The sequence below is a fragment of the Diplotaxodon limnothrissa genome, linkage group LG20 (assembly GCF_057381915.1).
Source record: "Diplotaxodon limnothrissa isolate DT_005_m linkage group LG20, D_limnothrissa_male_GT1.1, whole genome shotgun sequence".
NCBI classification, from domain to species: domain Eukaryota; kingdom Metazoa; phylum Chordata; class Actinopteri; order Cichliformes; family Cichlidae; genus Diplotaxodon; species Diplotaxodon limnothrissa.
In genome coordinates this window covers 2,734,802-2,806,890 of record NC_140615.1, presented here as the reverse complement: position 1 = coordinate 2,806,890, position 72,089 = coordinate 2,734,802, and the positions used below count along the sequence as shown (strand labels likewise).

At 40.7% G+C, this 72,089-nt stretch overlaps 2 protein-coding genes across 3 annotated transcripts; one reads left to right on the top strand and one right to left on the bottom strand.

The window, feature by feature from the left end:
- Positions 1-28,931: 28,931 nt before the first annotated feature.
- LOC146610236 (rho-related GTP-binding protein RhoA-D) lies at positions 28,932-48,610 on the top strand. The gene is made up of 5 exons (XM_085344864.1): positions 28,932-29,014; positions 42,921-43,076; positions 45,584-45,704; positions 46,717-46,847; positions 46,964-48,610. The coding sequence occupies exons 2-5, from the start codon at positions 42,921-42,923 to the stop codon at positions 47,135-47,137; spliced, it is 582 nt and encodes a 193-aa protein (XP_085200990.1). The 5' UTR covers positions 28,932-29,014; the 3' UTR covers positions 47,138-48,610.
- A 272-nt stretch (positions 48,611-48,882) lies between these two features.
- On the bottom strand, positions 48,883-62,948 carry LOC146610235 (putative RNA helicase mov-10-B.2). 2 transcript variants are annotated; one of them, XM_085344665.1, is made up of 23 exons: positions 62,694-62,948; positions 61,716-61,818; positions 59,015-59,196; positions 58,582-58,678; positions 58,343-58,484; positions 57,988-58,240; positions 57,778-57,888; positions 56,814-56,991; positions 56,181-56,323; positions 55,896-56,072; positions 55,538-55,650; positions 55,224-55,420; positions 54,817-54,914; positions 54,590-54,687; positions 54,403-54,501; positions 53,489-53,594; positions 53,289-53,406; positions 50,486-50,677; positions 50,284-50,361; positions 50,075-50,200; positions 49,901-49,989; positions 49,670-49,782; positions 48,883-49,533 (listed from the first exon to the last, which is right to left on the bottom strand). In XM_085344665.1, the coding sequence occupies exons 1-23, from the start codon at positions 62,825-62,827 to the stop codon at positions 49,472-49,474; spliced, it is 3,009 nt and encodes a 1,002-aa protein (XP_085200791.1). In that variant the 5' UTR covers positions 62,828-62,948; the 3' UTR covers positions 48,883-49,471. The 2 variants fall into 2 exon arrangements, with proteins under 2 accessions (XP_085200791.1, XP_085200792.1); XM_085344666.1 differs by lacking the exons at positions 48,883-49,533; positions 49,901-49,989 and having other exon boundaries at positions 49,700-49,782.
- Positions 62,949-72,089: the final 9,141 nt, after the last annotated feature.

The following is a 72,089-nucleotide window of genomic DNA, read 5'->3' as shown; positions in this document are numbered from 1 at the left end:
GACTTCTGGCTAACAGCTCCTCTTCGCCATCAGCCGTAATGAGTCAGCTCTGACACCGCCAAAGCTAGAGTGTCTGTGTCGGTTCGTTTATAATGGCTGCTGAAAGTAATACCACCTCCCAGCCCACACACTGGCTGAGAGTTCTGTCACTGCAAACTCATTAGCAGAAGCTATAGTGGCGCCAAAATCAACAAATCAAACGGCTTCCTTAATAAGATGCAACATGTCACAGCGAGTTGGCTACCACAAATAGTAACAATGGTTCACCTGCACCGTCTGGATTTGCCTACAATGGTGCAAGAGCATCCACTATATTTCACTATGTTTCAATTAATCACAATTATCTGTTAATGAGCCTTGAAGTTTCAGGAACAGCCTGTTATTACTTAGTAAGACATGATTCAGAACTTTTATATGTACAAACACAAGATCAGGAGCGCTCTGTGTTTTTCGTCTTTGGTACATGTTTTGCAGACAAGCCAGCTTCTTTCTCCCAGCATGCCGGGAAGTTTCTGCTTTAACAGGTGGAGAGCACAACCTGCCTTCTTTTGTGCTGCGTTCTGACTCACTGAATCTGTATGTCATCACTGCTGTCTGTGGTTTTCAGTCATCTGTGGAGATACCAGACTAATATGTAGCTGCGTTTTAGAGCCCAATTAGAAATGATCACATTTTCCACTAAAGAAAGACTGGTGAGGTCAAAAAGGTGGCTAAGACTAAAAATGACTCACAAGTGCAGTATGCAATACTTTCTTCCTTTAGAAATTCCTTAAATTTTAACCACATAAGACTGCGTCTATCATACAGTTTTTAAACCTGTGAAATGCAGCCTGGCGGCACCAAGGCAAAACCAGCAATGTGTTGTTGGAAACCAGATAAGAGTGAGAGATTATAAAAGGGCTCCATACAATGCCCTTTGTGGCGTTTACTATAATATCATTATATTGCATAACCAGCTCTGACTTCTTCGTATTTTCACATGTAAATTCAGCACATTTAAAACCAAAGTGTTTGATTATGCATCAAGGCTTTAACACAACATCTCGATTGAACGGAGCTCCCCTCGCTGGCCACTGGGAGCATCGACATTATTTCCCATTTAAAGGCTCATTATTTTTCAAAAGCAACAGAAACATTACTTAAATAATGGTTTGGATATTGCCCTTGTAATATGAGTAATCTGACTTTGATACTTGCTTCGAATATTTCCTGACTGTCAGAGCATTATAAATATCAGTGCATTCACTTACTGGTGTACTACATCTGTTGATGGCATTGCCTTGTGCTGGAAAAAAAAGAAACATTTGAGAGGCTGACAGAAAGACAGCAGAGTCTGGTCAAGAGAGATGCTATTAACAGTGTAACTGAAGGGAAACGTGTAATGACAGGACCCAAGAGCCACTGATGAGGGTGATGGATGGCTTTCAGCTCAAATACATGGCAGTTCATCACTCACCTCAGACATGCACACATACTTATAGTGTATTTTCACACAGAATCACACACTTGCTTTTCTCCCTTATTAACCTTCTGCTGATCCACTTATGCTGTTTTGCAAAAGCCATTCAGCTTTGTATTGATGGCCCTGCAATCACGTAAGCAGCCTTGGAAAAGCTCTCATGTACACGCACAAACACACAGGAACGCTCTGATCTCATACCCCGATCATTGCCACAATATTCCTTTGTCATCGCCGTGCTGTCTGACTGTCTCTATCTGCTGCTTGTTATTTTCAGTGAATTCATCAGCCTGCTAGCGCACAAAATGTAAGAAATGATGAGGAATGGCCTTCACTGAAAAGCCGAGTTCAACACATTGTCTTAAAATTGATGATTTTTTTTGACCAAGAGTTGAACGATTTTTTTTATACAGATTCAGATGAAAAATAAGAACAGGCAGAAGTTGGATATTTTGACAAATTGTCCTAAAAGCGCTTTGGTTTCAAATCCTAGAGGCGCTGAGTTTACAGTAATCCACATAAAAGAGCACCTTTGAAAAGCTGGAAGCTGACATTTTCATTTCATACAGCTTTATTTTTTTAAAAAGTAATCATAACACGGCAGAAACATTTTTGAGAACGTCGAAAAAATTTTAATTTTTGTCCGACAACAAGGCCAAAATGTAGACACAGTCAATAAACAGTGACAGTAAATACAAAAAGAAACATTGTAAACGTTGTAAATGAAATATTATAAAATATGCTGGCACTGATACAGATTCTTTTTCCTAATGACTGACTAGCAAAAAGATTAATAATGATTTTTTTCCTCTTGTGTATACTGAATCCGCCCTCCACATTAACCTGAGTTAGACGCACACAGCCGGAGAAAAGATGCACCTCATGCTTTCCCCCCATGAAACCCACCCCCTTCCCCCGCTCTTCACCCTTTCCTTGCTCTGTAGTCGAAGGAAGCAGCGTGGGGGCGAGAGGTGGTGGGTAAACAGTGGTTCTGCAAAGTGCTTTTTCCCGGCCTGTGTATACCTGCGTAATAGAGGCAGTAATGGAGTTTGTTCAGGCTAAGGTAATCCTGGAGCTGTGAGCTCAGCATCTGGTGCTGTTTCTCTCTGACGCTGTTTTGTTCCACAGCAGGTCCTGATGTTGTTGTAGCTGTCACTGTAACTGTCCCACACAAGCCATTTGGGAGTAAAGCAATGGGTGTCTGCATTTCTGTGAATGTGTATTTTCTGTTGAAAAAAAATGTGCTTATCAAAAGTGGATGTGTGTGTACAGTATATCTGTGTGCACCCCCCCCCCCCCCCCCTCCTCCCCAAAAAGAAGGAAATAAAAAAATGCATAGAGATAAAGTGAGGTTCTGCTGACGGATGTGTGCATCTGGATCTGTGCTGAAAAATACATGTGTGTGTCTGAGTGTAGCGACAGAGCGGGAAAAGAATCTAAAGAATATGTGTTTGGATGTTATAGCTCACCTTTGGGAGGTGGGATAAGAACAGGGCTGACGGCTAGGAATGAATTTACGAGGCTCGATCTCCCAGAAACAATTTCTTTATGTGGGTTACACACATTTAGAGTGGCTACTTGTCCCCCCCCCTGGGCCTCAGCTCACCACACACAGCTACTGGAGATGGCCAATGAAATACAGAACACTCTTTTATAGGACACATGCTTTTTATTTATTTTTATTTAGCCACTGTAGCTTTCTTTTCTCTCTCGCTCTGTCTAGGTCTCTGTCTTACTCCTTCCTGTTTCTCAGTCTTGTTCACCCCCCCTCCCATCTCTCCTATTCTCTTCTCATCGCACGCAGCTACGAATGAAAACGAGATCACCTTTTATAGGCCGCATAGTGTATTTTTTGTTTCCTCTGGTTGATCTCTTTGTCTTTATTAGAACTATCTCTCTTTTCCAATCTCTCTCTCTCTCTCCGGATAACAGCTCTGACATTATTCCCGTGGCCCAGAGGATTTATTGGTAGAAGTCAGAAAACTACAGGAAAGGGTAGAGTGTGTGTTAAAGGTGCAGAGGGAGACATAAAATTGTGGGATGTAGAAACATGAAAGCATCTGTATGTATCTGCTTTTGGTCATGAGGCTGCAGGAAGTCGGGGTGAAAATGGTCCAATCTGACCAAGTCCTGCAGTCTGCCATCACCTCAGGCACGTCTGTGACAGGAGTCTGCTGGAGCACTGTGTTCATGTCCGATACCATCAATCATATTCTAGCAACATTCAGTTATGAATTTATAAAATACTAAAAAAGGAGTAAAATCAGGACACCGATTTTTTGTTTTTTTGGTAAAGCAGTGCATTATTCCCTACATTAATCTTCATACTGAGCCATTCATTTTTCCTGAAGCACATATACACTGGGGTTCTGCTGTGGTGTAGGAGTTAAGATGGCAACCATGACCTTTGTTGCATCTCTGGCCCACTAATTAAGACATAAAATGCAAAACACGCAAACATACACATTTTTATATTTGCATATGCACACACAAACAAGCGAGGTCAGTCTAAACAGTGTGACTGTGAAAACGCATTTGTTTTCCCAACCAATGAATAATCAAGTGCACGGAGACTAAACTTAATATAACCTTGAACCCAGAACCAAACCATTTAACTCACCAGGAACGACATTCTCAGGGCAAACATCTGGTACTTTGTAACGTCATGGAAGAGACTCCCTCTCTCTCTGTCTCTCCCTCTCTCTCCCTCTCTCTCCCTCTCTCTCCCTCACATTAAATGGGATATAATGTGATTCATCCAAGATGGAAATTCATATTAAGTAATTTGAGCATGCTCTGCAGCCTGTAGCAGGATGTAGGCTGTAGTAACTAAATGTTTCCTAAATGACTAAGCAAAACATATCTGCACTTACATTGTTTTGGGGGGGTTTCTGTGCAAAGTTGCACATAGCCCCTGTGGCAGGGGTGGGCAATTCCTGGGGACAGTTATGAAGGGACGCACCAATAAGCTTATAGAGAGTTAAAATTATTAGTGAGCAGAACCGAGTTTAGTTTATTGGTGTGTCCCTCCACAATAGCTCCAGTTTTTCATGTGACCCTTTGGGAAAATGAATTGTCCACATCTGCTCTGTAGCATCAGCCATTTGTTTGTATTCTTACGTGATCTAAATAAACACTGGAGAGTTAGATTAGCAGCTTTCATTATTTCATTAGAAAGGTCCATCTATAGATTACATATTTACATCAGACAGACACCTAAACTGAAGCACAGACTCTTTTTACTCCGGGTTGGTGATCCATGATGCATCAACACCAGAAAATTGGTCAAGAGGTCCAGTCCAGCGACTTAGATTATCTAAAATGAGACCCAGCAGGCAGCCAGTGGCTACAGATGCCTTTGTCAGCATCTTCCTGCCAGTCAGAGCTGCCATACATCTAAGTTTAAGCCTTGATTGAGTATCTGGAGAAGGAAATTAGTCGGGGAGACCAAAATCATGCTCTAAAATCGAAAGTCTGTTGGGATGGGCTTACATCTGTAGCTAGTCTCATGTGCCATTTTTGGGACTTATGTAGCCCTGAAGGTACTTGGTTACAGTTCTTCTATTTTAGATTCATAAATCCAAACAAAATGCATTCCTTGAAGTGACAACCAGAACAAAAATCCCACCTCTTTTAACTTCATTCTGCTCTGTCTTCATTTTTCTTTAGTTTTCCTCATTTCTATCTTTCATTTCTCTGCAGTTAGTAAAGTGAGTAGAAGCCCAGAATATTTTGTGACTAAACTTTTCATGTTAACAAAGTTCACTAGTGCCTAAAGTTTTGGGGTCACTTAGAAATGTCTTTGCTTTTGAAAGAGGAACACATTTGTTTTTGATTAAAAGGGATTATGAATTTGCAAATAACAAGCAAATAATGATGATTAATGAGAGATTTTTTTCTAAATTGTTTATTTTTAAGGCATGTAGGTGTGCAGAGGCCCCTTTTCAGCAACCATCACACCTGTGACGGCGTTATCTAATACAAGAAAAACTCATCAATATGGGAAAAAAGGGTTTTTTCCAAATATGTAAGCGTCGCTGAATTGCTGATTTAAAGAAGGAAGAAATCTGACTGAGTGTCTGGAGCATTAGCCTTTATGGGTTTAATTAGCCTCATAAAGAGACTGCACATGTTGTGTACTACTCCCGTCACCGAAGAGCACTCACTGAGATCCGAGTGTACACAGCTGAGCCAGAGAACAAGTACATCAAAGTCTCCATCTCACCATTTCTCGACTGGGAGCTACATCAACCCACAAAACACTGGGTCTTATAGGCAACGGTGAAGAGGCAACTTCGCAATGACAGGCTTTAAGGTCCAAAGCCAAGTCTGCCAAATCTGTCAGTGGTCAATAAAATGGAAAGCATACTATAAATGCAGATAGCATTTGCGGCCACATTAAGGCCCATCGTTGCCCACAAATTATAGAGCATTCTTGTATCGCTCCATAAACCCCAACAATCCAACCAATCTCCCTTGTTGCTCTTGCTCACCATCACCTCTGTGCAATCTTTCTCCTCCTACCATCAAGTCTTGCTGGCAGTTCTCTTCCTTCTTATTTTCTAACTCCCTCAGTTCCCCTCGGCTCGCCTCCCCTGTGCTCTTCACGGAGGCTTGTGAAAACGGAAGCAGAGAAAGAGACAGCGACAGATGGAGCAGTAACATGTCGAAAATATTCACAGTCGGGATGGCCAGCTTTGTTTAAATTAAACAAGCCTGTGTGCACACAACACTTTATAACCAGGTCTAGGTCATGAAGAGGCTTGAAACCGGCACTACCTTCTTCTTTTTAACAGTGAAGGAAAGAAAAGTAGAGCCTGGAACACCTAACTCAGCCTCTCCTCTGTTAGACTGATGATTTATGCTGCCATGGTCAATGTAAAGTTTTCATATTCACACATCAGGTGCAGAAGACACCCACCCCTGCATAGCCTCTCAATGTTTAACATGCAAAAGCAGTGGCCTGCATTTCAGTCATGTTAAGCCTACAAACACTCCACACTGAGTGCAACTGTTAAACCAGGAGACATGTAATAGAGAATAATGGGGGATAGAGAATAAGGAAAGCATAAAGGTTCCTTATCAGCTCTTTTTCTTTAAGAATGCCACCTCTTACTTTAATTTATCAATTATTTGGCACATGTGGATCCAGCTAATAGGATCAATCACAAAAAAATAATCATCGTGAAGTGACAACCACCACACGGCAGGTCTGCCTAAAATAGCGCACAGAATCCGTCAATGCCCGCATACGCACAGCTTTACCTGAGCGCCCTTGTGCGTGCGTGCGCATACGTATGCGTGCGTGTGCGTGTGTGTGTGTGTGTGTGTGTGTGTGTGTGTGTGTGAGAGAGAGAGAGAGAGAGAGAGAGAGAGAGAGAGAGAGGTTCTATAGGCTGTGCAATATCTGAAACAACCGCAATCATTTGTCTTTGCTATAAAATCACAACCGCGTGAATAAAACTGACACCAAAGCAGACCAGGCTGACGGGTGGCGCCACTAGAAATCATTTTCACAACTCTAATGCCTTCCTAAAATCCAATCCCTTTCTATTTCTTTACAAATGGAGCGGATGAAGTGTAATCCATTTCGTGCGTAAATGGTTTTCTAAGGCGTGCTAACCAGTAGACTGACACGGCTGCATCCGTGCATGTCAGGTGGGTTAGTAATTGACTTTTTTTGTTTTTTGTCTTTTTTTATCACGCTCACTTCTCCTGCTGTTAACTAAAGGCGCGTTAAAACCGTGAGGGACACCGAGCAGCTCCGCCCAGGTGTAAAGGCTACCCTGTGACCCATACCTGTTGGTGCGGTGTGGTCTTGTTCTGTTAGCCCAGCAGGTGAACCTCTCTCCTCATAGCCGCTCCGCTATCCGAGACAGAGAAGAGACTCGCATCCCCACTCCACTAGCGGAAAACAGCTCCTCTGTGACACCGGCCGCTCAGTTCGACTGGAGCGGAAAAGTTATACCATACCATCCACCTCCGAAGCCGGGTAGCAGACACACACAAAAAAGGAGCCGGTTGCAGATGTGACCTTCTGGGGTGGTGCTCCTGCTACTACTCCTGTGCAAGGAAAGGTCTCCTGAAAGTTCCGCTCCTGTCCTCCGCTTTTGCACAGAAACTTAGTTATTAAGCCATGTCACGAAGGAAGAAACAGCCAGTTTGGAAACCTGGCTTCTGTTATGCAGCAGCAGTCTCCTTCTTTTTCTCCTCTTTAAACCATGTAGTGTGAAAGCAGCCCAGTGGCGGGACAGAGATGCGTTGCGGCCGGGGAGTCACGCAGACTGTTACTGCGCTCCTGCTTGTCCGCCAGGAAGATGGAGAGGATTGCCTTTAGAGTGTAAAACTCTGAAGCGGAGCAGCGCCCCCTAGCGGTTTAGTTTGGGAAGAACCGCTCACCAATGTGCGGGCAACAAATGTAAATGATACTGTACAGTAATGTGGAGAAGGGCCATATGGGCTGCGCCAAGACATGTTGGATATGTGATATTAGTGGTTTATTGCTGGCAGTGAAACAGAAAGAAGCATCAGCCAGCGTCCTGACACAAAACACATGCACACAATGCACACGTGCAGTCAGACAACATCAGATGTATCAGCAAAAATGTTTGTGTCACTTCATGAAGGACAAAACAATATTATTGTCTCAATGTGTGTGTGTGTGTGTGTCTATGTTTCTGTCTGTATCTGTGTGTGCACACGCGCCCCTCTCTCAACGGTGAGAGGTTCAAATTAAATTGAACTCACTTTAGCTGAGCTACGGGCATTTCCCAGTAGACTACACCAAAAGGAGCGAAGGGGTGATCGACACCGTACCGTCCAAATTGACCGGCCTCTCTGCCTGAGCGAGTGTGTGTCTGTGTGCGTCTTTATGTGTGTTCCGTTGCCCGAAATGACCTGAACTGCCCAAAGAAGTTTACTCACAACAAATGACTTTGTCCAGACTCAGTCACTCTGACCAGTGCAGTTCATTTGAGGAAGTAGTCCCCACTGGCCCTCTAAAGTGTGACTGTGCATGTGTACAGTATGTGTGTGTCACAAAGTGTGCAGTTTCCCCTCTGGTGGCAGGAGAAACAGATAGACAGTAATAGGTATTAAGGACACAGAAATCAGGCGGCGGAGAAACCTGGTAGTAAAACTCTACACTCGCACAAACACTTAGTGAGACAAAGTACAACTGAAGTTCTGGTGGTGGTGTGTACTTTATATTGGAGTGAGCATACAAGTGTGTGCGAGATGTAATCGAGGTGATGATGTATGGCTGCACACATGGATGACAGGGTAATTGATCCATAGTGGGGGTGTGATTGTGCACGTGTGCACGTGGGGAGGCCTGCTGCCAGTCATATATCATTTCACCCAGTGAGCTAATCTGTTACGCTGACAAAGAGTTCAGATTACTGATCTGCTCTCCTTTCTGGTCACCCTCCTGAACCTTCAACACTCCTCTCCCCTCCTTTTATTTCCTCGCCTCTTTTTAACTTTTGTTTTTATCGCTCATTCTTTAATCCTCCCCTTGTATGCTAGCTTCTTAATTCTCATTCTCCCTCTGTCTCTTTGTTCCTCTCTCTTCTTCTCTCTTGCTCGCTAAAGTAACACGGGTGAATCACGGGTAACCTGGAAAGCCCAACCATGGGATTTGTCTTCTGTACTGCGTTCTGGCAGCATAGTTAAACTCAGCATGTGGTTGTTCACAGAATACTCGCTTTCCTTTACATATCACATGACAGCCTTGAAGTTGCATGTTGTGAGTGTACAAGGCATGAAACATGCGAGCACACACATACACAGTCACGTGGACATGATAATCGAGCAGCTCCAAACAGTCTAATCGTATTCATTTGTCATACTTTTCCTTCTATCAGCTCAGTGAAACAGCTGAAAAGAAGACAAATCCTGCAGGACCAGCAGATAATCCTTGCAGACATGAGGCGTTTGCCACATGGCTCTGTACTGCTCATAATCATCAGAGCAATAATTATAGTCGGCAGTGTCCCGTTTGGCACTTATCACTTGTAAGACCTCACAGTAAAGAAAATGTATTTTTTTTACGATGATTTTAAAGACGATTTTATTGTTCATAAGCTGTTTGTCTCTCTGCTTCTCAAACGTATGTCTGTGGCTTGCAGCCTTCAGCTAATTGGGTCCAGCAGAAGAAGTGGATCTTTAGAGTATTTATAATTCATAACAGTGTACAATTCAAAAAAGTATAGTTAAAAAATGGTCATTTAATGCGATAAACCTACAGAGAATTATTTCCTGAAGCCATAGGTTGCCTGTTTCCAACAGCTTTGACCGGCCTGCAGCTTTGGTTTCCTTTCACTGAGTGTTTGTGCGAGTGTAGAGTTTTACTACCAGGTTTCTCCGCCGCCTGATTTCTGTGTCCTTAATACCTATTACTGTCTATCTGTTTCTCCTGCCACCAGAGGGGAAACTGCACACTTTGTGACACACACATACTGTACACATGCACAGTCACACTTTAGAGGGCCAGTGGGGACTACTTCCTCAAATGAACTGCACTGGTCAGAGTGACTGAGTCTGGACAAAGTCATTTGTTGTGAGTAAACTTCTTTGGGCAGTTCAGGTCATTTCGGGCAACGGAACACACATAAAGACGCACACAGACACACACTCGCTCAGGCAGAGAGGCCGGTCAATTTGGACGGTACGGTGTCAATCACCCCTTCGCTCCTTTTGGTGTAGTCTACTGGGAAATGCCCACATGTGCAATAACACTAAGTGCAATAATCTTTTCTGGCATCATTGTATTTTTACTCAGTTGTATATAGCATTCGTATTCTATTATTGTATATTTTTATTCTATTTTATTCTACTGTATATAGTATATTATTTTATTCTATTCTGTACAGCTGTGTACTGTATTTATTCTTATTGTATTCTAATTTTTGCGTCATAACTTTTGCACTGTCCACTTCCTGCTGTGACAAAACAAATTTCCCACATGTGGGACTAATAAAGGTTATCTTATCTTATCTTATCTTATCTTATCTTATCTTAAAAGTACGACATTTTCCACAATGATACAAACACAACTCCTAATGTGAATGATACTATCGCTCTTTAGTGGACAAACAAGCAATTAATGGTTGGCTCTGTCAAGTTAAAAGCATCTGATATGATGCTAGTTAATATAAAATGTGGCTAAAAGAAAGTTCAAAGGAATGATGGAACAGGTTACTCCATGCATGGCTGTAGCTTATTTAAGTTGACCAGTTTTAGGGCATCAGTGAAAGTTTGTGAAAGAAAAACACTACGGTGCATCGATCTATGTCAAGGAAGACTGTTTAACAGAATCAGATCAGACTGCTGACACCATCTGTTACATATATTCTGTCATCACAAAGTGGATTACATCTTATGCATCTATAAAGTTCACTTCTTTACAGTAAAATGAAGGTTAAAGCTTTATGTTTGTACTTCTGTGCAAGATTCAAATGACTCTTACTACCACTACTGAGTGCTGAGTGCATCCTTCATATGGAATAAACACTCATGCACATACACAAAATTGTCTTCTGTGTTGCACTGGCAGGCAGTCATGCCAGCATTAGCATATGAAAGACAGCAGCTGGAAGGTGTCTCTGTCGCAGTTGTTCTTACTTGCTGTGGTATCTATTTTGATGGCTGTTTTTCTGTGTTCTTGCTGTCCCTCCTTAGGTCCATCACTCATACTCTTCCTTTCCTCCAAAGATGACTTTCCACAGTCCCACATGAGCGTAATCTCCATAGAGCATATTTGCATTATTTCTGGACACTCCGTTTTGTCTGCACAAAAAAATCGAGTTATGCTGACTTTCAGGAATCTTCCTGTAATCCAGAAATCTGTGCATTCAAACTGAAAATGCTGAAGAATCTTTTTTCCACCCGTTTTTTTCTTACCCCTAGCAGCGCTTTTACATCTCAGAAAACTAAGAATTGTAGCGTAAAAAAGTTTCAGCAAATCACTTATCACAGACAGAGCTGCCCTCAGCAGAGGAGCCTTTATCTCAGAGAGCAGCAGGGCGCATCTTACTAACTCAACCCTTTCTCCTCTTGTCTGTTACGCTCGTTCACTCAAAGGTGTAAATGTTCAAACAGACTAATTCCTTCAAAGCTATGAAGAGCATGAAAGACCAGTCTCCACCCTCATTCCTAACTGATGGCCTCACATCGCAGCATGAACGCTGGATAAGTCTAGCTCATTAGCGGTAACTACACTACAGTTAGCTCCATTAAAATTACATTACAGACATTCTAGACACACCTTATTCTGATCCCCTTTCACTCTGCTTCATTCACTTAAAATGTCATTTACAGTAGATGTGCAATGTGAGTGAGCAGAATGAGCTTATTTCACTAAGAGCAGAAGAATAACCTCATTGTTAGTCATAGGCTACAGCATCTTTCTGTAATAAATACAGTTAAAAACACCATAAATACAAATAAGAATGTTTTTTAATTCCATTCATTTGTCTTTATGAATATGCAATCCACTTATTAGAGTAATTGTCCTTAGAGGGTGTGGGGTTAGTGGGGTTAATTAAAAAAACAGCCACTAATGTGAAATCACCGTGTGATACTCGCACTTTATTATCACCTCCAGCTCTCCTCCACACGGCTCTTTTTCCATCAGGCATTTTTTTCAACTCACGTTCGCTGACCATTCAGGCCATACAGTGCTGTTGCTCATATTGTGCTTTTCTCCTGGGAAAGCCAGTAAATGCTAGCATGTGACCTCAGGCAGTTTCTGAACCCCAGCCTTTAGATCAACATGACATGATGAATGACAACATTTCACTGATGTTATGGCAGCACCTGGAGATCCTCCCTGTAGAGCTGCAGGATGCTGCATCAGAAAAGGACACCTGTGATGCTGGCCTGTGCTCTTTCCACTGCATTTCTTGCTGCAGCGGGCAAAAATGTAAAGGAGACAAAAAGAAATGGACAGCTATCAGTGAACGAGAGCCTAATAGAGGCTGAATATGAATCACGGCTGAATTTTGCATTTACATGGAATTGAAACCTTGACTGAAGGTTAGAGAGATTTTAACAAGTTTATTCACATCCAAAAGCAAAGGATTGAAAAGAATGAAAAAAAAATGAATTATTGAAATGACAAAGAAGCTGCTTTGCAAGATTTTAAATGCAGGAACCATGAAGTCTAGATGTTTTTTTTAATCAAATCTTTTTTTCAGCTCTATTAAATTTACAAAATATTGCCTGTTCTCTGCACATATTTCCACGAGAAAATCACAACATTAAAAGTAACTAGCAACTAATACTCTGAGGGGAAAGGTTAAATCTTTTACTCTGAGTGTAGTGCGTCAGAAAATGGAAATATTAAACTAAAGTACATGTTCAGCTAAACTGAACAGATGGTTTTGTTTGAGGCGCTCAGATCTCTGAGAAGCTTTATCACACTGAAAGTCACAAGTGAAAAATGGTTGTGCACTTGGGAAGATTGAGAAGATTGTGTACTTTTTGATGTATAAATTTGCAAATCAAGAGCAGGCATGGTAGTTTATTGCTGGAGACCCAAGTGCAGGGCTAGATTGCAACACACAGAGTGGCTAATCTGCACAGCCAAGCTTTGAATAGGCACACGCTCTGAAGGGCTGAAAAGGCTGTAATGAAGTTTGGACCCAAAGGCAGATACAATGGACAACTGTTTCTTCTCAGGCGTCTCAGGAAAGGAATCTTAATGAACAAAGCTGTACTGATCCAAGAGCACAGATAGCTGGAGATATATGTAAGAACTGGATTAATATGAGGAGGGAAAAGAACATAAGCAACAACATGGAAGCCAGTTGACCACTATGAGGCAGAAGACAACCTGGCAAAGAGTAGAAGCTTGAGCTGGTCTTAAATACCGGTCGGTGTTTGCTCTCTGATGATCTGCAGGTGAGGCGAGACTAGAGTGAGAAACCTAGACCCAAGGGACAGGATGGAAAAATACACCACAACCTGACACTCAACCTGAACCATGACACAAATATACACACAGCAAGTGTGTCCTTATAACTGCGTCACTTCAAAACATTCAATTTATATGTGCCTGTATATTTGCTCCTATAAAAACATTAGTAACACACACATTATTAATTTTGAGCCTCATTTCCATTGCCTGTCGAATGTATATCGAACACACCTTCTCCTTTTAGCTCTTTTATTTTTTCTGAAGGCCAGTAGAAGAATTATGAGAAAATAATGCACTTAAGATACAACAATGCAAATAAATCATTTGGACAATCTTTCTATGGTATCATCACTACAAATGGCATCTGGTTCATTACCTGTAGATTCAGCCACTCTTATATTTATTACAATTACTGTTGCAGCTTTTCATACATGGATTTCATAGATAGACTCTTTCTGTTGTAGCCTGGAATCAGTGAAAGTGCTGATTTGGTTTGGTTTGCCTTCTGCTAGCTATCTACTCCTATTATCTCCAACTAGATGATGTCAAAGGACTAAGAAACCACAATCCATAATAAAATCCAGTTTTATACATATGCTGTAACCTTTCCATGTTCCAGACTTTGATAAGCACAACAAACAGATCATTGTATTTCTAGGGAGGGAATAAAGAGAGCTGTGGCATCACTTGATGTTGTTTTCTCTTCTGTTCTGGTGCTGGTAGCATGCAGGGACAGTTTGTCCTCTACAGAAATAAAACAGCATTCATTTCTGTGTCCTTAAACAGAAGGCTCTTTGACGGATGAGCCAGATCTGGAGTAGTTTGATGTTTTCTAAGAATGAGCATAAAAAAGACGTTAGTCCACATGCTGTTTCCAACATGCAGTTTGCAATCATTTATTTTTAACCAATCTCCTTTTGCCTTAATCGGGTATTTTATTTTTTGGCCACATGCCATCAGGTAAGTAGTAACAATAATGAATACAACATGATATAACTGTACTTTTAAAGTTACAGTGTGTAAAATCTCACTGCTAGATTGCAGATTACAATCAGCTGAATTCAGTTTTTTTACCCCTCACAATTCAAGTCCATAATCCTTCAGCGGTCTCTGTCGGCCAATCATGTCTTAAACATGAACTCTAGACTGTACCTTGACTGGCCAGCATGTTCATTCTACTGTTTGTGTAAAAAACCCAAAAATAAACATAATAATTTATGCACACTATAAGAAAAAATTAACGTGTCAATTAAATATTTTGCATTATTTCATGTTTTTTATCGCTTAAACAACAAAAGGACTCACACTTCATCTGAGTTCATCCAGATACCAGACAGTTGCCTTTTGCTGTCTGGACAGTCTGTCAGTCCACTGTTTACGCCGTGCCCAGTGAGAAACTTGAACATCTATCGCCACATTTCTACGGCTCTGTAGCATTCAAACAGTCAAGTCGAGAAGACAATGCCTGGTCATTGCTCTGCATTAAGGCTTATTTAGTAAATCTCAAATACACAGCAGAGGCAGGACAGATCAAAAGTTTGACAGTTTCATAACTCATAACTCAACTTAAGTTGGTGTTAAATCCAGAGAAATCCAAGTTCATGTTATTCTCAAATGGCAAAGAGTTGTTAGCTACGTCTCCTAAGATTAAAACAATTCAAGGATCTGAAATTGAAATGGTCACATCTTACAAGTATCTAGGGATCATTATAGATCAGAATTTGTCATTTAGGACTCACATTCAAAGGCTTGTGTCGAAGTTAAAACTAAAACTAGGTTACTTTTTTAGAAACCAATCCTGTTTCTCCCTCCAAGTGAGAAAACATTTGATTCGTGCAACCTTTTTACCTTTATTGGATTATGGTGACCTGCTTTTTATGAATGCACCTGCCCACTACCTAAAGAGCTTGGATACTGTGTACCATTGTGCTTTACGTTTTATTACTGGCTATGGAAATCATGTACATCATTGTTCTTTGTATGCTGCTGCTAAATGTCCATCTTTGCATATTCGCAGACTCTCCCATTGGTTGATCTTTATCTATAAATCTCTCCTTGGGCTGGTTCCATCTTATTTATGTGTTTATATGTGTAAAAACCACAACCAATACAACCTTCGCTCGAACAAAATCATACAACTGATTGTCCCAAAAATCAGAACAGAATTGGGGAAAAGGGCTTTTATATACGCTGCCCCTGCTTCCTGGAATAATCTGCAGAAGGAACTGAAATGATCAGAATTGGTTACCTTGGGAGAGTTTAAGTCTGTTTTAAAGGAACGAGAGAACAGCTCTTTTACTCAGTGTGATTGTTTTTAATGTACTCTTAATTTGATCTGTTATTGTATATTTTACACATGTTTGTATGGGATATTGTATTTGTTTTAAATGTTATATACCTATGTGGTATGTGACTTTTGTTGCCATGATGCCAGGTCTCTCTTGGAAATGAGATTTTTACCTGGATAAATAAGGGATAAAAAAAAAAAAAAAAAGTTTGACAGTTTCATAAACTGTTTGCTGTCATCTTGGATTGTTTAGTCAGGGTTGGTGGGGCTGCTCCCACTTTCTGAGTTGTCGATCCTAATTAAAAGAAATTGAAAATTCTGAAATTCCAAAAATGCAAACTGGGAATTCAGAAAATCTGACTGCTGACTTAATCTGGAACAACCTAAATTTACTTGGGGGAGAGCTGTAAAACCTTATGAAAGAGGTGCGATATGAATCAGTGAGTCAATGAAGTTCACTTTAGCTTGATGACAGCATACTGAGGTGAGTTGTTGAACTTTTCTGCTGTCAGCCTCTGTTAGTGAAACTTTCTTAGAAGATATTGTTGGACTTGGATACTTAGCAAATAAACTTTTATATGAAGTGAGGATGTCATCAAACTGTTTATCAGATGGAAAGCATGATTTTTTTGGACAATTGAGCTTAACATAGCGTTATCTTATAAATAACTAGTGTTGTTATTGTTTAGCTGGCATTTTGTTCGCTATTCCGACACAGGAGGGTCGTACGTCTGCGAGACTTGACACGAGGAAGAACCGGATAACGTTTTATTCAGAGGTTGTCTCTTTCCTGACGTTTTTGCTTCATTGTTGAAGGAGACTCAAACATAAAACATGTTTCCTCATACTTTATCTTGATTCTGCAGCTGCATAAATAAGTTACATTTTTGCCTCCACAACATGTGAACAAGTTCTCTCCTCCACCTTTGGCGTAGTATGTATGTGGCAGGGTGGTGGGACACCGTTACAGTCTCCACAAACCAGCGCCTGATCCTATGTATTTTTAATGGATTAATTCATAGTTTATGAGAATCCATCAGTTTAATGGAAGATGTAATTACATACAAATTAATGTATATTTATGACTACAGTATTTTTTTCCCATTAATCCAACTCCAAATGATTTACTGTACCTTTAAGTTAATTTGGTCAACCAGTAATCAACAAGTGTTTTCATTACAGTAAATACACTACTGAGAAACGTTCAGTAACATTGCAGTTGTGTTTCTGACTACCTGGTAAATCTAATGTATTCACCCTTTGGCTTTCTGTTTGACCTCAACTAATTCCCAACGATAATACTAAGCCCTTCTGTTGCTACAGCAAATGCTTTGATATCTTTATCACCTGGTTGTTATCTGTGTGTCTTCCATTTATATCTGGGCAAGTAGGTTGCAGCGGCTTTTAAGCCCCTTTTTTGTTGAGAATACCTAACTGATGTGTCTGAAAACAATATTATTAGAGCCATCAGAGTAAACAACTGGTTCAAACTCACTCTAAATCCCTGTAGGAGAACTGTGCAATTATTTAATAATTTTCTGTAGGTGCCTAATTGTCTTTGGATTGATGTTTTGATAGATTGCTAACATAAAACTGTGGATAATTGCTGCCTTACCTCTATCAACCATGATAAGGATGACACAAAACAATGACATGTTTGAGTTTAGGAATTAGGCGACACCATTTTTGGAAGCACCCCAGCTCCTCTAGAAAAAGGGTGTGACTCAGTGTGATGAGCCTTTAATTTATCGGATACCCATGTGTGGATGGGAGTCAGTTATCCCATACATGTGTGATGATATGCACACCAGCTGGAAAGCTCTCGCAGTGCAACAAGAGATGGTGCAACGAGACTCGTTTCCATGACTTTTTAAAATATTCAGTGATCAAGGTGGAGATTATGTCACAACTTTATGAGCCATTCTGGCCCTCACAGTGCCTGTGAAATCCCAAACACACATACATTTGAAGAAAGGTTGCTTTTAAAACTACAGAGGATCAGTAATGTGGAAAACAGAAATTATGTCTGAGAGATGTCTTAGCTTCATTCTTGATAAATAAAAAAACCTTAGGAAAACTCCTCTCCTGTCATTTGCCTAGTTTACACTTGTATTCGGTCTCTCAGCTTCCCTCATCTGAGCAGCAGGCCGTGGGGTCATGTTTACACAATGACATACAGGCGATATAAAGCAACAGCCACTCATAATCCAAAAGCTTTCCAGCAAAAATAGTGCCCATAAAAATCTGGGATTATGTTGTTTTGCACTACCGGTTCAGGGACAGGAATATCTCGTGCTCCTTCTCTCAATCTTTTTTAATCCTCTCTAGTTCTCAGTTGTTTTTTTGTCTTTCTCTCTCACAGCCTTATTCTCCCTCTTTCCTCCTCTAAATCTCATAAACAGCTTTAGTTCTTATCAGGATGGGATCAGACAGAAAGGGCTCAATTTGGAGGTTGAAGAGAAAAGTTTTCTGCAGATGCATATATATATATATACGTGTATTATTGTTCCAGAATGTTCTTCCACTTGAATTGAAAAGTATTAAAAGATATTGTGCCCATAACCCATCGTTGGATTTAACACCCTGGTACACTGTGGCCCTGTGTATATAAGCTGGATTAGAGGGTCTGACACAAACACAAGCAGGGACGCGCCCCTTTGAGCAGCACAGCTGGATATCTGGCCCAAGTGAAATAGGATAAAACTTCTATTGTCTCCTCAATTCCTCGTTTTTATGTTGCGCTGCTCTCATCCCCGTAAATCCTTACAAGAGGGTGGCAATCTTTTTTAACCCCTCCCAACAAGGAGTTTGTCCGTCCTGGATTCACGTTCGCACAGGTTTAAATTGCCTGATAGTCACACAACATCCCATTCATACAGATGTGTTCTGCAGGGACATCACTGTGCAAAGCACGACCACTGAAACAATCTAGTCTGTTTGTGTACGCCGCCAGTGGGGCTACACTGAATTCATTCATCCATCTCAGCCCCCGCTCTTCCACCTGCTCACCCCTCTTCTCTCTGACCTCCTCATTTCCCCCGATGACAAGATCTGCTAATGATTAATGATAAGCTGCGCAGACCATTAGTTGCAATTTGGGAGCATTTTATATGAGAGGCAGCAGGGGGAATTTTTACCCACTCTTTCTGGGTTCCCAGCAGTGTCTTTTACTCAACTGACTCCAGCTTACTGAGGAAAAGACACCAGAGGGAGCCAAGATAAAAGACACTTTAGAGAGGAAAGAACCAGCGAGCCCACATTCACTGCTACTAATAGCAGTATTTTGAAGAAAAGTCAGCTCTAAGCAGGAGTAGGAGGAGGCAGACGAGATCGGTGGTTAAAAATGTCATCTTACAGAGAAATACAATCCCTTTCTGTCGAATCTGGCCCAGTTTAAAAATCCTAAAGTTATCTTCTGAAGGCTTAACTGAACAGGAAAAGTAGGCAGTGGTGGTTCACAGGTTGTCAGTGCAGTTAAATGTAATTCTAATCTCTGTGTGTAATGTTAAGCAATCATGAAGAGAAAAATCCATACCGAAGGGCTCAGTTTAATATCTAAATGTTGGAATTGAAGGCCCTCTGGTGGTCAGACCTGTATACACTATTCACTGTTGATGCCATATAGATTTTAAAAAAAAAAAAGGATCAAATCATAGATGCATGATAAAGTTATTTCATGATAAAGTGTTTTGTTCCACTGAGAGTCTGATAAATGTCTACATAAATATGCACCCAATATTTCCTTTTATTATTGATGTGTCACGTGTATATTCTGATTACTCTGATCAGGTTTTTGGTCTCAAACACTGTGAACAATGTTTGTTTAAATTCCATAGTGAGTCATTTTCACAAATCTGGTTTTGTCTGATCAGAATTGCGAAAAACGAAAATATTTGGTTTATTATCACAAGCCACAGTTCAAGTTGTAATGTGCTGCCCCCCTCCCCTCACAGCATTTCTGATAAGCATAGACCAAGATGTGGGCTCACTTTTTCTTCTATCACCATGTCAGGTGGTTGTTTTATGAGATCAGTGGCAGCCAAGCAAAACCATAAAAAGTCGCATCAAACTAGAGCTGATGAAATTCCCGTCTGTCTTTTGTCATCGGTGTGCCTCACTGCTCCGTCTAACACACTGATATACATGCCTGTTGCGCCACGTCTCTAACACCACTGGGTGTCAGTGTGTCCTCACATTTCAGCAGCCATAGAGCCGAAAGGGTGAAGCGAGGACGTCTAGCTGAGCTCCACTCTCATGAGTAAACGTCCCCAGGGACATGTTGGGTGACTCAGTAGTTCACAGCAGCCTCAAGCTTGTTCCCTTGTTTTCTGTGTTCACTGATCCGTGCTGCCCCGCGTGGGAAAAAGACTCATCTTTTTCCCACGCGGGGCAGCACGGAGTTTATAGTACAGTAAAAGTAACGCATTCTGGGGTCAACTTGAAAGAAATGTAGATGTGAAATGTAGATCAAAGGTCAAATGTGCTGTGATATTTGGATCCAAACTATAATGTGTTTATGCAAGTTCGACCTTACTTGTAATAGTTCAAAAGTAACCTTATATTTAGAATCCTCATGTTCCATTTCCTGTATGTTCATATGATGTCAATACAAACAGTAAGAAACATAGTTTTAATAAATATGGGATTATTATCACTTTGACCTTCAGCTCAGTCTATTGACCTTACAGGAGACGTCAGAGGTCAAATGTGATGTAATTTTTTAAATCTTCAAATGATTCTATTTACATGTTGACATCACACACCACACTTGTAAGAATCATAGCTTCTAACTGTCAATTTTTGACCAATAAATCACTGAGCTGACCGTGAAGACCATGGTGAATGCAAATTAAATTTGAACATGAGCCCGCTCTACACCCCTACACGGTTTTATCAGAATTCATTCAAAACCCTTTGAGCTCTATTTTGCTTGTGATGTCCACATTTACATGTGGACATCACACACCACACTGTGAAGCCAAAAACTTGGCATTTCTCAAAATGCCAAGTTTTTGGCTTCACAGAGATTTTCATTGACTTTCAATGTCGTGTCCTGGGGTGAAGGTACTGTATAACCACAATACTGGATTATCTAAGCTTTGATAAATTGATAAAAGAGGCAGTTTAAACAATATCACACAAACTAATCTCTTAAAATTGCTTTAATAAAAGAGACATGCAAGTAGAAACAAAAAGAAACAAAAGATATAATCAGAAGCTCTACAGGTTAAAAAACCTCTTACACGCCTACATTTTTATCTGTTTTGTTGGTGCATCTACAACTTTGTTGATGGCGCTTTATTCTTTCTATAATTTTGTATGTCACACACACAGGATACTGCACTGCTCCATGATTTAGTTTTTAGTTTCAAAATATGAGAAAAGTTATACTGCCCAGCATTTATTTGACAGAGCCAAGGACTCTGGAAACATTAGATCATCTTTAATTGCTTTCTTTTTAATAGCAACAAAGTATGAAAAATTATAGCGTGAGAATAATGTGAGCATTTGAAAAGTGGTAAAAGAATCTGCATTACATTTCAGCTCAGTGTTTGGCTATGTTCTCTTCCACTTTAATGTTTGGTTTCATAATTTTCTGTCGTGTCGGCAGCTTAAAACCCAATGAACACTATCTGCTTAGCACACAGATAGCTACTGATTTTCATAGCTTTTAATTAGATGGTGACTATAGTGGAATCACAGCAACAAAAGAACCATGAAGTAAAATTGTTCCCTAATAGCCCCATACATTACCTGCTGTATGCAGGTTTGGGGAAATGCATAGAAAACAAACACTAATCCAATGTTTATGCTGCAGGAGAAAACTATAAGAACTATAAATAAATTACTGGAATATAAATAAACCAACCAAAGGCTATTTATTAAACTATGTGCGTACAATTTTTATGATTTAGTATATACCAATACTGCACTGTGATGTACAAAGCACAAACATAATGTACTTCCAGACTGGATTCAGTGCATTTTAGAAATAAGAGAAATGAAAAGTGAACTAAGTGTAAAAGGTATGTTATAAATACAGTTGTCAGAACAAATGATTAAAAATATGTATATTTGCAAAAGTAACTTGTTGAATACTTTAACAGTAAGGCCATGATCACATATAAAACTGAGGTATAATTATAATTATTTCTACAAGCAAAATAGAGCTCAAAGGGTTTTGAATGAATTCTGATAAAACCGTGTAGGGGTGTAGAGCGGGCTCATGTTCAAATTTAATTTACATTCACCATGGTCTTCACGGTCAGCTCAGTGATTTATTGGTCAAAAATTGACAGTTAGAAGCTATGATTCTTACAAGTGTGGTGTGTGATGTCCACATGTAAATAGAATCATTTGAAGATTTAAAAAATTACATCACATTTGACCTCTGACGTCTCCTGTAAGGTCAATAGACTGAGCTGAAGGTCAAAGTGATAATAATCCCATATTTATTAAAACTATGTTTCTTACTGTTTGTATTGACATCATATGAACATACAGGAAATGGAACATGAGGATTCTAAATATAAGGTTACTTTTGAACTATTACAAGTAAGGTCGAACTTGCATAAACACATTATAGTTTGGATCCAAATATCACAGCACATTTGACCTTTGATCTACATTTCACATCTACATTTCTTTCAAGTTGACCCCAGAATGCGTTACTTTTACTGTACTATAAACTTTTGCACATATGCAAAATACCATACTGTTCACTTAAAAGTATACTGGTCAGAGAGTGAGCTGCCTTGGCGAACGTAAAGAGTGCTTCTTCTTGTTTTTAAAACATGTTTTGTCTTTTTTTTCTCGTTTTTCTTCAGTGTTTTCTGTTTTTCTGCAAAATCGTCGGCTACACTGCCAATCACCTGTGTCCTTTTCATTTAATTCAAATCTTTGCTGTCATATTTTGATTTTTATGGGCACATCGCTGTGAATTACGACTGAACAAAATCTCACAACATCATAAAATTATTATCACAACCAGATGTTTCCCTCACGAGCTGCTAGTATTTAGTATTTATTTATTTATTGTCATTGTCAAGAACAATGAAATTGCGTTTGGGGCTTCCATACAACCCAAAAAAAAGAAGAAAATAATAAATACCCCTTAAAACCCAAGTGTACATATTTAACCCAGTGTGACTCCAATGCAATAAGACAATCCTTAGCAATAATGTTCGTAGAAATTCAGACAAAGACCTGAGAACATGACAAAATACAACAATGCAACCCATTCAATATTATTGTACTGTGAGATATGATATCAGATATGATAGTTATCTATTTAAGAAAGGGGGGGGGGGGGCAGGAGGGGGAAGAGAATAAAGATATGATGCACCAATGCAGACCAGTTCATTGCTATTAAGAAGTTGGATATGGTTATTGTCCGTGAGAGGGGGGCAGAGAGTTCAGGAGCCTCACAGCCTGTGGATACAGGCTGTTGGCCAGTCTGGATGTTCTGGCCTGTATAGACCTGTACCTTCTCCCTGAGGGCAGCAGATGGAAAAGGTGGCGCGCAGGGTGATGTTGGTCCCGCAGGATACTGTGCACCCTCCTCAGACAGCGAGTGGGGAAGATATTACTGATCTCTGGCAGACTTGTTCCAATAATTCTGCCAGCTTCTTTCACCACCCGCTGGAGTGCTTGCTGATCGGCCTTGGTGCAGCTGGGGAACCACACTAGAAATCCATACGTCAGAACGCTGCTGATGGCACAGTTGTAGAAGTTCAACATCAGAGATCTGGGAATGTGTGCGCTCCGCAGTCTCCTCAGGTAGTAGAGGCGCTGTTGGGCCTTCCGTACAACTGAGGTGATATGGTTGCCCCAGGACAGGTCCTCGGTCACAGTTACCCCCAAGAATTTAAAACTGCTCACCCTCTCCACCGCCTCACTGCCAATGAAGAGAGGCAGATGGTTGTTATGACCCCTCTTCCGGAAATCTACAATGATCTCCTTGGTCTTTTTGGTGTTTAAGACCAAGTTATTGTCGTGGCACCATGACTCTAGTTGTTGCACCTCTGTCCTATAGTTTGTCTCATCATTGTTGGATATAAGTCCGAGCACTGTAGTGTCATCTGCAAACTTAACAATGAGATTGGACGCGCAGGAGGAAATACAGTCATGGGTGAAGAGAGTGTATAGCAGAGGGCTCAGAACACACCCCTGAGGGGCACCGGTGTTGACCACAAGGGTGGAAGAGGTGTTCTTACCCACTCTGACACTCTGTCTACGGTTAGTGAGGAAGTCCACAATCCAGTTGCACAGAGAGGAGTTAAGTCCCAGTTGGTGGAGTTTGGGACGGAGTTTGTATGGCCGGATGGTATTAAAAGCCGAGCTGTAGTCTACAAAGAGGAGCCGTGCATAGGTGTTCCTGTGTTCCAAGTGCTTCAGTAATGTGTGCAGCACTGTGGCGATCGCATCCTCGGTTGACCGGTTCTCCCTGTATGCAAACTGGTGCGAGTCCAGGGATGGTGGAAAAGCAGCTCTGATGTGTTTAATGACCAGTCTCTCCAGGCATTTGGCGGGAATGGGGGTGAGTGCCACAGGTCTGAAATCGTTCAGACATGTGACATTTGACTGTTTTGGGATGGGAACGATGGTTGCTGCTTTGAAACAGGATGGTACCAGTGAACAGGACAACGAGGTGTTATATATAGAGGTGAAGACGTCCGCCAGGTCCGCAGCACAGTCTTTTAGCACCCGGCCCAGCACTCCATCCGGCCCGGCCGCCTTCCTGGTGTTAATGCTCCGGAACACACGCCTCAGCTCATGAGTGCTCAGGACCGGAGCAGGGTCGGTTGAGGGGAGAGGGGACAGGACAGGGTCGGTGTTCTCCCTGTCAAAACGGGCATAAAAGAGATTTAGATCCTCAGCCAGAGTAGAACTGTCGGCTGAGGGTGATGGTGTTCTTCTTTTGTAGTCCGTGATAGCCCTGATGCCCTCCCAGACCTGCCTTGGGTTTGTGTTGTTCTCAAACCTGGCCTCGATACGCCTCCTGTGCTGCTGCTTGGCAGTCTTGATGCCTCTTCTCAGGTTGGCCCTGGCAGCACTGTATGCCTCCTGGTCCCCGGATTTGAAAGCGTTGTTCCTTGTTCGAATAAGTTGTTGAACTCCGTGTGTCATCCAGGGTGGATTATTAGGGAACACACGGAATCGTTTCCAAGTTGTTACATTGTCCACACAGAAACAGATGTAGTCCAAGACAGTGGAGGTGTAACTGTCCAATGCGACACGATTGTCAGTGTCCTGCACCTTGAATACATCCCAGTCTGTGCAGTGGAAACAGTCCTGAAGCATCGGAATAGCATCCTGCGGCCATGTTCTCACGGTTTTGGTTGTAATCCCAGTGCTCTTGATCTTTTGTGTGTATATTGGGTGTAGCAGAAGGGAGAGATGGTCTGACAGACCCAGGTGGGGATAAGCCTGGGCTCTGTACGCATTCGCCATGTTGGTGTACACCTGCTAGAGAGCGAGAAGCAACAGCCACTGCATTTACATTCACCAGGTGGGCACTAACATCGCCCCAAATGAATCCAAGCGAATAACAGCATGTCTGCTCATATCGCACCAGCAGATTTACCTTCATCTGATGATATTTCACTGTTATGTTTGAAGCACGGTCCAGCTGGTGGTTAACACAGACTATAAAACTGTATAACGGTGATGTGCTAGCACTGATTAATCTACTATCGGCACTGTTCTGTATGAGTTTACATCTTACAGTTTGCTTCTTCATGCAACATTACAAAGTGTAATTTCATTTAACATTCAAACAGTTCATGACTTGTGTAACTTAGTTCTTGTTGGTACAAGAAAGACTGAAATCTGCATGTAACCTATGGAAGCTGGCTCACGACCCAGAGGGTCAAGTAGACGGTGATGCAACTGTAATAACATAAGACGTGTAATTATCAGTGTCATGACAGCATTTTTGGCCAAATTAATGACCTTTAGTGACAATGTATGAGCTAACTATTAGTACTGTGGTTAGATTTTCCCCTCTGTGTCATTCAGACTGACCAACAATCTATGCTGGTGATACTGGACACTGCAGATGAAGCTCAGCTCAGGCTTGTTGTTTTATTGTCTGACACAAGATGTGTGTCTTGACTGTTCATCACAAACACACACACAAAAGCAGAAGTTTTCCTTTGGCTTTTCTTTCACTCCCTTTCCAATCCAAATTTATTTAACGCACATTTAAAGACGACACGTTGGAATCACACACACACACACACACACACACACACACACACACACACACACACACACACACACACACACACCAGCCCAACATGTGGAGGTAACTCACATGTGGAGATTTACACCAGTGTAAAGGGCATTAAGATTACCATTAAGTGTCTGACACACTCTGGGATCATTGCTCAGAATGTCCTTTAATGTAATTGTTTTTACTTTTTTCTGTATTTTGGTCAGACTCAGCAGTGGCATTAAATCCTAGAAACACCAATTATAATCCATATCACTGAACAGTGATTATTTCGGGTCCATAACAACAACGAATACTCAATATTTATTTTATTGCAACCAGCAGACCCTGCCGGTGTTTAGAGAACAGAGTTTTTATAGCCTTGTTGTTAATGTTGACATGTTTTATTTGAGTTGCTGCTAGTTCTTTTTTCTCTCTTTCTTTTCCTTTTTTTGTTTTTTTGCTGTCACATTTAAAAAATGAAGAAGTGCTTCTAGATGCAGACGTCAAAATTCTGTCACGCCTCTGAAGCTTGTCGATGTTGTGACTTTGGCTCTCAGTTGTTAAATGGAGGGTCAGCTATCACGATTAATCCAAAGAAATATGCCTCATGATCTACTGCAAACTATAAAGCTTCTTTCTGTTTTATGGAGCAGTTCATAGTCTGGCAGGGGTATAAAGGTATTTTAAATGTCCAAACTGAGCTCTGTCAAAGCGAATTAACAACACGAACTCACACTAAATAAAAGATCTGAGCAAATTTAGTCACCAGTCAAATGACTTGACTTTAAGTTTTAAAACTGCAAATCTTTGATTCCTTTAGATCCTACCAGACTTTGGGTGTGCCTATTCAAAAAAAAAAAAAGGGGGGGGGGGGGGGGTGCTCTCAGCACTAGACTGCTGCGTCCAAAGCACCATCATCTCAAAAGACATTACGCTACAAGATGAACCATTTAGCATGGGTCATAATAGCAGTTTGTGGAGAAACAGCTGGAGGCAAACATGTAAATCTGTTTGCAGCTTTCCTTTTACAAACTGTGGCTCCATCTCAAATTCATCTTCCTCATGTAATCACACATCAGCCAGCAGCAGCTCCCCTTCCGGACAACCTACAGAAATAGCATCAGTACTCTGTGGCACGGGGAGGTGCCAATGTGTACCGTTATATTTGAAACTACAGTATGTGGGTATTACCATGGAAACTGCAGAGAGCTGTCCAGATTACATACTGCATCTTGTTGAGGCTTGTGGTTCCAACGTTTCAACAACTAAGACTTTGTTTTTTACACTAATGCACCAGAAATTTGCTTCCAGCTATTTCTCTTTGGGTACCATTAAACTCCCTAATGTGACTTTTAAAGAACTGTTATGATATGATTGTGAGTGCTCATAATAGGCTATTGTGGCTTAATAATGCTCATACTGTAGGTGAAATGTTCACCCTACCCCGGAGCTCTTGCTGTGTTTTCACAGCGTACTGCACCCTGGGGTGAATGAACTTGCGAGGGAATGGCATGTTAAAAAGCTTAAATCCCTCTTGTGTGATTTCCTGTTGCACTGTGGGAGAAAATAACTTGGGTCAAAGTCCATTTTCTTAGACTGCACCAGAGGGGACAGAATAATAATGACAGCAGATTAAAATGAAGACTTAATATATCCATAAAAAACAAACGAGAAAACAAAATCTTTACATAAATGATGTCATTATTCTTTAACCGTAAAGGGGAGGGCCAATTTAACGGTTAAATCCGTTCAGCCAATAGCGTGCAGGCGGTGGCACCCGAAAACACTGTGCGATGTTTAAGTGCAGTTAGACTTTTTTAAGCTCAGCATTGGGAGAAGAATGCAGTGTCTCACTCTCTGCCGAAAGTGTCTTATTTTCGCCAAAGGGATGCAAGAGTTTTTGTTTTTGTTTTGTTTTTTGCAGTAAGGTAAAGTGATGAGAACCACTAATACAGCTTGCATCACTGCTTGTTCACATCTGAAAATAGGGGCAGCCACATTGAGTATTATGTTGCATGGAGTATACGTTGACACATTGTATAAGATTTGGCTTTTGCCTGCATTGCCAAATGGTGTAGTTTGTAAATTTATAAGAATTTTATATTGCATCTTCATTCCAGTGCAAAAATTGCAAACATTTTAGAATCTCTGATGTGAGAATTTCATGCTGTTCTTTACCATCTACTAAATAAAAGAAGAAACAATGGAAATGGCATTTCTACTGTCTTACACACAGCACTGTGGAAAGCTGTTTCCACCAGAAGCGTTCCTGTTTGTTTGTTTGTTTGTTTGTTTGTCAATCAATCAATCAATCAATCAGTCAATCAATCAAGGCTTTATTCGCCACGTGCAGGTTGCCCTGCAGTGAAATAGAATCCCCCCCGACTTTACACACACAGAACACAGACATCACATGGGGATACAGGTCGGAGATCGGTAGCGTTACAGAAAAAACACTGAAATATACACTACAATGGGAAAGTTCAAGAGGAAAAAAAGAGACCTCTGCCTATGCTGGGCTCCTGGGAGGACAGCATGAGGACAGGAAACATTCGCGCTACCATTCCAGCGCGGGCTCAGACCCGCCGAGTTCCCAGGAAGGAACAAGCATCGAAGGCGTTTGGAAAGGGAGGGGGGATGAGTGTGTGCATATCAGTGTATATGTATGTGTGTGCGTGTTTGTTTGTTTGTTTGTTTGTTTGTTTTGCCACCCATAAGTCAAAATTTCAAGTCATTAATTCAAAGTTTCTACCTTAAAACTCCAAATTTCAATTTGCTCTTCCCATTCGTCTTATTTTCTCAGAACCTTGAGTTAGACAGTCGATTTTGTGACAAATTTGTGATAATTATACATAATTATGATAGTTATAGCTTGCTTTTGTTTTTCAAGTGGTGAAAACAAGCTTGTTGACAAAATAGCAGGTAGTCGAAACACTCCTGAACCTGAAACCAAAAGAACTTTGAGTCTCCGAGCGGTCTTTGAATGCACCTGAGAGGGAGGGTCTAGTCAGTTATCTGTAGGCTGCTTCTCGGCCGTTCACTCTGATTACGGCTCCTCAGGAAAAAGGGCGACCACAGGAGGGGAAACACGGAGCTCTTCGCTACTTTGAGAGGATACGTCTGAGAGAGGTAAGGAAATAAATGCTTCTATACTTACGCTTACTCGGCTGGAGCTCCGAGAGCCGTGTAGAGTGAATAAAGCGCTTGAGACTAAAAGGAAAAGTAGTTAAGCAGCACCGCTTCGAGTGGAGAGATAACCTTAGTCATTTAAGATTCCAGCAGCACCTCGGTGAGTTGAAACCTGTTACTTGTTTAGAAGTTTTCCAGCAGTCTTTAAGGTTATTATTGTTCGTTTATTCGTATTATTATGTTTAAAATGGGGCAAAGGAGAAGGACACACGGAGGGCACACCTGTTTGTTTTTCTCCAACCATATCCTAAAGAAGATGTTGTTGTTGCCTTTCTACCCACTCGATACTTGCGCAATTGAACTAAATGGACTTTAACTGTGGAGCCTTAGAGCCCGTCTTTAATTGCTGTGAGAAAGTTCTTTCTGTTTGAGAACCTGTTTGTCCAGTAAGCTGGAACAAAATGTTTTTTTGTTTTTTCTTTATTTCTTTTAGGCAGGAATACTCGGAAAGCTCAATTATTCGAATACATGATACCGACTGTGTGGCTTTTAAAAATGTAATTATTAATATTTGGTGACAGAAGTCTGTCCTTTTCACCTGAACTAAAATAAAAAACCCCAAAAGACTACATTGTCTGTCCCGAGGAAATTCCTCTCTGGCAGTCACCACACCCTTGTTGTGCTGCTCGGCTTCTGTAGCGCAGACCCTCACATCTCAACAGCGACTTGTTCCCTTGTCTTGGCATGTTCACCATAACAAAACTGCACTGCCGGTATTTGGGTCTGCGCCAGAGTCAAATCTGCAAAACTCTGCTATTCTTCAACTCAGCTGCTCCCATCTTTCGAGGCTGACGCGCACACTCAGGATGTTGCACGTGAAGAGTCCTCGAAAACGGGTCTTCTCGGTTTGTCCACTGCGCGCGCGTGTGTGATTGCAACGTCAATATTTTTGTGGAAGAATGATGTTTTTTATATATATATATATATATATATATATATGCATGCGCGCATTTTTTTTTTGTAGCAGAACTGCTGACCCAGCAGGTAGTGGACAGAAGTGAAAGTGTTGCCCAGTGTAACAAGCAAAACAAAATCAGTGCAGGGAAATGTAAAGGAAATCCCCGATCTGAGGTATTAAAGGATGTGGCCGTGTGACGAGATGTAATCCACAGTGTTAGGGCTGAGAAAGTAGGGATATTGTTGTAGACCATGGAGTGGATATACTATTGAATGCACACGGGAAAGAGTGTACACACACACACACACTCAGAATCCATACAGATATTATGAAGTTAAAACATAGCATTAATTAATGCATTGCAAGGTTTTCCGATAATGCGCTGGATAAACATGATAACCCAGATTACACATATTTCTTACTGTTTATATTGCATCATTAATCACAGCAAAGATTCCACAAGGAGTTTAAGCAGTGTAAATATAATAACCAGCTACAAAGGCAGTAAAGGCATCCTTAGCGGTATTTTCATTACTGATTAAGCTGAGAGTTATTTTCTTGATTAATCGTTTGGTCTGTAAAATATTGCATGCAAAGAGCCATGTTGATGCTTATTGTTTTTGCTTGAATGAGGATGATAAATCAAACTTAGCTGCTAATTAATTTTCTGTCGATCGACTGGTTACCCAATCCACTTATTAATCAGAAGCATAGACAGTGTAAAAGAGGGATATCGCTTCTGGGTTTGAGAAGTGCCTTAAACTGTCTTTTTTGGGGGGGGGGGGGTTCATAGTGAGCAGGAGAGACTTTCGGTTGTATAGACATCTATGGGAAATAAGTCCTCGGCTCCCTTCACATGTGACCTCAGTTAGCACTTTTCTTATCTTTATGGTCTTGGTTGCTAGTTTCATTTTATACTGAATAAAAAAATGGGTTGGATAATATGGTCGTTATTAGAGTCGCAAGTGAGGATTAGTCGCAAATCATTAGCCAATGAGAAAATTTCCCATTTCCTCCAGTTGCTCATCAGTTTTGTTTACGGCAGAAAAGCTCGACTTGAGGGGGAGTAAAAAACAAATGGACAACTACACGTCCATTAGGCCTTAACTATTACTGGAACAGGCCTTGTTCTGTGTATAGGATTTAAGTTGTCCTAAAATACTCACAGAGGACTGTATTTCCTATAAAAATAAGACGTTGTCTCCAACTGATGGAACTGCCAAAGATCCATTTATTATTTATTTTTTTTAGTATGTGACCTTTTCTCGTCTTTTTCCAGTATTGAGGCCAGACAGACAGCTGAATAGCTTTGTAGGTCATGAAAGCTTTCATGAAAGACTAATGTGGATCAAAAGCTGCATGTATGCCTTTATAGCCAGAGGTCCTTTCACCCTGGTGTTTGCACCTCGTTTTGTTCCTCTTGACATTTGACTGACCCGCTCTGCTGTATTTTTACTTTTCAACGATTGATTGCGGCCACCTAACCTTTAGGAAGCACACTACTAGCACTCGATAAAAACGTAAAACGCAACGATTTAGGAAGTTGGTGCTAAAAAATGGGAGGGTTTGTTTAGATTTGAGTGCTGAGATTTGATCTTTTTTCCTTTCTATGGGGAGTTCGAAGGTTGTTAAAACCATAGGTGTTTATCAGCTGATGTGCTTATAGATCTTCAAAGTATTAGAATGGACCACCTTCCAATAGTAGCGATTTCCAAGAAAGCCAGTCTTCCTGGAAACGGATCAAACTGGAGCTTGTTTTACACGCTGATGAAGCACACATGTTTTTCAGTTTTCTAGTCATTTGTCTGCAATCGACAAGCATGGCTGCATGGAAGATTGCATCCGTTGGATGTGGGGTGTACCACACATGGGCAGCATGCAGACAAAAAAAGAGAAAAAAAAAGTCTGGGAGTGTTTCCTGTTTGGATCTTGGGGTTTGAGGTTTCAGGAAACCTTAAAGGGATAATGTAAACATTTTTTTTTCTCCTGACAGACTTCAGAAGTACTGCTCTCTCAGACTCTTGTAGCCTGTTCCATGTTGAGTCAAGATTCCCTTTGGGAAATTGCTTGGATCGACACTGTATTTGCTCCAGCAGAACGTTTGGCTGCTCTTTGGTAAATGCTTTCAGTTGGTGTCACCAGTTATCAGTTCTGATTTCTGCTGGTTTTTCCCCGTCTTTTGTAGTACTGACTGCATTAAAAAAGCCATTTTAAAGAAGTCCTCTTTACACTGCATTGCCAAAAAAATATGGACTAATCTTGAAAATCAATAATGAACATAATTGTTCTTTGCAACCCTCCGTTTATATTCTTTCAATCCTAATAGTTGTGCAATTGGCGCTTCAGTTTTTAGCCTAATTGGACTGCAGCTATTAACTGGATACATCTTTTCAGACAGTGTAAAAACATGTTTTTGATTATTCTTGTCAGCATCTAAAGATCATGCCTTTGTAGTTGGTTTGTAGTTCTTTTCGCCTTCAATTACTTCCAACTGTTGATGGCTAAACCTAATAAGATTTGATGAGCTATTTCAGAGGATTCAGTGCTACATTCGATAAAATGCACTCGCTTCACAGGCTGACAGGACAGATGAGAGACACAGTTGGAGGATTGACTCCATACAGGCTGTGCACATGTGTGTCAGCTTTCGTTTTCAGATTTCATTTGTGCTGCGTGTGTGAATCAGAAAGAAGCAGGGATGCAGCGCCCTAAGGATATGCAACATTAGCTCCCTGATGGTGACATCACACTGCAACACAGAGGGAGAACGCGTGGGATGAGATGAGGGCTGATTGAGAACAAGAGCCTGGAGGAGGATGGGTAGAAAAGAGGAGCAAACAGAGTTAGGAACAGGGTGCAATCAAGTCGGCTCCTTCACCACGCCGAGCTGAGGTGGTGCGTGTCTGTGCATATGCACACTTTATAATCTTGGAAAGCGAAAATGCATTCCTCATTTCTATCCAAGTCCTGATTAGCTATTTTCCCAAGACAGCCCATGACTAATTCAAAGATTTGTTTATTTTATACTCATGGAATATTAATCAAAGGCCTCGTTGCTGCACTTTAATGCTTTTAAGTTTCTCCATATCGTTTGCTGCTGCAGCAACTCGTGTTCTAGTTTTGACCACAGTGCTTCGCTTTCCTCCCTCCAGCTTTCTGACTTTTGTTTGTACTGCAACCAAGAGGCGGGTGAAGGGATGATTCTGTGTGAGATTTCTCTCTTTCGTCCTCTGCTCTCAGCCGAGTTGTGTGCACGGTGATAAATTGGGTTGGGTGAGTCTCAATGGCTCTGTCCTATTTTGGGCTCCAGCTAGGTTCTCTGACTTTAGCTCCTTCCCTGGCCTGGATCTTGAGCAGTCACTTCTGCTCTTAAGTTTGATTCAACCTTGAAAATGTTAGCTTGGCTGACCAGTATATTAGGATATACTCTAGAGATAAACATCTAAGTAGCTTGGAAGGAAAGTGACTCAACGTGAAGACATTTTACCTCTAATACAAGATGCTCCTTCAGTTCAGAACTGAGAGGGGAAAATGTCTTTACAAAACTTAAAGAAGTCCAGTCAGTTTCTTTCCTAGCTCTTACTACCATGACCTGGATGACTGACGAACTACATGGACTCGAGGGATAAAAGTTCTGGGGCTGCCTTCACATTTTACCAAGAGGAAGTACTCATCCTGGAAACCCGTGCCATAAAGTGGCACATGTTTTTGTGCTGATGTTAAGAATGGTTTAGATGGTCTGCCCCTTCACGGCTGAGTTGCTGTTGTTCCTTAACACTTCCACTTTGCAATAAAATCACTCGCAGTCGATCGTGGAATATCAAGGTGGGAAGAATTTTCACAATCTGAGTTGTTGAAACAGTGGCATCCTGTTAAACCACTCAAATTTAGTGAGCTCATTATAATGATGTGTTCTTGCAGATTGCATGGCTAGGTGCTTGGTGAATGTGAATGTTGGGTATTACAGGTGGGTTTGTTTTAACAAAGCAATTCATCAAAGCAGATTAATGAAAAAAGAAAATATCCAGTCTGAAATTGCCAGTTGTGATACTGAAAGTGCTTTTAAGACACAGTTCAAAATATCAGCTGTATTTAGACTACCAATAATTTAGACTTTGTTTGTTAGTGCTTTGGTTTATAATCAGTATTTGATTGATAGATTAGTTGATTGGCAAAAAATAATGTAAATGTTTTTTAATGACAATGTTTAAGGAAATTTAAGAAAAATGCTGATCAGCGTTATGCATGGCCCCACTTAGGGATTGGTAATTAATCGACTTTCATTTTCGAGTTGTTGTTTATGAGAACAGGTTAATTGACTTAATTATTATGGTAAATGGCCTGTATTTGTATAGCGCTTTACACAACCAGTCATCCACACATTCACACTGGTGATGGCAGCTACATTGTAGCCACAGCCACCCTGGGGCGCACTGACAGAGGCGAGGCTGCCGGACACTGGCGCCACCGGGCCCTCTGACCACCACCAGTAGGCAACGGGTGAAGTGTCTTGCCCAAGGACACAACGACCGAGACTGTCCGAGCCGGGACTCGAACCGGCAACCTTCCGATTACAAGGCAAACTCCCAACTTGTTTGTTTGCATATGGGTTTCCACAAAGACAGTGCACAGAAAGATGACTATGCAACTTCACCAGGAATGGGAGAAGCACAAAAACCCTATTAAAGATTAAAAATATATTTAAAAATGTAAAAAATAAAATGATGATAATAATAATAATAATAATAATAATAATAATAATAATAATAATAATAATAATAATAATAATAATAATACAGCTTGAAAAAATGTAGACAGTGGCTGCAGCAGACACTTCTGATTGTTTTTAACTCTTCGTAATGTTATAACGTCACACTTCTCGACAGCTAGTTGACAATCCAATGGCAGCATAAACAGGAGTAGCCACAGACTGGTTGTACCTAGAGCTGGGCGATAGAACGATAACGATATGTATCGCGATATAACTTTTACTCGATAGAGAAATTAAGCTATCGCGATAGACCTCGCCGCTCTTGTCCTCTTTTTAAAAAAAAAAAAAAAAAAAAAAAAAAAGGTCAGCCAATCCAAATTAAGTAGCGCAGAGCCGAACCAATCACAGCCGCAGCGTCACGTCGCGTGACTTGTTACGTACAGCACAAGTGCCAAGCCACACGTGTGTTTGTTTGGGAAGCAGCCAGCGGGTAATGGAGCCAGCGGGTAATGGAGGAAATGAGTGTGCCGACTAGAAAAATCAACCGAGCGTGACCGAAGAGAAAACCGATGATGGTTCCAACGCCGGAGAGATTGTCGAACGGAAGAGCCATAGAAGTTCCGTAGTGTGAAGGTATTTCGGCTATTTCAAGTCTGACTAAAAACAGAGTAGCGTGCACTGTAAATTGTGCCGAAAGCAAGTCTGGAAATACAATAAACTGGTGCATGCGTCACACTGTGCGCCACGTTATTGTTTCGGTGAAATGAATTTCTACAATACTGTTACTGTTAATTCTACTCTCTGCAGTGTTTAAATGCTTACATATACACACAGTTACTGTCCGTCCACACATACGACTCGGTTCTGCTTCTATGCCCCAGCTTTGTTTACTTTTTCCCCACCGAGGCTTCTAGACTTCTGATTGGCCAACATTTCTGCACGGTTAGGAATCTAGCGCCACCTGCTGCTTTGGCATGTTCATAGCAGCGTTTTCCTTCATTTCTGCCTTTATGTGTGGACGGGATTATTTTTTAAAACGAAAACGGAAAATCTCCGTTTTCAAAAATACCCGTGTACGTGTGGACGTAGCCTCAGTCTCTGACTGGAAGCGCTAATTCGTCATTCGGCTTTTGTCAGACTAAAGTAACTGTTACAACTGTTTGAAAAGCTCAGCTATACAACAAGGAGAGATTGAGAATTTCCTTTTAGTTCTCAGTTTATTTGATATTGACAAAAGTTAGTCAGTTTTGTCTGTTCTTCTGTAAAACAAACTAAGATTTATTTTTAGAATTAATATTTTGTTTCTAAGTGGAATTGACAGTTTAGTCTGTTTCGTTTGTCCTATTTTGAAACTTAAACGCTTTAGCGGCTGCCTTTTGTGTAGTTTGCAATATTTGCCTTTATTTATCTGAAAAAGTCTCATGTTCCTTAAGTACATCTACCCTGTTGAACTTATTATGGGAAATAAATATTTAAATAAAAACAAGCTGCTGATTATTTCACATTTTACTTGTGAGCAACAGCACATTTAAATCTTACAAATATAGTTATTTGGCTTATATCGTGATAGATATCGTTATCGCCTGAAATGAAAAAAACATATCGTGATATGAAAAAATCTCATATCGCCCAGCTCTAGTTGTACCACATACTTTGTACACTGTCTCCATCGATGGCATACACTCCCTGCAGGTAGACGGATAGTCCCCGATCGCTTTCGCACTGAAACTTAGTTTTGCTGTCTCTGTCATTTTTTACTTCAGCTCACATTAATTTCATGTTTACATTTCAGACATCACACAATTAATTAATCAACCAATTAATCAAGAAAGTAATCCTCAGATTGACTTGAAAAACATCAATGATCCTAGAAAATGTGTTTGTTTGTTTTCTGGCAGACAGAAAGTCAGCGATGCTGTAGAGGGATGTTGTGTGTTCAGAAGAAAAGGGTGAGGGGTGTTGAAAGTAGGTGAGAGATTCCTCATGGCTTATGTATTCCCACATTTTTACACAGTCAGACAGGGCTGTGTGTGAGCGCTTAGTGACCCGACATTAATCATCGCATGGAATGCACTTTGCAGCTTTGGCCAACCACTGTGTCAGATTGTGAACTGCTAATACCCAGTTAATATTTTTCTTTAACAGCTGTTTGTTCATACATCACCTGGAAGTGTACAGTCAGTTTACAGCTAGCAGGGGTGCGCTGTGCTGCTTCCCATGGAAAAGGAAAATATGGGAGATGAATCTGGTCACACGGAGGACTTGCTGACGAGTAAAATGATGATTTTATGATCAACTAATTCTATATTTTTTCCCACCTTTGGTCAGATGCTGGTAGTCTCTTTAAGTGAAGATGAGAGATTGAGTATCGTCTCCCTACCTCTGAACAACAGGAAGTTCAGACACTCAGATAATTAAAATTTTTCTGTTTGCACTCAGAACAAGTATGTTTCTGCCCTTTTCCTGCTTCTGCGTCAGACCTGATGGAAAATGGGATTGTTGGTACAGATCTTCAGTCATATTCTCAGATTTGTCCTGAATCACCCCGGTTTTGCCTGTTTGGGCCTGTGTACTCTCTGGGTCTTCAGTCTGAGTTGTGATCTAGTATTTTGGAAGACATCCGGCAGGCGACACGACTAACAGGAATGTACAAGGCACGATAATCCCTGTGGCATGTTTCTGAGGGGGAGGTGAACGTGTGCATTCCTCACGTCCTCTGCTTGAGGTATTGGTGACACATTAAATGTGATTAATGTATTTTATCTTCAACAGTTTAACTGTCAAGATAACTGCTGTATAGCTTAAACTGTGCAGCCCACATCTCTAAACTTCAGACCTAACGAAGCCTGAAATATAAAACTTATAAGAAGCAGAACTGCTGTCTCCGGGTGACTTTTTCCTCAGTATGTTGTCTATACGAACTTGCTGTTGTATTATTAAGTTAACATACATCTTCAAACTTGGAGATATTATTTTTCTGTTGCGCCCACACTGGGCATCTCCTCTAGAGATGCCCAGCAGAGGACGAGGATGGAGAGTGGGGGTGGGGTTGCATAAGTCGGAAGAGTTTATTGAAGTAGAGATGCAAACGCTGCCGCAGTTTTACAAAAGAAACCTTTATGTAACAGCACCAGTCTATGTCGATATAACTGATATTGTCTTAGACTTTACTCTTTCAAAAATCCATTGTAAGAATGCATGCTGACGTGTCATCCAGCACTAATCACTGTCCAGTAAAGTTAAAGCCCTTCGTTGTTTTTTGGCTACATTGGCAGAGTGAATGAATTTGCTCAAATGAATCAGAAGCTGCATATACACAGGTGATGAGCATTACATGGACATTAAAGTGGTTTATGATGATTTTTGTAATGTGTTTTGTAGAACACAGAAATGTTCGTTGTGGCAAGAATAAAATATCGATGTTCAAATAGTCGTCATTTAAAAGTCGAAGCTCCTCTGGAAACAAAAGCTTTTTTTAAACCCATATCAGCTCTGATGGTGTTGAACTCCGCAGTACCAATTACGCAAAACAGCTGCCTGTTAACAAAAATCTAAATGCAGCTTCACAGTTGCTTCACCCACTCACAGCGCTGTGCTTTTCAACAGCACAGCAGGGTGTTATACAGCAGCTGGCACGCTCGAGACATCAAGAGAAGGAAATTGAAATCCACTGGGCCATCTATGCCTCTTTTCCACTTGCACCTACTCGGCTCTGCTCTACTGTACTCTGTCCTTTTCCATTGCAGTTGAGCACCACATCAATGTGGGTGGGATCATTACAGTAACACGGTCCAAAAAAATCCTGTGATGTCATTTGTATGCAACACAAAACAAACAATGGATGACATGGAGGTGATGGTAACGTCTGCACCTCATCATTGAAGCAGTGTTTGCCTAGTTCCAAAAATGGCAGGTTTGAGTCTTGTGAAGGAGTGGTCAATCGGTGGCATGCGGTCTGCTGATGTCTCATTTTCAGCTCGACTCAGCTTGATTGAAACCTGGTCCCAGGTACTACCACCAAATGGAAAACCCCCAAAACAGTGACACTGAGCCAAGCCTGGTAGGTGTTATTGGAAGAGAAGCTGTTTAAAGGTTTGGGTGAGCTGGTCAGAAGATGATTACCATCTTTTGGTGCAGAATGATGAGCTAAATTAATTCCTTCTAAAAGGTTTTTTGCTTTCGCACTGAAAGCTGTGATCAGAAATATCTCTGCTGTCTTTCAGAATGCTTGTTTGCCCTCTTGTTTTGTTGGCTGCCACTGTCTTCAGTTCAATAACTTACAACTTTGCATTGCATTATATTTAGTGTTGTCCTCACTGTTTCACAACAAATAATCTAGCTTTGTAGATTTGGAGCCATTTGGAAGTTGTTGTAATAGATTTATTGATGAGATTCATGCAGTTCATTAAATAATTGAGATTGTGAGCCAAATAAAATAATATAAAACATTAAATCACCCTCCTCTGCTGTACATGATAGCAAATCAAATGAGGTACTATGTGTAGGGTTGTTTGAGTGCCTTGAGTTTGTGATTAGAGGTCAGTCCATACGTCACGAAGAGGAAGATTGTTTTAAATATATTTATTTTTTAGTCTTAGTCCTTCTCCTGGTGTTTCATGACAATTTTTGTGTTTTGTTTTTTTTTCCCCCACCACCTGAAGTGAACAAGACTGGCTAATGTGTTACCCCTGCAGATATGAGTCACAACCTGCCAGCGAGGAGAAACGAGGGAGAAAACGGCATCTGTGCTGCTTGTGTGGGAAATGAGAACTTTGTCCTTTGCTACTCCACGCAGGGCAAATATTATGCAAGAACCGCTCGTTCATCCTAAGACACGTGCGAACACGCACGTTGATATGACCTGTTTGAGGCTCGTGTGCTTAGGCCGTCGCTGCATGTGCGCTATGGCTCATCACTCAGGATATGTTGTCATTCTTCTTCAGCTCGGCCTTCGGCTCTGTGCTTGTTCAGCAGTGATCGTAGTACCACAGAGCTTGCTACAGTGCAGTTATTCACAAGTGCATTTCGACATACACTGGTCACATGTTTTGTAAACGTGATATATGAAGAGCGCCTTGACTGGAATTTTCTCAAATATGACCGTAAAGTTTACTTGGACCCAAAGCTTAACAGTTGATGTTTGTGTTTAAGGTGCAAGGCCACTGTGACATCACATGGATCCCATTCTTGTAACTGTGACACACCCAAGGCACGCTTACTGATTTTTGAACATGGCCTAACATGTCACAATAAAACTGTAGGAGGTTGAGGGTGGGATTTCTTGCAATTGCTTTTTATGAGGTTAATGTTGTGGTTTTATATCATTGTAGTTTGTTAAGTGTTTTAAATGCAGCCACGTGTACATTCAAAGCTACAAGCAGCACAACAAGTAACCTAACATGCTTAACTATGGGAGGCCTTTGTGCAGTGATCAGCATGGACAATGTTACTACTGTAATACAAAATGGTTGTTTGCTCCGTTTCCAGTAAAGCTTATTGAAAATGACCCAGTGGAAGAAACTCGGTGAGGAAGAATGATGGTAAATAACAAAACTGGTGAAGTCCCACAAGCTTCACTTCTTCCTCTCCAGTTGCTCTCATGTTGTTCTTACCAGGAAGTCACTTAAAGGAGTCTAAAAGATAAACGAGAAAGATGATTGATAATAGCAGAGGCAATGCTTGGCGGTTATTTAAATGTGTAAGGATGACATAAATCACTTTTTAGGGTGAGATGAATTGATCAGAGTTCCTTTTCTTACCTCCTGAAAGAAGCCTCGGTTCACTACTTATCTCTGAGAAGACTCCCCCTGTGGTCAATCTGGTTATTAGTGTTTACTTACTGTTGTATTAGTTCATTGATTTGCTTTTGATCTTGCATAATACATGAGAAAAAATGCAGATGTTATATGTGTGAATATTTTATAACCGTGTATGGTATGAATATTGTATGAAGGTTTTAAGTGAATTGTTTCTATCCGCAATCTAAGGGTAATGGAACACACCGGTATGTAACTCTTATTTAGGGAACGCGCCCTCGTAGTGCCTGCTCCTGTCCTTGTCCTGGCACAGTATGCACACACAGACACATTAATGCAAAGTAAAGGGGCCATTATCCCCAGTAAGCACCATTTGCTGCCACTGTCACAGTGGGGAGCCTGCTCTGAGTGCCACGATCATCAATATGCCGCATTATTTTATCACAGCACAAACTCTGCAGGACTAGCCCCATTTTGTGAAGCTTTCTGGGGCTGCGCTGTAGCTCCAAGTCACGTGAATGTGTTTCTGGATGAGTTTGTGTGTCTTCCCTCTGGCAGTGACAGTATGATGTATGGGGGAGCAGCAGCCTGCTATCAGAGAGAACAGGTGGCTCTCTCAAGAGACAAACTGACAACACACTGTCCTGATTTAATGTGTAGGAGAAAAAAGAAGACGGAACGATCGTCTTTATTCTCGTGGTAAAAATTAGTAGCTGTTATTCCCACGAGGGGAGGAGAATGACTGAGGCCCACAACATGATGGAGGCTTGTTCAGGGTCAGTGGTTCATTGTAAATAGGCTTTCAGAAGCTACTAGAAAATATTAGCTTCAGCTTTTATGAAGGTTTAGAGTCCACGGCGACACGGCGCTCCACCCACAGAACATTTTTAAGGAAACAACTTTTTTTATCTTTATTATTCTATTTTCAATGATATGAGTATTTGATAGGACTTTTGATTAGTGGTGATGAGTCACTGGCTTTTCCACTCAGGCTTTTCCTGGTGGCACTCATGTGAAAGATAATGAGAGGTGTGGCATTTAAGTCTGTGGAAACATCCTGCAACAGGAAGATGGCGGTAAAAGTAAAGAACTTCAACGGAAAGTAATTTGCAGAAATAATCAGCAGAGTATTAATTAACACTCCCAGACGCACACAAACACACACACTCTTGTCGTTAAGCTTTAAAAAACCCAGAGGCATTTCAAGATGGCTGCCAAGCGCCCAGACCTGTTTCACAAAGGACTGGGGCGTCATGCCTCTGATACTGGGATGCTGGCATGCCATGTGAAAGCACGCACTGTAGTGGCGTTATGCTGTTTTTGTTTGGTATGAATGAGCAAAGGCAACATAAACGGGTCTTTTTAGCCACACAGACCACCATTTCTGTCTGAAAGAGGCTTAAACGTGTGCTCAGGTGTATTTGTGCTTATTAATCACCACGAGTTTTCATTTCTACCTGTGTGTGCCGTATCCCTCGTTTGGTCATTTGGGAGTAGAGGAAACGAGCCCAGAGATATTCTCACCTTTCAAGTAGCAAAACAGTTGTTTAACAAAACTTCCACCGAGTCCAAAGGTCATCCTGTCAGTTTGGCCTCCTGAGGGAAATGTCTGACTCGTTACTGCTAAACTGTGTTCACCAGGTACTATAAATTATATTTGGTGTCGACTAAGTCGAATTCATTCAATTTTTACCAGCAAAAAATAAATAAACAAATCGTGCTGCAGGTCATAAAACAGAAACAATCAGCAGATCTGGTTCTTTATTGGTTCATCATCTCAAGTGACTACTTTAAATAATTGGGAGATATTACTACATCTTTCATCAGTTATTACTTAAAGTGTGTGTGTGTGTGTGTGTGTGTGTGTGTGTGTGAGTGAGTGCGTGCAGAGGTTTTGATCCTAATCTTGGTCCAGGTAGTTTGAGGCTGGTGGAAGCTGAAGCTGCTGGCAGGCAGCCAGTGTGTTGTCCCATCTCCGGCTGCCTTCCCTCCATTATTGTCAGCCCATGGGAGATGGCTATTGATCTGTGTGTGTGTGTGTCCCCCTCTTGGTCTCTGACTAGCCACATTTCACTCAAATCTATGCCTTTCAGGGATATGAGAGAAGAGAAATGTGTGCAGCATCGAGGTGTCAGACCAAACCAGTGTGAGCTGTATATCACTTGGCCACAGGGATGTAGAAGTGACATGTTAAAGATCATTATGATTGTGGCACAGAGGTCATGAGTGTACAGCAGCATGTAGAGCGCAGGCGATGCAGGCAAGCTGGCGTCAGTATTTTGTGCTGTACTGTACTCTTTACAACTCTTTATATAAATCCAATCTGAGATCACATCCCTGCACATCTGTTCTCCTTTACCTTTGTGTTTGGTGATTTGTGAGACAGTCTGTGGCTCCCTTCCCTGTTTGAAAGCACTTGATTCTCACCAGTTCACTAATCATCACAAACATGTTTACTAATCAAACTGTTGTGTTTTGTAGATGGCTGCAATCAGAAAGAAGCTGGTGATAGTTGGGGATGGTGCGTGTGGGAAAACCTGCCTGCTTATTGTCTTCAGTAAGGACCAGTTCCCAGAGGTCTACGTCCCCACTGTGTTTGAGAACTACATCGCTGACATTGAAGTTGATACCAAACAGGTACGTTGTAGAATATATATGTACTGGAAGTGCTGGGTATACAAGTCTGGCCCAAGTCTTCAGTCAGAAAGACTGCTGCAGTCCAGGAGTCTAGTTCACCGTCTTTAATGAAGCTTCACAGAAGAACTGGTTACAGCAGGGCTTGCCAGGATAAATCCAACTGTGATGCAGCCAGATATGCACTTCTAATTGTGGCAGATGCAGTATAGGTGACTATAAGCATGGTTGTCTGGAAACAGAAACAGGTAATACTATAATTAGCAGGGTCAAAGATAACTAAGCAACAATCAGAACACATCATCTACTCAGACACAGCAATATTTTACAATGTCCACTAGGGGTCGCCGTAAGACCCGAAGTTAGCTAAATAGCGCAAATCTTCCCAGTTGCTAGTACTAAGGCACAAATGTGGCAAGCTAACAGCAGCTAAACTAAACAATAAACAACAGAAAAATCCTTTAACCGCGGGATGTAATCATTGGAGGAGATTCTGGCCACTGGTATTAACTTAGTGCAAATTAATTAAATAAACCTACTAACGTGATATCTGTGTACCGGGGCATAACTTTAGCTTTAACATGCACAAACAACTATAACTATTTTCATACCAGTTAACCTGTCAAAAGTATTAACACTTACAGTTTCATTGACGCACACGGAATCGCACAAACTGCGGGGAATTTGCACATACGTCGTATTTGAAATATCGGTTTTCAGTTTGAAGACTATGAATAATTTAAACTATTGAAATAGAAGTAATAGTTTGACCTTTGTGTATTTGTAACAACTTCACTTAAAGAGGTTCAAGTTTCCATTTGACATTTATTTTTTGTTTGGAAAAGTAATAAAAGCTTCTTCTTTTTTTTTCTTTTTTTTTTGACTCAGTGGCTCTCAGCCATTTATTTGTGATTCTTACAAAACATCAGCATCTATTTGGAGCTCCTTGTCACTGTTTAAGACATTTGTTAGGTTTTAGTATTTCCCCTCCAAGTTTCTCCTGTGGTGCCATTTAAACAGTAGTTAGGTTGTTTCTGAAAAGTAGAACAAATAAGAGTCCAAAAAAACGAGTTTGCAGATTGTTTATCGTGTGCTTTGGGTACTAATGTTCTCTGTGAACCTTCAGTTATTAAATGAAGAAAATGAAAGTATAAGGATATACTTTTGTAATAAAGGAGCAAAGACTGACTACACTGTGTATGTATTGATAATATTAATAGGAGACATTTTATATTAGAGGTATTACTCCTACTCTCACTACTTTTGCTTATATAATATTTACACAAGTGCAGAATCTAAGAGCAAATTTGAGCTGTTTCTTGGGACAGGCAGGTTTATGTGACACTCTTTGACTCTGTTGATTGTGGACCACATCCCATCAAGATTGATGGCAATAAGTGCCTGCTCTGAGAGAATATTTGTGCTATTTCATTGTTATAAAGCTGCAGATCTCCAGCTAGCAACAGGAAATGGATCAGTGCCACCTTCCTGTGCAAGGTCGGGACCCCTCTCCTAATACATCATGACTAATGTCCCGTTTCCTGTTCCTTTTTCCTGTGCTGTAAAATTGGGGATCAGCTGGTTTTTACTTCAGTAGGTTGAATGTGATGGAAGAATTTAAAATGTAACAACTTTATTTGATGCAGTGAAATATTTTATAACACACTGTTTGACCTTATATTACGTTACAGTTAACATTACTAAGAAAAAAAGATTTCTCTTGGGAACCTGACTCCTGAGAGACATCTACTGGTAGTAGAAGCAAAGGGCAGCTGACTGAGGTTCTTCCTGGTGTGAAATAGCTTATTTTACAACAGTTTACGTGTTATATCTCATTAAATATTGAAAATACCCTTCCTGTGGTAGACTGTAAGTGCGGTGTCTGGGCAATCTTGGTAAGAAGCTTGTGAGCCAACAAGAAACATGTGAGATGTAAGAAAAGCCCAGAAGAATTGTTGAGGTACTGTTGTTGCACTCTGGAGTACAATCAAGATGTTCTCCAGCTGTGATTAGTAGAAAAAATACTGCAAATGAAATCAGCAGAAGAATAAAATGCATAAATAATGCAGTTTAATCCTCAGTTTAGTTTTGACTTTAAAAAAGCCATAATTTCCTCATGAAGTGACATTTCTAGGCTAGTGTGTACTAAACATTCCTATGTAGTTCCTTGTGGTTGCATTGTAACTAGAGCTACAGCTCATGCTGACCTCTCGCAAATGATTTTTGCAAGCGTTTTCTTTTATCTGGAGCAAGCGAGGCGCTGAGGGATTTCTAACAGCTTGATTAACAGCTGAGATCCTGTGGGAACCACCTCCACCTCTGCAGACTTGCTGTTTAGGCCTGATGGTGGAGGATTGAGTTGTTCTCAGTTATGTTCCTCCCTCTGTCCAATGGGATTTCTTTTGTTGTCTGTAATCTGTTTTTGTATTTTAATGCTAGCAAGTGTGTGCTCTGTGTTGGAGCTGCTTGCTTCATATGTTTTGTTCTTTGTCTTCCTCTCTCTCTCTCAGGTGGAGTTGGCATTGTGGGATACAGCAGGTCAGGAAGACTATGACAGATTGAGGCCTCTCTCCTACCCTGACACAGACGTAATCCTCATGTGTTTCTCCATAGACAGTCCCGACAGTTTAGGTAAGGCGGCGGTGAAAGTGTGTTTTAGTTCATTGCTGTGCCCCAGTTAAGATATTTTTCTGAAATCAACAAGCAAAGTCTCCGAGTTCCTGAGACAGTGTTGTATTATTCTTTTGTAAGATTACTTCACAACAAAGGTCACCTGGCAGGGAAATGTTCCAGATTTTATCTGCTCATGGGGCTACATCTTCTTACAAAGGGTTTTCCCACATATTTCATTGGTATCGTAACCTGCTGTTGAAATTCCATCTTCCACTGTCATGGAAAAGTCATGACTTGACTGGTTGAACTGCATTACGATGCATTAATATGTAGGCACACACGAGATTACAGTCGCTCCTCCAATGAACTTGAGGAATGAAGTCTGGGCATCAGCAGACCTTTGTAGCTTTGATTGCTATGGTAGACATGACGGACTGGAGAGGGTTCACCAGGAACATGCAGTTACTATGGATGAGATGCAGGAAACTTTTTGGGCGCAGCTTTTAAATGCAGTTTCCTCTACCACCTCAGCATCTCCTCAAAATCTCAGCAGGGAACTTCTTTTATAGTCCTTAGGTGTTAAGCAAAGCTTAGCAGAGCGTCACGGTCTCTGGGCTTGGTTAGATATGTGGAGCAACCGGTAGTGTGGGATGCTTGTGTTTACTTTTGTTGTGTTGTCAGTCCTTTAACATTGCCATGGCCACAGAGAAGACAAAAGTCACGAAGTACTATAAATGTCTTTTAGAAGAGCGAAAATAAGGGTTGTAACTTAGCATTACAGCCAGTCTTTGCTTTCCTCATCCATGCTTTAGGATATTCCTACTCTAACACAAAATGTGATCTCTGTTCAGAGAGAAATCGCTTGTTTTGTCGACTGTGTGTGACACTAGCTCTCAGTGACCTCTTGGTATTTTTTTTTTTGGTGCACAGTCACAAGGGAAACTAGTGACTGTCCTTACAGGAGGAAAAAGGTCTGGTGCAAAACTAATGCTCTGATTTTCATATATGGAGTTTTTCTTTATTCTTTTAGAGAACATTCCTGAGAAATGGACACCTGAAGTGAAGCACTTTTGTCCCAATGTCCCAATCATCCTCGTGGGCAACAAGAAGGACCTTAGGAATGATGAACACACACGCAGAGAGCTCGCCAAGATGAAACAGGTCTTGTATTTGGGGGGGTTTTGGTTTTTGTGTTAAAGGAAACACATCCTCTCAGTAGATAAATGTCCACGCACAACCACTGAAATTTTAACTGGCTTTCTATATATGACACCCAGGAACCAGTAAAGCCTGAAGAGGGCAGAGACATGGCCAACCGCATCAGTGCCTTTGGCTACCTGGAGTGTTCAGCCAAGACCAAGGACGGAGTGCGGGACGTGTTTGAGATGGCGACCAGAGCGGCACTGCAGGTGCGCAAGCGTAAGAAGAGGGGTGGCTGCCAGATTCTGTGAACAGCCAGAGTGTTGGCCACAGCACCTGAGGGAGGACTAGCCCCTCCCCGACACACAGAGCAAACCTAGCGAAACCTTAAATCAATGGCTTCCATGGACTTCACAGACGCAGATGTGCCGCCGGCAAATATGAAAGACTGACACACCTGTTTAAAAGCAAAACAAATCAGCCTTCTTTTTTTAAAGCAGCCTCCTCTGCAGCTCACTCTGTTATTGCTTCTTTCCTGTTTGTTCTCTACCAGAACACAAGCTTGTTTGAAGGACCAACCCGCTTACTTTACTTTTATATGTATGTTTGTATTTATGTGCATATACTTTATAAATGTCATGCATTGGGCACTGTGTTATGTTTGTTTACAGAGAAGGGTTTTGTGGACTTTCTCTCACAGCTATGAGCTGCACACAGCTTTACGTCTGCTGTTTTCCTCTGCTTCTCTTCAACCTGTGTGTGCCACTTAGTCTCCTTTTATACATCAGCTTCAGTCCTGATTCCTTTTTTGTCAGACAATTTATTTTAGACCCCGAAAGTTCTATTTCACCAAGTGCTGTGTCAGCAGAGTGCTGTTTTCCACAGCTTTCTCTTCTGACACAAAGGACTAAATTTACAGCCTGTTCACACTTCATTAATCCACTGAAACCTACATAAAGTAATGCAGGAGCGACTGTATGGAGAGGCTTCGGCCTGCACCTCGGTCTCTGTCTTTCTCCATGGCGATGGCTTAAACTGGCACTGCAGACAGTGGTCTATTGTCTTGGACACAATATGTGCAGTCGTGCTCACACTGGCTCTGGCAGACGTCATTACAGCTTCCCCCCGATGAGCCCTGCATCCTGCCTGTACTGTTTGAGGTCCAGTATACAGTCATCTCACAATACTGTGTACTGGACTCACTGTGGATGAATGCACACAATATACAGCCATATTAATATTACATAACATCAGCCTAGTCTGTGTGTAAAAGTAGCTGACAACTAGATTAGCAGCTCAAACATCATTGCGTGGTGTACAGGAGCCCTTAGTCACTGTATGGTCGTTCTTTGAGTTGTGAACAGGCAAAAACCAGAGTAACAGTGATGTCTTTTGGCCCTAAGCTAGAACCGTAAAGATGAAGAGATTTTACACCAATGTGACAAAACTGTAAAACAGAATTTGAATTAAAAAAAAAAAAAACATATTGGGGAATGAAACGCCAGAGTTTACGCATGTGTCTCCTTCAGAGCCAAAATAAAGAAGTACAGGGCAAAGGCTGTATGCACTCCTGCTCAGAAAGAGCCCAGATCAAATTGTTTGTGTATTACATCGTACAAATATTCATCTTGCCACAATAACAAAAGCAAGACGTTCTTCCACTTGGAGTGGGCGTGGGCTAATGTCTGGCCAGTGGCTCTGTCTTAAATGTCACAACGAAATTTGAGAAAAGGTTGATTGAAGCTGCTTTACAAACAGGAGCAGGAAGTTTTGAATGTCTGAAACATGACAAACATGTTAATAAAGTATTTTTGAAATACTACTTTGGTTTGGTTTTGGAGATGGTTTTAATACATTTACATTTCAATAACGGTTTACTCTTATTTATTACAACTGACTTCTATTCTATAAGTAAATCAGCATTTAACTTTCTTTTGGCATCCCCTTGGTATAATATTTAAAATGAGAATTAAAGAGACCTCAGACTTACAAGTAAAAAAAAAAACAAAACAAAATTGGTAGGTTTGAACATTCAAGTGACCTCGTGTGTTGTCATCTTAGATTTATTTAATAATTTGCTTAAAAACGAACAAAATTTCTGTGTTCAGTAATCGTAATTAAAAAATGCATTGAAATTTTCATACATGGGCAGGCAACACTGCATGTGCATTTCAGTTAACAAACAGATCAATTTAAAACTGTAAATTTAAGTAATTTGTTCCTTCGCAAAGTCAAGCATAGGTCCGTAACCACTCCTTTTGGATTCTATTGACTATCTGGTGCTTTGATCAGATGACACAGAAGAATCCTTGCATATAAAGTGCACGTTTTTTCGATCCTATGCACTGAGTAGACTGCTCCATCTGTTCTCCTAGTGCTGGAAAAGCTGCTCGAGGAACTCTTCAGTCTTAAGATTTATTGTCACCATGTAATTGTGACAAGTTGCTGGTGTTAGTGGTGCAGTTCCCTGAGACAATATACTTGCTCTAAACACAATACAGTTATGTCTATCATTGTCTTTGGTCAGGATCATAGAGTAAAATTATATCTTTGTTGGACATTTGATATAGCAAAGTGTTCATTTAGGACAGTTTGATGGTGCTGAAATGAATTCCTCTGAACAGCTTTTGGGGCTCTCCTTTGGCTCACATGTCATTCCTCCACTCAGGGTCCAGCTGCTGCTGAATGACACTCTCTGCAGTCTCAACTGGTGTGAAAAGCAAAATTCAAGGTGGAGAATTTTAACATGTTCATATGAGGAAGGTATTTATGAAAGAATTACCCTCAGTTTCATATGTTTTTGGTCAGTGGCACAATTATTGTAATTAGCCTTTGTTTGCTACCTTTGGCCTCAATTGAGATGTAAAGTGCTTGAAGTCGAGCTACCACATATTCATCTTCCTCTGCCCGAATGAATCCAGTGTAACCTCCTTCATCTCTGCAGTACTGGATGAAGCTGCAGGCGAACAGAGAAAGAGTGAACAAGAAAGTCAGCACAGATCACTCGTTCAAATTTAAAGCTGAGTTTAAAATTTAACGTTTGCTGAAAGCGGAAGTAGGAGTGTGTCACGTGCCGGGCCCAGGTGGAATCTGTTTCCAAAATTCTGGGGTTTCCCACCACAATCAGCAGGGCTTTAGCTCGAGTCACAGCCACATTAAATCTCTGGACAACAAAAGAACGTGTCACAATAATCTGTAAATGCAGGCTCTTCATTTTGTGTGTCTGTGTATGGGATTGCGTTATTTACCTTCTCGTTTTTGACAAAGCCCAGGTTGAACTTTTTGTCCATCTCTGTGTAATCGGGGCTGCTTCGAACTGTAGACACCAAAATCACTCTCCTCTCCTGGCCCTGGAACTCCTCCACTGAACCAACCTGACACACACACACAAATATGCATTTCTGACACACTTGCTACTCTGTGTTTTGAAGTCTTTTACTCTCCAACATTTAGTTACCTTAAGGTTTTCCATACTCATAAATTGAAATTCTTTTTCCAGACCAATTTTTTCCAGTGCCTTGCGGATTTTCTGCACCTGTGTGACACAAAGAAAAACATAACCACTAACCACACCTTTAAATCTGCATCTTATCCACGTGTGTTCATTTGTAGTTATAGCAAAGGTTTGTAACCACTACATAAAAAAAATTTAATCACACCTGCTTCCTGTAGGGGGCGATGATGCCTATGTCTCGGGGTGCAATCTTTGCCACGCCCTTCTTGCCTTGTGCCTGCAGCAGTTTCCGCACATAGTCCATCAGCACCTCCACTTCAGCTACATTGAAGAAAGAAGGACTGCTGGCCTCACGTTTGTCAATGCCAGTCACCCCATGGAAGATCACTGGGAAGTTCTGAAAGACATAAATTTTGAATTGGTGAAACTTTTAACTACCTCACTGCTCTGAGTAGTTGCAGCAAAGCTTTTGTTGCTTTGATTTCCAAAAGCAGTAGAAGAAGACTGGATGTGTAAATGAATTATGTGGAGATATCATCTGAATTTCAGGAGCGGGACCACTCCTCCTTCACGCCCCCTCCGGCCTCAGGCTATAAAAGCCCCCCTTCACCAATACCTGCTGTTCTCATTTTCATGCCCCCCCCCCCCATTTTCCCTCTCTTCTCCTCTTTTCCTTTCATTCATTTCTCGTTAGTACCTGGGGATCTGCCCGGCCCGGGGCAAGTTACTTTGAAAAAGTAATTAATTATAGTTACTAGTTACTTCTTCAAAAAAAGTAACTGAGTTACAATATTCTAAAAGTAATTAATTACTTGAAAAGTAACTATTGCGTTACTTTAAAAAAAATGTTTAACCCTCTGGGGTCCAGGGTATAATTGTCCATTTTTAACTACTTTTGATGTTTCCTCCACATTTCACCTTTAAAAACTATTTACTTGTTTGGTCTCATCCTTTTCAGCACAACCTCACGTGTCTGAATCTACAGTTATGTTTTCATTTTTTACAGACTGTATTAACACAATTGATCTAAAATCAGACAAAAAAAACTAAATCCGAGGAGAAAAAGGTTATATTTTTTACTGTAACAACCACAAACATGTTTAATGAATCATATTTCATAATGTTAAATGAAAATATAAATTGTCAATTTTAAAATCCTATGCACAAGTTTTGCAAACAACAAAGTTATTTGCATCCATTTACCTTTTACCTTGATTTTTTTAAATAACCATTTCAAACTATTTACAGAACAATCAGCTGTTCTTCAATAAGATGCCACAAATTATTTGTGCCACTGCAAAAACATCATTTCTGTCCACTATAAAGGAAACATCACAGCCTGATACCTGCAGCTCTGACAGCAGCAGGTGTATCACTGCTGTTTCTACCTGGAGACAGCAGTCGCCTCATTGTTCTGACACACAACACAAAACTATCCACAACACACTAACTACACAAGACAGCACATTAACTACACACTCCAAACACGCTAAACGTCACAAATCTCTCACGTCTCAAAACTCGCTCGCTCTCTTTTTCTACTCCTAAAACTTCCCCTGTTAGGGGGGGGGCATAAGAAGAGAGTGCTTGCTAGCGCTGTCCTTACGTGACGACACTATTGAGGAATAAACAGGCATATATCTTGTTTATCATGACTCTGGTTTTAAGTGGCCTATCAACACAATTTAAAAACTGGTATATGTCACCTTGTTGCTTTGTCTTTAAGTGGTCATGTGATTGGCTTACCATGACTACTTTATTCTTGCTCAGTCAAACAGCAGCACTCAGGTGTTGTGATTATCGTCCGCGGGAGCGCGCAGCTGCTTAAAGCTGCAGCGTCCAGATTACTTACAGCTGAATACAGCTTCAACCGTCTGTTTGTTGAAAAATAGTAACGGACCGCGTTTCCTTGTTAGTAACTGTAACGGCATTGTAACAATCCGGTTGTTCAGTCTGACGTCACTAGCCGTGTCTGGGTCTAAACTCCGCTGCAGGTCCATATATCAAACGATCACTGTGGCATTACTGAGAGTTGAAAAACTGTCTAAAGTCTTTCATCTTTAATAAAATGATCAGCCTTCTGCTCTACCAGGTGTAACAATTGAGTTTAACATCCAGGCATCCATGAAAACGGAATTTATGACATTTAACGGAGTTAGAAGTTAGCAGGGAGTTAGCTCGCTAGCTTCTATCTAAATACAATATAGCATGTCCTGACTGCGGGGTTTTGGAAACAAATTCAAACGTACAGCTCTGTTATCACTTCCAGCATAAATGAAGACAGAAACTAAACAGCAGTGACGTTTGTAGGGTTACTGAAGTTGGGCTAGCTGGTATATAATGATGTGCTACGTGACCGCTAGCGACACAGCTATGTTAGCATAATATAAACAAGCTAACTTTTTTTCCACTCGATAAAAGTTAACGTGAGTTTTCTCGGTGGTCAGAAACAAATGTAATCGCATGGCAGGATGCTGTAAAAGGACCAAACTTCAGCCAGGAGAACAACTGAGATAATCCATCCACAATACGAGGTTAGTCATTCATATACTGCTGCATGGGCTGGACTGTAGTTACATCCTAAGGTTTTAAAAACTGAGCTTAAATAAATGATTAGCGGTAATAAAAGCCGAGGGAGGTCAACAGTGATCACTGACTGTTTTAGGAGCTTTTTGAGATTAAATAAAAGAAAATACAAAACATTAAACATGTTAACAACACAAAAGCCACATTAAACGCAGACTACTTTAGACCCGGAAGTAGGATTCGTCGCGTCATCACTGAACAACCGGATAGGAATAGTAATTAGTTAGATTACTTGTTACTGAAAAAAGTAACGCCGTTATTCCCATCACTGGTCGCCAGTCCCCTCCGAGGCCTTCCCCAAACCGCAGCACCAGTTCACACTTCCTCATCCCTCATCGCCCATCATTACAGAGGATGTGGTCCCAGCTAGTGAATTGTACATACACTGCACAGTGCACACTTGTTAAAAGAAGAATCACTACCTTTTTTGGTAGCTCTTCCCAGTTGCAGTAGAAGTTTCGTGCGTACTCATCTGCACAAGCCTGCAGCTCCCCGTCATAGAAAAGCTCATTGGGAATTTTGAGAATGGCAGGATGAGACCTGAAAGAAAAATGCACATTGTTGCAAATCAAGCAAATCAAGTTTTTGTCACCGAGCATCCTTAGACTCTCTTCTAGCACACCTGTAGTTACGCAGCAGCTTGGTAACAAAACGTTTGCTGAACACACCATCAGCGTTCTTCTGGTACACAGAGAAGTTATTCATCAGCCGCTCCAAGAGGGACACTCCTGTAGACAGCACAGAGTTTTTAAAACCAAATGTCAGTTTGCTACACACAGGGAAACAGTTCCGGGCAGTATCCATCCATTCATTCATCTTTTTTTTTTTAACCACTTGTCCAAGCCAGGGCCATGGGGGGGGGGCTGAAGGCTATCCAGGGGTCGCCACAGTAGCTCATCTGCCTCCATCTCACTACATCCATGAATCTTCTTTGTGGCCTTCCTCTTTTCTTTTTGCCCGTTCAGTCCACATTCAACATCTTGTGTCCAGCATATCTACTTTCCCTCCTCTGCACATGTCCAAACCATCTCTGCTCAACCTAAGCTGTCCCTCTGATGTACTCATTTCTAATCCCGTTTATTCTGGTCACTCTCAAAGAAAATTTTAATATGTCAAGCTCAGCAAGCAAGAAGGAGATCAGAGCCAATCCTTGATGTAATCCCACACCCTTTACTCCACACCTCACCACTGTCTCGCTGTCCTCATGCACCACTCTCACATATTTCTCTGCCACTCTTGACTTCTTCATGCAGTACCACAGCTCCTTTGTTGGCACTCTATCATCTGCTTTCTTTAGATCCACAAAGACACAGTGCAACATCTTCTGACCTTTTCTGTACTTCTCCATCAACACACTCAAAACAAATGTCACATCTGGAATACTCTTTCTCAGCACCTTGTGGCCAATTCAGAATCCCCAAAAACACGCACGTCCTTGGACTGTGGGAGGAGGAAAAATACTATGTAGCCTTATTTCTCTGTATTACAGTAGATTTGTGCGCAAGGCAACATAAGTGTTCTTACGTCTGTACTTACCCATGCCGTATTTCAGAGCATAAGGAGATCTAAGAATGGGGCCAAGCTGCTTGGGGTCTCCAGCCAGAACAACCTGACCAGCCGTTGCATCAAGCAACCCTTTGGTCCCACAAAATAACAAAAATCAATCATCATATAAATCAAATTTAGTACAGCTCTAGAAAGGAAAACTCTTTGTTGTTTATACCTGCCAATGGTATTATACACTCAGTCTCCACAGCATGTCCAGCCTCATCAATAAACACATGAGTGAAATGTTCTGCTGGAATGTCACCTGAGACGAATCTGCACAGATCAACAAATCTTTACATGGCACAAAGTCATATTTGCCACGTTCATCTGTCATGTTTAATGTTGTGTTAATGTTATAGACAGTGTCATGCAGATATGACTGCAGTGTGAGTCATTCACTACCTTCCGGCAGTAAACAGGGTGGTGACCATGATCTTATACGTCATCAGCTCTTCTTTAGCAGGGAAAATGTAACACTCCCCAACCAGGTTAGAGCATTCCTGTAAAGTGCCATCGTATCATAAACCTCAGTGAGACTTAATACAATAGCATCAAGCACTAGAACGCACATCAACACTGTGGTTAAGAAATGAGTGAGTGAGTCCTCATTCAGTGTGTCATGCATGAACATTACAGTCATGAAGTGCATTTCACATATAGTAGATACTTAAATGTAAACTACTGAATGAAAGTTTGCTCTAATATCACAGGTGAATGAAAGGTAATGCAGAGTTAGTTTCTTGATAAACTGCATCTCCATTAAAAAAGAAAAACAAATCATTTTCATTAAATGAACTCCCAGCACTGACCATTAGTTCATCAGGAACAAGTTTTGGGTCCCAGCTGCTGGCATACATGCGATATACTTTACGCTTGTCCACATGCTCCAGAATCCTCTTGCAAAGCAGATCAGCAGCACTGTTGGTTGGAGCGCATGCCAGAATGTAGCAGTTAGCTTGTGTCTTCTCTATCTGCTTGATGGCCTCCACCACAGTCACTGTTTTTCCTGAATAGAACAGGAAACATAAAAACGGCATCAGCTGAGTTGCATTTTCAGACTTATGATAAGTTCCTTCTATAGCAGCTCAAAAGCAGAGGGGTAGCAATCTTTGGGACCCAGTACCAGTTCCAGGTGGACCAAAAATCAGGTAGGGGGCAGGTTTGGATGAGCCAGCTACAATGTGTTGTACTGCCTGATATTGCTCTGGATTTTTCTCCAGCTGCCTATCAAACAGCCTGTTGATGGAAAAATAAATGGAAAAAAAGGAATAATTTTAGAGCTGAATCACATGCCTGAATCACTCCTGTCATTTCAGGATGATTTATACATTTTAAGTGTATACAGAGAACCAAAATTTCAGCCTCGGCTGAGTAGTGCAGCACTGATGATCATCCATTATTTATTTACATGTAGAGAAAAAGGATAACACATGCACTGTGTATTAAAAAAAGTATGTGATCAGTCCACTAGAGTTTCTAACCTGAGATTGGGAAGGTCCTTTGGCTGAAAGGACATGTTGGGTTCAGCAGGAAACAACACGCTTTCCAGTCTATATGAAGAAGCCAGTTCTGCCGCTCTGTGCTGGAGACGCAGAGTCAGGCGGGTTATAGTGAACTCAACACTGAACTTCATACCTTCTACAAAGCGGCTGACCAACCTGTAAAGAAATTCACAAAACCTAAGATGCCACAAATATCACTTTACTAGAAATGTATTAATCTCCCTTGATTTGTACTTTTATAATGCTAAACAGTCATCATCTTACTGGGAGCTGAAACCCAGTTTAACACTGTCCAGGTGCACACTGTGGACGTAGCCACAGTACTTGACCCCTGGTTCTCCAACAGGATACACCAGCAGCTTATCTCCTCGGAGCACAGAGGGACGGTTCTCAGCCACACCAGGCACCTGGGAAAAGGGACAAGAGCTATCTGTCACAAGGATAACCGTGATGACACAAACATGAGCTGAATGTGTCCCACAAGCTGCCACAAGCAGTCAAGGTTGTGTAGAGGTCCTTGTCATTTTTAGGAACCGACATGAAAAACAAGCTTAACATATGAATGGGTCAGTGAAGAATGACCATATTTAGGTATGTAGTATGTTTTGTATGAGTTTGATATGGGTTTAAATGAATGACCTTCATAACTGAGGGGTATTTTTCAGTGTTAATTTTTATAACTCTTCATGAAATGAATGAAACCTTCAGTTATATGCTCACTAACAACTTGCTTATTTCTTTAATTTTTCAGGTGTTGTACTGTTCTTTCTCACCATATTACATATAGCACTAAGAGAGGCTGAGCTGTTAGTTGGTCTTATACATTTTTATAATTGAACTAATGGTATCAACTAAATGTGATCAGAATCATATATCTGACATATCTGATACATTTACCTCCAGAACAAGAAGCTTCTTGTTCGTTTTGTCTTTAGTCATGGTAGCATGTCCTCTGTCAGTGTTGGGGATGTTGTATCTCTTGATGTCCACCTCCATCTGAAGCTCCTCCAGATACAGCAGCACCTGGAACCTCTCTGTGTAGTTCTCCCAGTTCAAGGGACTCTCCAGTATGGCTCTTTGAGACACACCACATGAAAAACAGATGACATTGTATACTGCAAATCATATCACAGAAGCTGAGTTGAGATTAGAGGATCTCAGTAGATCACATCAATTTCTTAATTGCTGATCATTGCTGTTTGTCACCAAGATTACACAAAAACTACCAAGCTTGAATTTTATGAAAAATTGAGCCATATCACACACAAATTTAGGACAATCTCAGGAGAATGAGATGACGTGTTTTCCACAGTCGCCCTTTCTCACATATAGCAAACAGCAGTGTCTTTTAGAAGGATTGTCACTACTGGAAATACTGGATATGCAGGGCAAACTAGACATCATGCCCACTTTCTAGTGGTAAAAGCACCTGCTCCTTTCCCACAATGTGGAAGACCAACTAACATCCCATCCAGCTGGGAAGGACATTCACATACATTTACGATCGATAACACACAGAAAAGTTGTGTAAAACTGCTTTGGTGGAGAGGTGTTCAAAAAAAAAAGAAGAAGACTAAATTAGTTTTAGTGCAGAATGGAATTGAAATAACATTGCCTTGGTGTATGTTCTTCCACTGCCCCTCTAGTTAATCTATGTTTTTGTCCTATTGTCTCAAAAGAGATCATTGTTAAATATCATAAAAGATGTCACCAGATTAGTGAAATCAGAAGACACTGACAACAAACTGATAACACTGCAATTTTTAAAACACTTTAACCTCATAAAAAACTAATGGAAAATAAACATGAGTGAGGCAAACTACCATTTAACATTTACCACAATCTCAAGGCTCTTTCTTACCTTTTAGCATTGAATGATGAGTACTTCAGTGATGTAAGGAGGTTACGGATGTATGATGGTACTCGATACTCTTTCAGCTTAACCACGTATTTTAGATGTATTAATGCCAGCCTTAAGGAGACAAATAAAGGTGTAGTATTATAAAAGAGACAGAAAATGTATTTTTGTACATTTACAGAGTACGTTTAACAGCTAAATAAAGCTTAGTACCCTTCAGGTGGCACCCCTTCCACAGTCATGCAATCAACCTCAGGAGTCCAGGCGGGGATGGAGCGAGGTTTGTAGGGGGCTGTAGGTGCTAGCTCCAGTCCCAAGGAAGTTACACATTCAGCCTCAATAAAGCGCACAATGTAAAATGCAGCAGAGGATGGCTGCAGGTCTGGTTTGAATTCAAAGGCGAGTGTAGCTGGATAGAAACCAACCAAGCTGAAGCGGAAGACAGCCTGGATTTTATAGCTGTCACCTGAAACCCGGATGTTGAGTGCATTAATGGTCAAATTCAACCTGTAATCTGTGAGTCAAATGTGAGTCAAACGAGCTAGCTTATCTGTAATGCTCGCGTCACCTGGTTTTAGTGTCAGGGGGTTCTGTTTGGTCACTTTCTGCTCGTCAACCAGCGACAAGCACTTGAGCCAGTGTAGAGGTGTGTAGTAGGTGAAATACACAGTTTCTGTTCCAGTGTTCTTCACATGCAGGGTTATCTCACTCTGTTAGCAAAACACATCATTTTGTAAAGTTTTTTCTTTGTTTGTTTGTAAGCACATGTATATATCGGGGAACATTGCAATCTGATGGCTTAAATACCTCAAAGGTCTCTTCCACACGTAAGTGAAGTTTTCCATTCTCAAACGAACGTTCGGATGTGATGCTGATCCCATTTTTGTCAGATATGAAGTGGGTTCTGTAGGTGGGAGAAGATCAGAGGCATTGATTCACTGTTTTACTGCAGGGGTTCAGGCCACTTCTTTCACGTTTGCCTTTCTTTTCTAGCTGCATGCAGAAGTAATACAGGCAGCAGAGGCGGATGCTCTGAGTGAGTGACAGAGGTTAATGGACTGAAGTAGCCACACTCGCACCTCCATGTTCTGCATACATGCCTGGCCTGTTTGCCACAGCACATGAGTTGTGTTTTCCCATGTTTCACATTTCATTTACTCATTAAACAAAAACATTCCTAATGGTTTGCCTTAAAAATAAAAAGCATGTTCACACTGTGAGTTGCATTGTGCCAGGTTACCTCTCTGACTTGAGTTTGTTCATCAGGAGACTGGCCGTTTTCCTCCGGTATCTTACTCCTGTCTCTGCCTCATCTGCAGAGGCTGCTGTCTGTCCCATCCCCGGACTGGCTGCTCCATTCTGGGCAGGCGTCGGTTTACGGTCTCTCTGCCACTGCCACTGGTCCACGTAAAGAGCTTTGGCCTGTGTGGATCATCACTTCATGTCAGTTTTATTTTAGGATTTAGAAAAAGAAAAACCACTGTCACGTTTCTGGCTTTATTTATCTGAGCTTATAAAGTTGCAACCAAGAAAGAGAATGAGCGTCGTCTTAAGAAACTCTGAAGTATTTTCTTCAGACAACAGGATGTATTTTTGAGGAAGTGACAGCATCCTGTCCTTACGTGAACTCTGATTCCTTAACTCGCTTTGACTTCAAAATTTTAAACTGATTCCTGTGGACAGTTTAAGAATATTAAGTCCTATAAAATGTTGTCCTATAAAAAAAAAAAAGCTATTTTATTTTAACCATTAATAACACAATTAATGATCCTCCTATTAACAAATACAAAAAAGAAGAAGAAGAGCAAGCTGAACCAGTTTTGTTTTAGACAATAATAATACCTTAATGTCTTTTAGAACCTGTTTGGCTTTTTACTATGAGGTGAGGTCAAACATGCTGAAAACAAGGAAACAGTTGCCCTCTGTCAATAGCAAACTAGGGTAAGAATGTTTACTGTAAATATGAACTTTGCTTCCACTTGCACCTCCTCTAACACTGAAGTTAGAATACATGAGGTGTACAGTAGATGGCACATCATGATTTAAAACTCACAATACCAATTTCAAAAGCCCATTTCAATAAATTTCTCTGATGTAACATTTATGTTGCTAAAAGAACAGATTGCAGCTCTACCTTTGTGCTGGGATAACCTTTATTAAGTACTCATGGCTCAAAGCACACTCCCTCCAAATAAATCATCACTTTGATTTCAACTGTTACACGTGTGTGAAGTTCATGATGGTCTCTTAGATGGTTTTAGTGCTATCCTGCTGATAAAATCCTTCCAAAGGCACGAAAACAGCTAAAAAGTGCTCAAAATGCTGAACGGATGGACGGACGGACAGACAGACACAATAATACACAGAAAACCCCAACAATCAGACGACCCCTTGTGAGCAAGCAAGAGCCAAGCAACGGGGAGGGATATGAGATAAGATATGAACACTCATATATATCAACATATAACAGGTTGAGAATAGCTTTACTCTTTGACCTCCTCTGTGATAACCAAGAAGTTTGCCTTTTTACATTAAAAAAAATAAGCCTGCATAGCCCAGATTTAACTCTGTGGCATTCTCAGGTATGAAAATGGAAGGGCAGATAACTGTTTTATTGGTACGGTTATATTAAAATACAAAAGTTATTCTGGAAAAGTCACAGAAGGAAATTACCAAAATGATAAACACTGTCAGAGAAACTACGACTACTATCAATGACCTGTATTATATCTGTAAAAACATCACAATTTGGAAAAAATTGTTTCATTTATTCATTTTATTGTCAAATGTTGAAAACATAAAACCTTGAAAACCAAATAAAAATATGTTCACTATTGTGCACTGGAGAAACAGGAAGTAACAGCTAACAATGAAGTCTTTGCTGATGCCTAAGTGGTATATATGCCTCACAGTCACTGTAAAAACATTTGCATAATGTCAGCGGATTAGCTGTATCCTGACGCTTGATGTAAACACAATTAAGGAATAGATATTCCAAATAAAGCCCTGTTCTTCTTTATACTGTATGTTAGGGAAAATGTTCTAAAACACTTCTTCAGTAAAGACTCAGAGAAGAGAAACACACAGAACTTCTTGCTAGCAAGGGCGGCCTCCACTCTAAGAGACTCCAGTGTGTGTGTGTGTGTGTGTGTGTGTGTGTGTGTGTGTGTGTGTGTGTGTGTGTGTTGATCAAAGGGTCATATAACATGAAAGCACAAAAGGTACATCCTTGGTCATAAAGAGGGTAGTCTCCCCCACCCTAGATGGCACGGTGAGGAAGTCCAGCAGTTAAAGCACTTAGACTAAAACAGACATAGCTACGTTAAAACAATAAAACAAGGTACGACCTCTCCCATGCTCCCAGGATGTGGGGGTGAACCAAGCCTGCTAAAAATCACACATCCTGTCACTACCAAATAACTACAAACAGCATCCTACCATAAGCAAACTTATATCACTAAAAGATTATACTGACTACTAAATACAATTTTCCATTGACACTGTAGCACTGGAACATCAGTGTGGCACGTGATCACCAACTCAACACCAGCACCGCACCTACCTCAATCCACGAGCTGCCATCTGGACTTTACCCAACAATGACTAAAGGCTAAGATTCATTTCATTGGGCTATAATCAGCCTCCAGTATTTTGTTTTTGTTTTTGTTTCATCAGATAAACATTATTTACCTGTATGATTAACTGATTTTAAATTTAAATGTTTCATTTGAAGTTGTATCACTGAGAGATTCTAAAAAAATATCAGACATGCCTTGTTATCTCAACTACAAGACTGAGTGATGTGCTTAAATAAAATGTGAAAATGTAAGTTTTATGGTAAAAAATCAATCAATCAATCATTGAAATCAGTAATTGTTAAGAAACACATGTACCGTTAGAGATTCTGGTATAACAGATAATGAAAGAGGAGTAGTGCATACCTTGGAGTTGAAACGAATAGTGTCTCTTCGTCTTGTTATTTTGTTGGACACTTTCAGGGCATACAGGACTGACCCAAAGTTTGGATCTTTGGCCTCTGGATTCCTGAAGTGTTTACAAAGAATATCATTGGTAACAAAGTAAGTTCACTTTTCAAGTGGCAGAAAATATCAAATGCAACATTTCTATTAACTCAACAAACATCAGCAAGAACACAAACTGTGCGCAGTCTGCCGCACAGTGTTGCTAACGAAAGGTCCACCTGCTGTACTGCTGCTTTTTCAGGGAGAGAATTCTAACTTTAGTCAGAGATGGAGAAAATTGTAAGACAGACAGGAGACAAAAGGAAAAAGAGGGGTTATGTGTAAAGGGAAGGACTGCACAGTGATTTCTGATACAGATTTAAAGATTAATGTCGTCATTTTCAATCACATCTGTGTATGACCTGTAAAATTTATACCAATGCTGTTTGTTTAGGAAATGGAAAAAAGCCGAGATAGGTTGTGAAACATCTGCTGACATCTTGTTCAATTCATTTCTGTAAATCCACAAAGAGCAGCAGGTTAGCCGATCATAAAATTGTGAGTTATCATTCTTTTCCCCACTAAACGACAACAACTGATCTTAGGGCTTCCATACCAGCCGAATTCCACTTTAACCTCTGATTGTACTCAAGGCAAAGTCACCCTCCACAATGTAGACATCAGAAGAAAAATTTATATATATAAATTTGTTTGTTTTGCTGGTATCCTACATAACAGACTGATTTCAGTCTTATATTAATTTGGCACAAGGTTCAGTTGCACAAAAATTGGTGGTAGAATTCCCTCAAGGACCTACTTTTTTACGTTCTCACTTTGAGTACATTTCAGAGCCTGCACTTTTTGGCTTTTACTTCAAGAAGTCGATTCAGTACTTCAACTTTTACTGCAGTTTTTGGTTATGGATACTTTTATAAATAACAGTGATCAAGAACCCACCTCATCCGGAACTCATTGTTGTAAATGTCTCTCAGCTGAATCCTGTCTGTGATGGATACTCGATTAGTCTCCTTCAAAAACTCGAAGAACTCGAGTCCAATTTGGCAGCGGATAGATAACTTCACATTAACCATGATCAGTAGTTGATATTATCAGAGTATATCCTAAATCGTCCGTGCCGATCGTCTAAATGCGGATGTAACGCATCAACGCACAGCTTGTGTTTATTTCATAAAGCAATACCCTAAGACTGGGCTTTAGCTTTCCATTCCTTGACCGCCCGCATGGGCGGAGCACCTCTATGCTATCTGCTGCGTACTGAAACAGTCATGCTCGGAGACTAAAAGCAGGCACACCCAGAGAGTCAGTCAGGCCGGAGAAATGAAACTTAACGCGCTGAGATGCAAAATCATCTGAGAGCATCTGCAAACAAAACATAACAGCGCAATAAAGCGATGCCATAGGACGAGGCAGTCTCTGCCACGTCACTATTAATTGCGTGACTGTTATCTCGCTCTAATATCTGTTGAAACCACGTACTGATTGTAATGGCACGAGACAAGCTGAGTTACCTTCCTTGAACTTCTTTCCTTGAATCAAAATGGGTCAACACAACGCCCATAATTAAATTTGTCTTAATTTGTTTTTGTTTTATTATTGACTCAAAAATAGAAAAAGAAACATAATGAATGGTATAGCTGTAGCATGCATTGAGCTTTATGACTTAAAACACGACTTATACTCTGGCCCATCATCCCACTCCTAAAGTGGGATCAAGGACAGAAAGGAAGACAGATATATATTCGCTTAAAATGATATGCAAAACATTGCCATTAGGTGGTAATAACAAGCCGCCTGTTTATCAAAGCCATGGAAATTCAATAACAGCGACGACCATGCTCGCAAACAGGCCTCGACCTGTAATCTGACATATCGGGCATTTGCCCTGTGGCCCGACCCACTTGTGGCTGCGCACCGGCCCTACAAACACTGACAACACTGACTGCAGCCCATTGGGTTATTTTCTGTTCTGAAACGGGATTGTCCAATCAAGTCTCCTAACGCAACCGGCCCCTCCCCTGCCTCCCCTGCGCGCTCGTGCACGTTGTAGAACACATATAAGTGCGGAAGAAGCGGTCCAAGGAGATGAGAGACAAATAAAAACGACAAAATAAACGTGTTGTTATGTCTTTCGATGAAAACACAAATAAGCAGTTTGATGCCGTTAATGAGGTGTCTGAATGCATGTCAGTGCTAAAACAGGGCTCCTCTGCCCGAGTAAGAGTTCACTCTGAGTCTGACAAACTGAGTTGAAATGCTGAGCATGCGTCGAGTATTGTTTATAGTACGTTCAGTTAAGACTTTTTAAATTATACATGCATGACTTTTTTTTTAAGTAAGGCCCTAAGTCGTCAAGGTTTCAGCCAGAGAAACCATGATTTTTTAGCTTTGACACCACAGTCTGTATGAGTCACATCACACACAGAACAAGATGTTCAGTGTTGCTTTTCACGAGTCTAAACAAAGAACCACATTCTGGTTGTATTCCTCAATCTCTGTTGTCAGCAGAAACCATTTGTCTTACAGAAAAAACAGGATACTTAGACTCTTCCTCATTTTTTGACATAGTTTAATTTTACACTACATACACTTCACACAGAGATACTTATCTGCAAAAAAGAAGGAAACAAGTTGTGTGATTCAGTACACAGTTGTGTGGAATAAAAACTCTCATCAAGCCACTTCCTGTGTTAAGAGGACTGTTCTATATTGATTTGATTGTTTATGCCTATTTAGCTTGATAAATACTGTTTTTAAGTGTTCATTGAGCATTAACACCTGTTAGCTCAGCCAATTAATAATCATTATTAATCATTACTCTGAAAAATAAAAGGTAAACCCTTTTTTACATTACATAATGCGTTTGAGTGTTTGAAAAAACTGAACCAGGTACAAAGCGAGTACCAACAGCCCTGTGACTCAGGGCCGGCCCGTGGCATAGGCCGTATAGGCAAATGCTAAGGGCGCCGTCCATCAGGGGGCGCCACGCCAGTGCCACAAATGTTGAAAAAAAAAAAAAAAAGTTGGTACTATTATTTCTAAATACAAAAAATAATCCCACGTTAATTAAAATGCAAAGTAAAGCTTATTTAATAGAAATATTATTTGTTACAACATTACGCCCCCCCTCCCCGCACGGTGCGCCCCCTCCCTTCCCGTATCATGGTTCCTTTTGGACGTCACCACATCAAAAAGTCAACACAAGATGTCAAAACGGCCAAAACTGTCAGGTGCCCAGGGAAGAAAAAAGAGAAAAGAAGAGGAGGAGAAACGAGAAAAAGACAGAGGTAGGTAACGTTAGCCTACATGAAATTATTTGTCTGAATGTGATAGTAACCTAAATTTTTAGCATTAAGCTAATGTTACATGATTCGCTAATTGCTAATCAATAAATAGCTAGTTAACTGTTTTAACGTCAGTTAATATTGTGGAGGGGGCTAAATTGTTATGGAAAATAATAATGTAACGTTAGGTAATTACAGTACTCCCACCTTTCCTCATTTGTATTCATCTTTTAAGCAGGTGTTTTTTGTTTACATTGTTATTGCCTTCTGGTTAGCTAACGTTTACCCTGCAGGTAATAGTCACTTTTCCACCCCTGTATATATTATAGTTGTAAGCCTAGTTGTTAAAGTGCACATCATTAATGTTAATTAAGCAATATCACATGAGAGGGAATGCTGTTTTTTAATATGAGCACTGCTGTGATTCGGTCAAAGATAATCATAACATAACATTCTCATATGATATTATACTGTTACTTTGCATTCTGCTATTCAGCATTTCACTGTAATGATGACAATAAATTGAATCTAATCTAATTTGCATATCAGTTAACATCATACATATATCTCTTTGGTTTTTCATTTATATTATATCATTTCATTTTATTCCTGGAATCATATGTTTTTATTATTAGACTTTAATACTCAGTGGTGTCACATACTCCTCTCTTCAGATGCACTGTTGAAGTTTCTAAATCCCACCCCTGGGCCATCTACCACATCTACCGCTGCTGCCTCCACTTCAGCAGCACAACCCAGCCATGATGCAGCAGCATCAAGCGGTCTTCCTGTTGCCTCCACCTCAGCAGCACAACCCACCAGTTTTGCAGCAGCATCAAGCGGTCTTCCTGTTGCCTCCACCTCAGCAGCACAACCCACCAGTTTTGCAGCAGCATCAAGCAGTGTTATTGTATTTCATATATTCATTTTTTTATTTTTTGTATTCATTTATTTATTCATATATTTTTTTATCTTGTTAATTATTCTGATTGTGAATTTGCTTTCTTTAAGTAAAAAAAAAAGGTCAAAGACAAAGCTATTCGGTTTCTTGTGAGTACATACACTACACTGCCGATGTAGGGGGGCGCCACCTAAAATCTTGCCTAGGGCGCCAGATTGGTTAGGGCCGGGCCTGCTGTGACTCTTCTACTTCTGGTAATAGGGCAAAGAGAGACTTCTTGAAAAACAAAAAGAGGACACAAAGAAAGAGATAGAGCCCCTTAAAGGCCAAAGTGCAGCCTTTACACACCAGTGGAAACTTTAATCGACTGCAAATGAAATTAAAAGGGGAAACCTTGAAAATGAAACCTTGGACAAGATAAAGATAAAACAAGATAAAACAGAATACACAACCCTACTGACTCTGTGCGCTCTTTCCCCTCTCTGGTGTTGTGTAGGAGGCAGGCAGGTGTGTGAGGCGCAGAGAGAGCTCACACCTGTTGGCATTCAGCTAACTGTTTAAAAAGACTTGGAAGCTAACATTTTCTCTCTAATCTCTCCAGCAGGCAGCGCGTTGTTTGTTTAGTTTTGAGTTTCTTTTTTTAGTTTTAATTAATTAATTAATTAAATGTTCTTCAAAGCTTCTTGGGATGTGTGAGCTTCTGTTGGCAAAATCTGATAGAAACTGAGGTTCACACAAACGGGTTGTCTTTATGAGTTTCAGTAATCTCTGCAAAAGGGTCAAACAACAATGCAAACTGTATGACAGGAATCTGCATGCTTTGTGACCTTGTCTTTATAGAGACAAGTTTTCCATCTTCCATGGTCACACGATACAGCCAAAACATTGCTTATCAGAAGCAATGTCCTTGTGCATGGACATGTGGCATATTTGAAAGATTACATGGACACAGAATATAACAACAGGGTCAGCTTGACAACTTGTCTTAAAACCTTCCTTTTGTTTTGTCTTGGCTTTGAGGTGGTTCATGAGACAAGGAATAAGAGTTTTATTAAGCCACAAAGAAAAGTTCAAACAACTGATGGGTTCTCAATCAGAACCTGTCCCCTTGGGGCATGTGTTGGGCAAGAGCAGAGGTTTGCAGACTCACACTTTACACAGTCCTGTTGGGAAATGTAGGGCCCAGATGTGCCCAGTGGGGTTGCCCATGATGTGGGTTGACTGTGGACTGCCCACACTAAGCAAAGCAGAGAGGGGGCCACAATGGGGGCTCATGTAGGCCTGCAGTAAACTAACAATATGCCAACACTGTAGGTTTCGGGCACTATTTGGGCCCCACCTAACAGCACAGGGCCAGATGTGCCCCACATATCCAGTAATGGGGCCTATAGTGGGCTGCCCACCTAAGCCCGATGGTGCTGGGTCCATATGTGCCCTATGGTACATTACCATAACCAACTGGTTTGCAGTTCATACAAAGAATCCAAAGAAAAGCTACTTTCAGCTGCTTCCTTCACATGGGGTCACCAGAGCAAGTAGCACCAAATCTTTGTTGTATCACATTTGATTCCTGCTAAAACAACCTCCAAAGGATTTGTGCATCCTCATAACCTCAAACTGGGAGTATTTTACGTATTAGATAAATATGTAAACCCTTTTTTATAAATACCCTTACCCCCAAAAAAAGAAACAAACTCAAGTCTTATCAAACAAGTCGGCATGTTTTAGAAAACGGAATAGGGCCTGATAACTTTAACTGAGGGTTTCAATCAGTCGCCTTTTCTGCGCCTTATATTTCTAAGAGTGTAAAAAAATATGTTCTATGTTATACGATTTTCACATTCCCCTGTGTGGTGCTTCCCTATTATATATACAAATATAATAAAAAAAAAATGTAAAAAATACAACAAATTAAATAGAAACCGCAAACCCCAAAATGCACGAGATTAGGAATTAAAAAATATTTCATATGAATTCAAATGCAGAGCTTAAAGTGTTCTGCTTCTACTTATTCTTCTTCTGACTGCTACCTTCAGGGTCGGTACAGCAGATGTCTCTGTCTCACCTTAGCATGTAACAGAACAGGCCTCTACTATTAGACCTTTACTACATCAAGTCTTTTCTCCGTCTTCTTCTTTTTTTCTCCTGCCTGTCAGCTCCATATTCACCATGTTTATTATATCCACTATCCCTCCTCTGCGCATGTCACAATCAGCCTTGGCTTTCTAACTTCATCTCCACACAGCTCAACCTGACTCTCTCTGATATATTTCTAACCCTGCCCACCCTGCTCACACCAAACAAGTCTTAGTATCTTCCACTCTGCCACCTTCAGCTTCACCTCCTGTCTTTGTTAGTGTCACTCTCTCCACACCATGCATCACAGCAGATCTTACTACCATCATGTGAATCTTCCCTTTCACTCTTGTTGCCATCCTTTTGTTACATATCAAGCCTGACACTAGTCTCCATCCTGCCTGCACTCTCTTCTTCACTCCCTTGTGCATTCTCCAGTGCTTTGAATAGTTGACCCCAGGTATTTAAACTCATCCATTCTTGATCTCTACACCTTGCGTCTTCACTGTGACAGTGTATGTGGTCTTGTTTCATCCCTCTTCTCTCCAAATCATTGCTCCACTTCTCCAGGCTCTTCTCCCTCCCCCTCCTGTTCTCAGTATAGCTCACAATGTTGTCAGCAAACATCAGTTTATTGAGACTTGCCTGACCTCAGGAGTCAACCCATCCATCACCATTGCAAACAAGAAGAGGCACTGATCGTTCATGTAATACCACCCTGTTAGGAAAATATATTTTATGTTTTATTTGCTGTGTATTTTGTCTTATGCATTTAATAACGAGGCTACCTTTCAGTTATAAACTGTGCCAGAGGTCATTAGGTTCTTTACCCAGACTGAAACTATGCAGAGCAGGAAGCTTTGTGCAGAGTTGCAGAGAACATTGCCTGTTGTTATGTATTGGTTGTTTATTCTCAGCACATCAAAACTGAATCAGGACAACCCCCACCTCAAAGCCATTTATCATTCCCACTGCACGTATCACTACTGTCTCACTGTCCTCATACTTGTCCTGCACCACCCTCACATACAGAACCACAGCTACTCTCTTGGCACCATCCTCTGTTTTCCATAGATCTTTAAAGACACACTGCAACTCCACACATTGCATCTGTGGTGTTTTCTGTTAGCATGAAGCCAAACTGCTGCTCACTGATTGTCACTTCTCTTCTTAACGTACCTTCATCAACTCATTCCTATAACTTCATGGTATGGCTCAGCAGCTTTGTCCCTCTGTAGCTACTACAGCTCTGCACTTAACCTTTGCTATTAAAATCAGCACCAGTGCACTTCTAGATTTTTCAGCATTTTCATTCATTTTTATTCAATTTACATATGAACTTTACACAATAACTTACAATAAAACAGTTAAATTAGGTGAGCTATTGTCTGGTAGATGTGTTTATGTGATGTGATTTAAAAAAAAAAAAAAAAAAGCGATGACACCTAATTAGTCTTCAAAAAAAGACGACCAGTTAGCACTTTAGTTGTAGTGTTGCTGTGGGTTCACATGGTGGTGCAGTTTGCTCACCTAAAACAAAGCACATGTACTCAAGGGTCCCACAGAAACCCTGAGGTCAATGTGTGTCAGGCTTGAAGTGTGTTTGCTTTGGTCTTATACACACAGAAGTGCAGACCCACAATAAACTACTATTACCTTTTTGTTTTTTTTACTTTTTGCTGATTTAGGTTTAAAGTAATTAACTTAAGCAATTAAATAAGAATGACAATAGGATGCCCGCATGAGTGGTAGAAAATAGAAGAATACTTAGATTTCCATTTTTGACACCAAAACGTCAGATTTACATCAACATAAAATCCAAATAATCATAATAAATAAAGTAGATGTGTTAGAGGTGTTTGGCTGACACACGTGAACCTCGAAGGAGAGAGATGAGAACATTTGCACATTTGTGAAAAACAGCACAGAAAGTTCACTCAGTGATACTCAGTGATATCATCTTTATTTAAGGCTCTTATCATGATTTAACCCATTAAATGCTGAAGCAACAGTTCAATAGTAACACCCCCCCCCCCCCCCTTTTTTTTCTCTTGCTGTTTCTATAAATCAAATTTCCATTTGAACGTTTTTATTTTATTTTTAGTTTTAAAATTATTTTTTGTTGTTCACACAAATAATGAAATACATTTCTAATTTGTCTGTTTATCTAGATATTAATAGATTTAAGTCAAATTTATTTATAAAGAACATTTAAACAAAGCTTTCACTGACTACCTATATACACAAATGTGCATGTAATTATGTAAAACATGGACACGGAATTAAGAGGCCATCGGCAATAAGCAAATGAATAACAACTACAACAACCACCAGAGGACAGCAGGAGACAGAGTTACAGAGGTAACAGCAAACAGGAGATAAGTGGGATGGAAAGGACAGAGAATAAAGATGAGTTTTGAGCCTATAGTCTCAAAAGCAGAGATGAAGGGCACTCCTTTTGTGTTAAGCTGTAGCCAATTTCACAAACGTGGTGCAGCAGCTGCAAAGGTCTGTCACCGTTTCGTTTGAGGCCTGACCTTAGGACATGTAAGAGATTTATGCCAGTAAATCTGAGAGACCTGGGAGCTGAACATAAACAAACGACACTAGTGATATAAACTGGGGTCTGTCCATTACGAGCCTTAAAAGCAATCAGTAAACTCTTAAGCTGAAAATGGACAGGAAGTTGGGCCAGGACTAGAGTGTAGAACACATGTGTTTCATATATGTGGATCCCTTGTATTAGATTCATGTTTCAGTTGAGAAAGAATACCATAAAAAGATAAAGGTGAGTGGTATATTTACAGTAGACGAGGCCTTATAAGTAATAGATTTCATTCAAGAAATGGATTTTTTAAAAATTGATCCTGTTTGCTGTGTGGACAAAGTGTGTTTGTGTTTTTTGTTTGTGACTCTATCCAAAATACAAAGGATTTGTTTAAACCTCTTCACTGGGGCACTAAGTCTCAGCAATAAGTCTGAGGTACACCTTGGCTCCAAAGGGTATGTGAAGTCTGTCAAAAGGAAAGCTGTACCCCGAGAGATCGCACACACCAAATGATCCAGTGCAGAGATTTCTGGTACAAAGGGACCAATTCTGACAAAGAAGAGTTTGAAAAGACAAACACAAAATGAAGAACTGCAGAATGAGCATAAAGACAGGGAATAAAAATACAATCAACCAGAGGAGAATGTAGCAAAAATCTAATAAAGAAAATTTAATTTAATAAAGAAAAGAGAAACATTTGGTACAACTACAAATACCTGAAAGAAGAGAAGAAAAAATGGGAAACCATAAAAAAATTGGAGGGTGAGGAAGAGCAAAAAACAGAAAAAAGGGGGGAAAAGACTGATGAGAAATGTCTGAAAAGATATTTCATGACCTTCAGTGAGATATCATATGGTATATATCAGTATAGGCTGACTTGCTATTGGCTCTTCCTGTATAAATCAGCTGTTAAGTAAAAGACTTTTCTCTTTGTGCTTTGATATGAAAAACAAAACAAATATCAATGCTACTTGATGTTAGATAGTTGTGGAAGGCATTTTAGTACAGTAACCTGTCATGTTCAAGAAACCAGTTTGAAATGATTTGTGCTTTGTGACGTGGGTAGACTGTAATTATCAAAGGATAGACATCATCAGCAACAGTACTCAGGTAGCCTGTGACATTTTAACAATGCTCAGTTGACACAGGGAGGCTAAAGGTGTGCCAAGAACGTAGTTCTAATCTTATGTATCTATCCACTTCTGTTGTCCCGTTTTGGTGAGCCTGTGTGAACTATAGCCTTGATTTCCAGGAGTGGCAGCTGGTGTGGTCTTCTGCTGCTGTAGCTTCAAGATTCTACATGTTGCACATTCAGAGATGCTCTTCTGCATACCTTAGTTGTAAAGAGTGATTATTAAATTTACTGTTTCCATTCTATCACCTCGAAGCAGTCTGCCCGTTCTCTTCAGACCTCATTTTTACACAGAAAACTGCTGTTTATTGGATATATATTTTAGGACCATTATCTATAAACCCTAGAGATGGTTCTCTTGGGAAATCTCAATAGATCAGCAGTTTCTTAAATA

Coding starts and splice junctions, on each gene's coding strand:
- LOC146610236 (XM_085344864.1), top strand. CDS start 42,921: ATGGCTGCAATCAGAAAGAAGCTGGTGATAGTTGGGGATGGTGCGTGT. Junction 43,077..45,583: donor TTGAAGTTGATACCAAACAG/GTACGTTGTAGA, acceptor TCTCTCTCTCAG/GTGGAGTTGGCATTGTGGGA. Junction 45,705..46,716: donor AGACAGTCCCGACAGTTTAG/GTAAGGCGGCGG, acceptor TTATTCTTTTAG/AGAACATTCCTGAGAAATGG.
- LOC146610235 (XM_085344665.1), bottom strand. CDS start 62,827: ATGGTTAATGTGAAGTTATCTATCCGCTGCCAAATTGGACTCGAGTTC. Junction 56,992..57,777: donor TCATCATTCAATGCTAAAAG/GTAAGAAAGAGC, acceptor TGTGTCTCAAAG/AGCCATACTGGAGAGTCCCT. Junction 55,651..55,895: donor AAGGACCTTCCCAATCTCAG/GTTAGAAACTCT, acceptor TTCCATCAACAG/GCTGTTTGATAGGCAGCTGG.